Below are 72,089 nucleotides of genomic sequence, written 5' to 3'. Positions count from 1 at the left end.
GCAGTTTGAACCCGAATATTATTCTTTTGCCCGGACCCGAGAAATAGGAACACGTTGCTTAACTAGTCCTATGTAAGCAAAATAACTACCAAAAATAAGACTAGTATTTAACAAAACTATATTTTTTTTAAAAATATTTTTAAGGTTTTAAAATAGCTACAAAATATTAATAAAACTATTTTTGTAATTTTAGTAAATATTAAGATAAAAATATGAAGTACTATTTTTGTATTTTTCAAAGTTAAAATAACTATAAAATATTAATAAAACTATTTTTTTTATAATTTTCGTTTTTTTTAATAAAGACAAAAAATATGAAATAATATTTTTTTGTATTAAAATGACTTCAAAACATTAATAGAATTATATATATTTTTTGTTATTTTCGAATTTATATAAAGTACCAAAATAAAGTACAATTTTTGTATTTTCCAAGTTTATGAGAGATACATAAACTAAAACTTATGTATATTTTTTTGAAATTTTCTTTTTGCGCCGAAATAAAGTAAAAATAGTTAAAATGACTATATTGGACCCAATTTCACATATTCACGCTAAAAATGTGAAAATTCTCGGGGAGGGTCAAAAATCACGTGCTTACAATGCCTGCCAACTCTAAGTTATGAACAAGGTTATTTTTCTCATGAACCTTCAATTTTCACGACGTGTATGCAATCACCCTGCCATCCTGCATCAATACTACACCGAGCCCAATATGAGATGTATCATAATACACCGTGTACGATCCTGAACCTGTGGACAACACCAACACTGACACCGTAGTCAAAGCAGTCTTGAGCTTCTGAAAGCTCAACTCACATTCATCCGACCATTTGAATGAGGCACCCTCCTAGCTCAATCTGGTCAATGAGGTTGCTATGGATGAAAACCTCTTTACGAACCGGCGATAATAACCCGCCAAACCTAGGAAACTCTAGATCTATGTAGCTGAAGTAGGTCTAGGCCAATTCTGAACTGCCTCGATCTTCTTAAGATCCACCTTTATGCACTTTGTCGATACAACATGCCCCAAAAAAGGTGACCGAGTTTAACCAAAACTCACATTTTGAAAATTTGGCATATAACTGACTATCTGACTTTGAAGTATAATCTGAAGATAATACTCATGCTCCTCTCAACTGCGGGAGTAAATCAAGATATCATCGGTGAATATGATCACAAAAGAATCCAAATAGGGCTTGAATACCTAATTCATCAAATCCCTAAATGCTGTTGGGGCATTAGTCAACCTAAATGACATCACTATGAACACATAATGCTCATACCGAGTCCGAAAAGCTGTCTTAGGGACATTATATGCCCTAATCTTCAACTGATGGCAGCCAAACCTCAAATAAATCTTCAAAAAAACTTTGGCACCCTTAATCTAATCAAATAAGTCATCAATCCTCGGCAACGGATACTTATAATTGATAGTTTCCTTGTTCAACTACCGATAATGTACACATATCCTCATCTAACCATCTTTCTTCTTCACAAACAACACCGTTGCACCCTAGGGCGAGACACTAGGTCTAATGAATCTTTGATCAAGAAAATCTTGCAATTGTTCCTTCAATTCCTTCAACTCCGGCGGAGCTATACGGTATGGTGGAATAGAAACGGGCTGAGTGTCCGTAGCCAAATCAATACAGAAATCAATATCTCTATCGAGTAGCATCCCCGACAAATCTGTAGGAAACACCTCTAGAAACTCACGAACAATTGGACTGAATCCATGGAAGGAATATCCGCAGTAGGATCGCGAATATAAGCCAAATAAGCTAGACACCTTCTCGACCATACGTCAAGCTTTCACATAAGAGATAACCCGGCTGGTAGAATAGAGAGGAGTCGCTATCCACTCTAATTGAGGACCCCGGCATGGCTAAGGTCACCGTCTTGGCATGACAATCCAATATAGTATGATAAGGTGACAACCAATCCATATCTAAGATAACATCAAAATCTACCATATCAAGAAGTAGAAGATTTACGCTTGTCTTAAAACTCCCAATAGTAACCACGCACGAGCGATAGATACGATCTACAATATTAAAATCTCCCACAGGCGTGGACATATACACAGAATCACTCAAAGAATCACAAGGCAGAACCAGATGTGAGGAAAAATAGGATAACACATAGGAATAAGTAGAGCCCGGATCAAATAGAACTGAAGCATCTCTATAGCAAACTGGAACAATACCTGTGATAACGACATTAGATGACTCAGCCTCTGGCCTAGCTGGGAAAGCATAAAATCGGGGCTGGGCCCTACCACTCTGAACTACATCTTTGGGAAGGCCTCTAGTTTGCTGGCCTCCACCTCTAACGGCCTGAACTCTACCTCTGGTTGCCTGACCCCTGCCTTTAGCTAGTTGAGCAGACGGTGGAGCAACCGATGCCGGTATAGTGGCACGAGAACCTTGCTGAGATTTGCTGCTTGACGACCTAGGGCAATACCTCCTGATGTGACCAATGTCCCCACACTCAAAACACCTCATCGGCTGCTGAAGCTACTGAAACGAGGAATGACCATGACGGTCCAAATAGCTGATGTACTAACTCTGGAGTGGTGGTGCACTGATAGGAGCTGAATGTGCACTTAATGTTGGCTGCTCAAAACGAGGCCCGTAAGAACCACGACTAGCCAAGGTACTGTGGGCTACCTGAAGAGCTGACTGAAACGGCCTAGGAGGATGGCCTATACCAAAAGAACCCCTACCTCCAGATGAGGCACCACTAAACCCATCGAAATGACGAGGCCTCTTATCTGACATCGGGCCCCTCTCCTAAGCACGAACCATCTCGATTCGTCTAGCAATATCTACGGCTGTCTAGAGTGAAATATCACTCCATGTCTCCTTGCCCATCTGAAGTCTGATAGCGTAAGTGAGTCCATCAATAAATCTCCTTACTCTCTCCCTCTTATTAGTAAAATAAGATGGTGGCGTGACAAGCTAGGTCCACAAAACGAGTCTCATACTAGGTGACGGTCATACTACCTTGCCGAAGACACACGAACCCTATGGTACTGCTCTCTCAGAGTGACATGGATGAACTTCTCTAGAAATACTTGTGAGAACTGATCCTAGGTAAGTGCAGGCGAACCAACTAGTTTAGTCAACATATAATCTCTCCACCATTTTTGGGAAGAACCAGTCATCTGAGCTGCTGCAAAATTGACCCCATTGGTCTCAACTATACCCATATTGCGCAACACCTCATGGTAACTGTCCAGAAAATCCCGTGGGTCCTCAAAAGATGAGCCACTGAAATGAACAAGATAGAGCTTGGTGAACTTGTCCAACCTTAACATAACTTCAGAAGACAAAGCGGGCCTATCATCGACCTGTGCCACAATAATCGGCTGGATTACCCCAACTAGTGTGTGCTCCTCCCCCGGCTCGAGAGACGGCTGGTGCTACCGGAAATATGCTGGTCTGGGCCATACTTTCCATAAGGCCCAACAAATGGACTAGAGCGTTATGAAATAATGGAGTGGCTATGAACCCCTCCGGGACTTGAACTGGTCCAACTAGTACAGTTTGAACTGGAACCTCCTCCTCAAGATCCACCTGGGGATCCATAGTGGGTTATGCTGCTCGAGCTCTAGGCTGAGCTCTTCCTCTGCCTCTAGTGCGACCTCGACCTCTTCCCCTAGTCGTAGTTGCCACAGGGGGCTCCGGCTCCTATCCGGCTATAAATGCAGTACATGTTCTCTCTATCTGTAAGAACAAGAATAGAAGGGTTCAATTATTAATGATAGAATAAAATCGCACGACAAAGTGAGAAAGAAGTGATTTTTTTTCAAAACTCTATAGCCTCTGGAAGATAAGCACAGATGTATCCGTACTGATCCTCCAGACACTACTAAGCTTGCTCGTGACTCGTGATATCTTGGCAGCCCAGTGGTCTGATACCAACTTGTACGACTCGAAAATCCTACCATCGGGACTGTGATGGCGCCTAACATTTCACGTACTAGGCAAGCTTACGTTATAAAAATTTTAAAACATTTTTAACAATTTAAATAAGTTTATGCTGATTAAACTGAAATAACTATGATAGAACTAAAATAAAATGCGACATGTCATAACAATCGAATTATCTAAATACAACCCCAGATCTTGAGTCAAAAGTGCATGAGCTACTAAAAAAATACAAATAAAGGCATGAATGAAAGTAAAGTTGTCTGAAAGAAAGTACCCAAGTCAGAGCTGCAGACGCCGTGCAGCTATACCTCAAGTCTCCTCTGGGTAGCTGAATCCGAGCAAGTCTACGATACGCCGCTGAGACCAACTCCAGTATCTGCACAAGAAGTGTAGAGTGTAATATGAGTACAACCAACCTTATATACTCTGTAAGTGCCGAGCCTAACTTCAACAAAGTAGTGACGAGGCTAAGACAAGTCACTTATATTAACTTGTACGCATTGATAATAATAATAGCAGAAAGACAAAAATAGAGGTAAAGAGGTTAACTCATATCAGCGAAACTAAAATGAACTAGCAGATAACCCCGGATAACCAGTCATATAACTCATCTCAACAAATGAGACCGATTCAGCAGTTACAATCATTTATTACTATTATCAGTATACTGCAGCGTGTAACCCGATCCCACAATATAAACTTTAAATAAATTCGTTGTTGCGCGCAACCCGACCCCTCCATATAATCATCCGTCAATATCATAATCCATCCTTATTTCCCTTTTTAATTTATTTCCTTTCAATTTTCGTTGCGGCGTGCAATCCGCTCCCCAAATAATGCAAATTAACAATAGTAACTCAATAATTAAGATTTACAAGAAATCATACATCAAGAGAACAAATGTATGAGTAATGGAGAATAACATGATAATCAAAGAGTCCCTGACTACTCGGATATCTCAACTTTACTAACTCAACGGTATCTCTTTTTAACATTACGTATAAGTGAAACTACTTCAATGAAGGCAACAATTAATACGAAACTACAAGGCAACAAGGTATAAGACAATTTAAATATATGAGGGACAACAAATAGAGATAAGTAATAAATAAGCATGGTATCAGGGAAGGGATGTACAATTTAATACAAGAAATGCTAAATGGCAAGTAGCAACTATGACATGGAAGTCAAATAAGCATGTAGTAATTAAAGCATGGAAAAAAGACAAAATATTAGGCAATGAAGACAGGGAAAACAAGTAATATAGCAGTTAGGTCATGGAATAAAGCAATTAATGAAATACGGAAAAGTATGAAAATAAGTAATTGGCGGCGTATAAACACTTGTCACCTCACAATACGCCGCAACTCCGAAGTTCACTAGCACATAGCTCAAGGGTTCCTAATTCCCTCAAGTCAAGGTTAAACTCAACACTTCCATCACTCCGCGATCAACTCAAAATTCAACCACGGCCTTGCCTTCCAAACAAGCCTCCACACCAACCAAATCTAGCAAATTATTGACCAAATGATTCAAAATAAAATTTAGAAACTACTCATGAATGAAAGAAGTTCAATTTAGATCATTTTCGAAAAAGTTAACAAAGTCAACCATCAGGCCCGCACCTTGAAACCCGATAAAAATTTCATAAAACTCGAATACTCATTCTGATATGAGTCCAACCATACAAAAATTATCAAATTCCGATATCGAATCGCCCTTCAAATCCTCAAAATTTAGTTTAAGAAGTTTTCACAATTCCCCCCCCCCCCAAAATTTCTAACTCAAATCACTAATTAAATAATAAAAATAACAATAGATTCATGAAATATAGTCAAATCCGGGTTAGATTCATTTACCCCAATGATTTCCTTGAAGAACCCTCGAAAAATCGCCACAAACCGAGCTCTCTAGGCCCAAAATGTGAAATAATACTCTAACCCTTGTTTATATGGTACCACTTCTTATCTTCCAAAGTGCTGACCACATTTTTTTTTGTGATCCGCACTTTCAAGTTCCACGACCGCGATCCAAATTGCGGTCGGACTTCAACAACAACTGCACTACCAATCTTCAGCAAATTGATCATAAGTTTTGGTACAAAAGTCTAAATAATGAATGGTTTAACTTTCTGGAAACTAGATTTAAAGGGCTAAAACTTTTATTTTTGGATCGTCTCCAAATTCCTTATAGATTAAAGATATAAGCTTCCGAAGTTAGACCATAAATCTTGCAGATTTTCCCCCTTCTTCAGTCCGCATATTTTCCACTGCCTCCACACTCTGGAAGTTTGCGGCAGCACATGGGCTTTGCCTCAACACTCCAAAAATGTACCCTCCGCATTTCAACTGCTCCAAAATATCATCAAAGTGCCAAAATGTCCAAACTTGTTCAAAACTCGCCTGAAACACACCCGAGGTCCTTGGGACCTCAACCAACCATACTAACAAGTCCTAAAATATCATACGAACACACTCGAAGTGTCAAATCATATCAAACAATACTAGAACCACGAATCGCGTATCATTTCAAGCTTAATGAACTTTTGAACTTCCGAATTTCAAAACTAATGCCGATTCACACCAAAACAACTCCGATTGACTTCAAATTTTGCACACAAGTCATAAATGACATGACTAATCTATTCAAACTTTCGAAATCGGGTTCCGATCACGATATTAATTAAGGCAATTTGCGGTCAAACTTAGGAATTCTTTAAATTTTTACATTTCTAGTTTTCCAAAATTTTTGTTAGATCAAGTTAGAGACTTCCAAATTCGATTCAGGGTATACGCCCAAGTCCCAAATCACAATACGGACCCCACCGAGACCGTCAAAATACTGATTTGTGTCCGTTTACATAAAATGTTGACCTAGTCTACTCAAATGAGTTTTAAGGCACGATTTCACATTTTCATAAATTTTCTCATAAAAACTTTTCGGAAAGAGGACAAACTATGCACGCAAATGGTGGAAGACTAAACGAATTTATTCGAGGTCTCGAAACACATAGATAAAGGTTAAAACTAAAAATGACCTATCCAATCATAACATTTGTATAGCTAACTCAACAAAATAAGAAATGCTTCCACATAGAAGTCCTCAATCATCAATCCTTGTATTCAACTTAAACTTAGTACCTCTTCTATAATTTCATAACCTCAAATTTATAAGTTTTCATGTTTTTTTAAGATATAAGATTTTTTCTGAATTTTTTTTTGAAAGCTATTTTCAAGTTCATTCATATTTTTTCTTCATTTTCAAGTTCAGTCTAGATGACACAAATATAAACAACTAACTAACAGAGCGCTTTCTCGCAAATAAAATGCAAATTATTTTACTTCTTCGATCAATAAGAAATATTATATTAATTGTTTCTAATAGATTAAAAAAGAATTGATTATATAAATATATATAATAAATGTACATCTCACATTTATTTCGTGAGAATTCAAAGAGCATGTTTTTTTGGAATACCTTATGAAATTATTTTTGTTTCAATGATATAATATTGAATTCAAAACTAACGCATTTTGCAAATTTGGAAAACAATATTTAGTTACATCTTTTCTGTGGCATACTTTTATCAACATTATTCAAAGATTTGTTAAATAACATAAATAAAAAATAGATAATTTTGGTCTTTTAGAAATTTGAGTGTGAAGGATGGTCCTACAACTCCTAGAAAAATAAGATGGATAATTGAAAATTTAAAGATTATAAATCACTAATTTTGAACCAATATTATACCACAGAAAATCTTATATATTAAGAACTACAAGCCGTCAATGAATTAAAAAAACTGAAGGTGAAGGGAAAAAAAATTAATGAGCCACCACCTAATACAAATTCCTACAAAACAGTTGATGGGAACTTTAAACTTATCTAAGTAACAATAAAAATATTATTTGACTATATGATAAGAAACTAATCACGTCAAACAAAAACCCAAAAACAACGGTTGACAACTTAAATATTGTTATAAATATATTATATTATGGATGTTCATTTAGTACTCCGTTGTAAATAAGCTTCCTGAAGAAACTTATCCATATGGGACTCCACCGTAAATATGTTTATCTATTTAAGTACTCTATTGAAAATAAGCTTCCTGAAGAAACTTATCACTTCGATACCCGGATATGAATAAACATTACCCCCGGTAGAAGATTATCCATACCGGGTATAATAAGCTTATCCTTTCAGTACCCAATTATGGATAAATATTACCCCTGGTAGAAGATTATCCATACCGGGTATAATAAGCTTATCCTTTCAGTACCCAGTTATGGATAAATATTATCCCCGGTAGAAGATTATCCATATCGGGTATATTAAGCTTATCCTTTCAGTACTCCGTTATGGATAAACATTGCTCTCAGTAGAAGATTATCCATATCTGGTATAGTAGCAGCTTACACAACAACTTCCTTTCTTCTATAAATAGAAGAGATTTCAGTTCATTATGTACATCAGTTTGAATTCGAATAATATATCAGTTTCTCTCTATACTTGTCTTTACTTTATAGTCTTTATTTTATAACACGTTATCAACACGAGACTCTGTCATCTCGAGCAAATATTTTGAAAGTATCTGAGGTAAGAACTTTCTTTTCCTAAATAATGTCAAATCTTTCTAAACTTGAATTTGTAGCCCTGGATATATCAGGCAAAAGCTACATGTCTTGGGTGCTTGATGCTGAAATTCATCTTGATGCGATGGGTCGGGCAGACACTATCAAAGACAAAAATCAGGCATCAAACCAAGACCGTGCCAAAGCAATGATATTCCTACGCCATCACCTTGATGAGGGTCTGAAAATGGAATATCTTACTGTTAAAGATCCAGTCATACTGTGGAATAATTTGAAAGATAGATATGACCACCTGAAGATGGTCGTTCTTCCACAGACACGATATGATTGGACTCATCTAAGGCTACAAGATTTTAAATCTATCAAGTGAGTATAATTCTGCTATGTTCAGAATTATTTCCCAATTGAAATTATGTGGTGATAATATTACTAATCATGATATGTTGGAGAAAACTTTCACCACTTTTCATGCCTCGAATATGCTCCTATAGCAGCAATATCGAGAGATGGGATTTAAAAAGTATTCTGAACTTATCTCACATCTTCTTATAGCCGAGCAACATAATGGGCTATTAATGAAAAATCATGAAAGTCGACCTACTGGTTCTTGTCCATTCCCTGAAGTGAATGAGACGAACTTCCACCAGGCTAAACGTGGAAAAGGTCGTGGCCCCAGTCGTGGTCATGGTCGTGGTCGGGAAAGAAACTCTAATCATGGTAATAATAATGCACCAAAGAACACTCCTCACCACCAGCAGTGGAAAAGGAAGGAACAAAAGCATGAAGCGGTGCAAGCACCAAATGCAAAAAATGCATGATATAGATGTGGAGAAAAAGGGCACTGATCACGTACCTATCGTACGCCAAAGCACCTGGTTGAGCTTTATCAAGCCTCCCTAAAGAAGACAGAGAAAAATGCTAAAGCAAATTTTATTTCTGAAGATAATTTAGACTTCATGCATTTGGATGTAACTGATTACCTTGCACTCCTAGAAGGAGAAACAAGTCATGTAATCGGTGATGAATCTATAGAAATGTAAATATTTTAATTTTTGTTGTTTGTAATAGATAGTATGGTTATGTAATTGTTGTACATAAAGAAAAACTTATGATTTGATAATGATCTTTACTATAATATATCTTATTTATGTCATTTTGAAGAATATAGATAATATTATTAGATCAACTTAAACTCTAGCAGAGTTTGCAAGAAATATACAACCACCAGAAGTAGTTATATTTCATATATCTCATTGTAATTATATTTTGTTAACCACCAGAAGTGGTATATGTCTATGATCACCAGAAGTGATAATTTAGGCTTTCTATGGTTACAATTGAAGATAAGCTACATAAATATTCTCTATATTAAATGCGCGCCTCGATTTGCTCCTGAAGTAGTAAATATTTTAAAAGAGATTGAGGCATCACAATTTGATGTAATTAATGCGCATTCAGATAATTATGTTCGATTTCCTGAAGGATGAGAACTTTGGATAATATTAATTTATTCCCTGAAGTGAATGTGACAATATTATAAATCGGGTAAATATGAACGCACTCTTGATGTGAAATATCACAATTCACCTTCAGAAGAGGTAATATAATTGAGAGAATATATACTCAATATTTCGTATTTTAAATTTGCTCCTGAAGAAGTAACACAATTGAAATTGCCTCCTGAAGTAGGAAAATATTATAAAGAAGAGTTTTCTTGTGCTTAAATAATTGTTTTACATTGTTTATTTGATTGTGATTTTTTCTCATGATACCAAAAGTGTATGAGAAATATTTGATAGTACAAAATATATCAACAACTCCTGAAGAGCTAACTGTTTGCTTAAAGGATACATGACACCAGTAGTGCCCGATAAATATTAGATTGTGGATAATAAATGAAGGCTCTTGAAGAGCTTATATACAAATATGTCATTCATATTATATGATTATGATCAAAACATATGTTGTAGTAAATCTGAAGTTTACTAATACAAATGATTATCATATTGAAACTACAAATGATTGGAAGATTGATAATCTTCATGTTTCCACAATCATAGGGGGTAAAATAATATATATGTGAGAAGTTACCCGTCTTATTCTTTAATTTGTACTATATCATATATCACAGTAAACCAGAAGTTTACTAAAGAAAAAGTTTATGCCATAGTAAACCAGAAGTTTACTAAGAGATAGCACATGACATGATAAATTTGAAGTTTTCATTTTCCATTTTTAAATGAGCTATTTGAGAATTCAGATAAGCATATACTAAAGAACTAGAAGATTCTTCAGGAATTCTCATGTGTTGCTTGCTCTCATAATGAATTGATTATACCAGCTAAAGTTGGGACTAAGACCCCTGATTCTGAAATATATAAAAGGTGAATATAGGCCTGTTCACCTATCATGTGAACCACTTATAGGTGCATATATGAGATGGTTACATGTGTAATTATTGTCAACCTGCAGTTTGGCTTGGAATTGCTTTTCTCGATTAAGAGCATAATTTTCAGATTATGAAATCAAGACAATTAATCTTGATAATGCTGGTTTATATCCAAGCTGGTTTAGCATTGAATACCTCCTATTAATGGCTAAACCATTGCTTATGAGAACAAAGCTTCATGTGTTGGTCTAAGATTTTCTAAATTGCATATAACAGTACTTGTATGCATCAGATCAATAATATATGATAAGTCCTCCATTCACAATTGGTTTAGGATCAGAAACCAAATATTTTTACTATCTTTTGTTGTGTGGTATATGATTAATTTCTCTACCATAATACACAAAGATATGTTTCCCAAAGATGATTGGGGATATATGTTAGTTTTTCTAACATTTGGGGGATGGAATAAACAGTTGAAAAATATGCTATATGAATCGAATTATCATTAATATGCTCCTCACTTAGAAGATAATTCAAGTCGAATGCCAGAAGCATTTGTTGATCCAAAATTAAATATCATATTTCAGCTACAAATGCTCCTATTAAAATTAAAGTCCCTGAATGATAGAGTTTATTGTACGCATGAAGCGTGGTAGACCAATCGGTTCCAAAGGTAACAATCCTTGAAAAATAGTAGGAGCTAATGATCAAAATGATCATAATGAGGAGGAAATAAGCTCTAGAAGAGCCCACGACATAACATTTCATGAAACTCCCGAAAAAGTTCAGGTACCTGAAAATAAAGAAAGTGATGAGATCTCCACAAGTTATGTCGCTTCGGAACTGACACAAAATGATCGTCGACGATATATTTGATACAATATAGTGCACAATATTATAAAAAATTGTGAGGATCGGACCAGCAGTCCAGACACTTGAAGATGTCATATCATTTAGATACAAGTCTTAACCTATATGACTTATTTGGCTAAATCTATATGAAGATCCTTGAAGGATTGAAAATGCCCGAAGCATATAATTCAAAGTCTTGAGAAATGTACTCGATCAAATTATAAAGATCTTTGTACGGTTTAAAGCAATCTGTGTGCGTGTGGTATAATCGCCTCAGTAAATATTTGCTGAAAGAAAGTTACATAAATTATGTTATTTGTCCATGTATTTTTATAAAGAAAATGTCATCAAAATTTGTTACACTTGCTGTTTATGTTGGTGACACAAATCTTATTGGAACTCCGGAAGAGCTCCAAGAGGGTCTTAAACATACTTTTACATGGACAAAGTGTACCCATTAAGTACACCAATGAATATTCAATCACTTGAAGTGAATAAGGATCCGTTCCAACCTCTAAAAGAGGATGAGGAGCTCCTTGGTCCTGAAATACTCTATCTTGGTGTAGATGGTGCACTTATTTATCTTGCTAATGCTAACAAAAGTGGTGCAGATCGTATTGGTAATGTAGATGCAGGTTATTTATCCGATACCCATAAAGCTCGATTTCAAACCGGCAAGCAAGGATTGAATATGATTGAGATCAGTGATTCATTCGAGAAACATGTGGGTTGGAACGTGATAAAAGACCCACAATATTATACAGAGACAATGTTTCTTGCATATCCCTATTAAAGGGAGGATTTATAAAAGGAGATAGAACGAAGCACATTTCACCAAAATTATTCTACACACACGATCTTCAGAAAAATGGTGACATTGATGTGCAACAAATTCGTTCAAGTAATAATCCAGCAGATTTATTCACTAAATCTTTGCCAACTTCAACTTTTGAGAAGATGGTATATAAGATTGGAATGCGGAGACTCAAATATTTGAAATAAGGTTTTCATCAGGGGGAGTAAAATATGCGATGCACTATTTTTCCCTTACTAAGAATTTTTCCCATGGGGTTTTCCTTATAAGGTTTTTAATGAGGCACCTAGTAATGCGTATTACTAAATATGTGTACTCTTTTTCCTTCACTAGGATTTTTTCCCACGTGGTTTTTCCTAGTAAGGTTTTAATGAGGCACATTATCTTTTAATGAACATCCAAGGGGGAGTGTTATAAATATATTATATTATGGATGTTCATTTAGTACTCAGTTGTAAATAAGCTTCCTGAAGAAGCTTATCCATATGGGACTCCACCGTAAATATGTTTATCTATTTAAGTACTCTATTGAAAATAAGCTTCCTGAAGAAGCTTATCACTTCGATACCCGGTTATGGATAAATATTACCCCCGGTAGAAGATTATTCATACCGGGTATAATAAGCTTATTCTTTCAGTACCCAGTTATGGATAAACATTACCCCTGGTAGAAGATTATCCATACCGGGTATAATAAGCTTATCCTTTCAGTACCCAATTATGGATAAATATTATCCCCGGTAGAAGATTATCCATATTGGGTATAATAAGCTTATCCTTTCAGTACTCCGTTATGGATAAACATTGCTCTCAGTAGAAGATTATCCATATCTGGTATAGTAGCAGCTTACACATCAGCTTCCTTTCTTCTATAAATAGAAAAGATTTCAGTTCATTATGTACATCGGTTTGAATTCGAATAATATACCAGTTTCTCTCTATAATTGTCTTTACTTTATAGTCTTTATTTTATAACAAATATTAGTTGAACTAAGAAGTCTCGTACACAAAGAGTTAAATATGTAACTTAACTTTTGATTTAACCTGCTTAATATTACATATTTTAAATAATTAACTTTAAAGTTTAACTTTTAACATAGTTACAAAATTATTTAAATAAGAATAAAGAGTTATATAAGTAGAATCTTGATCAATTTTGAATTTTTAAACATTAGAAGTTCCTACCGTATGGGTCAAAATCAGATCAAAGAAATTCGGTACGCGGAGATAACAGGCCGAGGTTAGACAGTCATCAATAAAGCCGAGGTTGGGCAGTGATGAAACAGTTAGTTTACTTTGGAATCCTCAAAGGGAATATTCTACTGAATATTCCCTCTAAATTGTATTTTTTTTTAGGATTTTATATGGATACCCCCTTATAAATAGGAGGGGAGGACTTCCCAAAAAAGGGGCTCTCTGTCTCCCCTTCTCTAGAAAACATGTAAACGCTCCTCTTTAAAGAGATTAGAGGATCTGTGATCCTAGATCTTGATGAGATCCAAAAAGGGTCCTAAGGTTCTTATATTTGTCTATCATTCATCTTTATCAAATGAAAGAGGATCCGCCTCACTCAAGATTGGGTGACTCTTTTTCTTTATTTACATTTTATTGTCATTTAATGTTACTTAATGCATCTCTCTTTATGCTATTAAATCTGGCCATAATCACTGCCAGCACTTATACTCAACTATGTTTTTCTATTCATATTATTCATTTCGGATCTAGAATTAATTATCCTTAACAAGGATTTACCCTCATCATCATCATTAATTGATTTAATTAAAAAGGTTTCGATATTTTTTGGTCAAATAATTTGGTGCCGTCTGTGGGGATTTTCTAGTTAAAATTTTAGTTTCCTCTAAATCTTAAATTCGATTCTAGCAAGTTCTTGTGTATCTTCTACAGCACATACATTTACCACAACTTTTGCTTATTAATGACATGATGTATTATTAAATGCAACGGAAGCAATCCCAATATCAAAATCACATGTAATTTAGACAACTAGCATAAACGGGATTTCACGGGTTACCTCTTGAAGCGTGGACATATCTCTTCTACCACGTGAGCCTTCAGTTCCATAACTTCTCAATGGAATCTCCATCACCCGCACAATCGTGATCCTCGAACGTTCCACGGTCTTCTACTGTGTTACCCAAATAATACCCGAAAATAGCAATTTCGTGTGGGCGAAATTTCTAGGAAAACTTGGCTGAAAATTTCAGCCACCATCTACTCATCCCTCTAGGTGGAAAACCTTATGTATTTATAGCACAAGTTTTAAGGGTTAAGACCCTTTTCCAAAACCTGTTAGGTTTTCTTTTCCACCAGAAAAAGGATTCCTTTATTTCCTATTATTTAGGCACAGTAGAGACCACAGAATTTAATTAACAAGGCTTCCAATTATGGAATTAATTTGTAATTTTCGAAATTAATATCCACCATAATTAATTACGAATTATTCCACTAAAAAATCGTAATTACACTCCTTATTCAATTTCGAAATTCATCCATTAAATCTTATTTAACTCCCCATGTTAAGATTCAGATACGAATCAATTAAATTAAATTACTGACGATTTAATTTATTGATTATTTCCTTTAGACTTTCGCTTAACTTATTTCATGTGTCGGATACAAAATCCACCGGCTGGGTTTACACATGAAAACTTATAAGCTTTCATAAAGGTATATCATCAATCTCTAAACCGAGACATGGATTCCATCAACTAACTATTACTTCGCCAATGTATATTATTATTATCCAATTTACCATGCATATTGACCCACGAAAGAATCTCGCATTTTAATAAATCAAAACAATAATAATATATGTAAGCACGTGATTTTTTCCCAATATGAGAATTACTCCCAAAAAATTCAAAAATAAAGTAATTTTTCTTGGTTTGCAATTTTTGTGATATTTTGTGATATTTTGAATAATTATTTGTATTTGTCTGTGCATGTTTATTTGTTAAATTAATAAAAATACAACAAATATGTCGCATTTTGCATGTAGGATTTAATTCTACAATTGTTAGTAATTAAATTTGTTTTACAAAAATTAAAAATTACAAAAATAGGCATCGTTTGCATTTTTAGCATTTAATGTCCAAATATACAATTTTATGCTTAATTATTATTTAATTGTGCGTTAATTGTTATTGGGAGTTAATTTGCGCTTTTATAACTCAATTTAGTTCTTAATAATAGTTTAAGTATTTTTTATAATTTAGTTTTAGAGAAATAAAAGAAGAAAAGAGAGCGAAAATATAAAGAAAGTCGGAATTGGGCCTCTTCTTCGATTTCAAGCCACAAGCCCAAAAAATGGCCCAATCTTCCCTACGACCCAGTCCATTTCGAACTGGGTCGACCCAGTCCATAACCCAAAAGACCCAAACCCCCTTTGTCTTTCATTTTTTTTACAAAAAAAAACAAAAAACAAAATAAAAAAAAGAAGAAGAAGAAAACCCTAGACTAAAACTACTCGCCCCACTTTTGCTTCTTCTCCTCCAAACTTCAAGATCCATCCATGGATGCCTTACCCCAACGACCACCCCCTCCAGCCCTTCCCCCTCACCCCGTCACACTCACACACACACGCACGTCACCCTCACGACCCCGGCTCGACTAAACGACCCCAGCCCTATCCGCTATTAATGAAACTCGTCGAGCTCAAGTTTGAGCTAAGATTGCCATGGCTGCCTGCTTCTCCACCATGCTGCTGTTGCGACTGTTTCTTCCAAGCTTCATCGACACTGCTATCGCGGCTGTTCTGCCGGTCTCGTCGAGTCGCCCGTCGTTGCTGCTTCCTCGTCATTACTGCTGCGTTCAGCTCCCAGCTGCTACTGCTTCATGCTGCTTCTTCTTCCTCCGTCGTGCTGCTGCCAGGGCGTCTGCTTCATGCTGCTTCTCGACGGACTGCGTGCTGCTGCTCGTCGCAGCAGTTGCTATTGTTTCGTTGTTGCTTCGTCTTCTTCGTTTTGTCAAAGGTCGAGGGTTTTTCGTTGAGTCGAAGCCCGGACGGATTTGTTTACAATCGTTGTTCGTCGTTTCATTTCCGGTTAGTTGGTTTTTTGAATCTCATTTATCGTCCATATTTTTGTTTGGTATTTTCCGGATCCAAAATCGTTAAAGAATTCAATTCTTGTTTTGTTCGTTGTTCATCGTTGAAATCATTTTTCTAGTTTGTTCATGTTCATGTGCTTTGTTAAAATTAATTTTCAGATTTCAAAATAGAAGTTTAATTAATTGTTTTCATATTCATTTCATGTTTGTATTATTGTTTAAGTGAATATTTGTTAGTTTGATGTTTGTTAGATTCAAATTGAAATTTAATTAACTATTTCTTCAATTTGTTTCATGTGTTTATGTATTGTTAGAAATTGTTAATATTGTTAAGTTCAAGCTTAAGGTCATAATTGTTTATTCGTCGATCTTGTTATTTGTCTAAAAAAAATTTAGTTGTGTTAAAGGAAATATATTGATTTAATCGTTTTAATCCGTCATGTTTGTTGTGTTAAAATAGATTCATTCATGTTCATGTTTGGATGATCTTGAATCCGAATTTTGTATAGTTGATTTCTTGTTTACCATTTATGATTATTTCTTGAATTGTTCTCATAATCTTGTTTAAAGTTTAATATAAGAATTGTTTGTTGTAATGTTGTTAGAGTTGATTTTAAGTTCAGTATTATTGAATTTAGGAATCTAAATATACTTGTTTGATTGTTGTTGTTGTTTAAATCCAAAAAATAGGTTTGTTGTTGCCAAAAATATTGTTCAATCAAATTTTAGTTGTTCTTGGTTGTTCAATTTGTGTTCATGTGATTTGTTGTTGAAATGTTGTTAAAATCATGTTCATGTGATATTGTTGTTATGATGTTCATCCATGTTCATATTGTTGTTTGAACATTGTTAGAAATTGATCATATTGTCTATATTTTGGTTAAGTTTGATTAATTGATGTGTTATAGCTGATGGGTAGTTTGGTAAATTTGTAATACGTTCAGGGGTAGTTTGGTAATTTCAGTAAGGTCGGAAGGGGTAGTTTAGGAATTGTACATTTTGTAATTGTTTATTTGAAGCATGGGGGACAAAATGAAATGGGGTGGGTTGTGATATGATTATTTAATATAAAGGGGGGACAAGATTTAATTTAAAGGGGAATCTTGCATTATTTTAAATGAAGCATGGGGGACAAAATGAAATGGGGTGGTGTGATATGTTTATTTAATATAATGGGGATGAGTGGGAAGATAATGGGTTTGGTAGAGAAAATGGGTTGATTTTAATTGATTAAAAGATTTATGGGATGGGTTATAAGAAGTCTTGAAATCGGAATAAAAAGGGGAGACAGACAAAAAAAAAACGGGAGAGAGAAACGAATCTGAAAATAAGAGAGAAAAAAAAGGGGCTGAACATTTAAGAGAGAGAAAATTCCGAAAAAATATTTAAACTTTCAAATAAAAAAAATTTAAAAAAAATATTCTGTTTTCTTTCATTGTTTGAAATCAGAATTAATTGTTGTGTGATCAAAGCTTGAAGTTTTTGTTTTGGGATTAATACTCCACCGGTTTGCAAACTCTGTTCCTGGGTTGTTACTGTTGCTGGATTGTTGCTGCTGTGCTGTATTGTTATTACTGCTGTTGATTCTCATCTTCATTTTCTTTTGCTTCCAATATCAGGTACACAACTGACACGCTGGTTATTGTAATCCGAAATATGAAGCATGAATACGAAAAAATGAAGAGTTGAAATTCTGAATTATATTTAATTATATTCTGAATTTTATTTGTATGTATAAATTATTTAGCTTGCAAAAAATCAGAATCATGTAGATATTTAATACATATAGTGGAACATTCGACGATAGCTTAACAAATGAACTATCTACATCTATTGCCTAAAAATAAATAAATGGTGTAGTAATTCTGTCGAGTCAAAAATCAAACGAATAGGCCATCTAGTAGGAAGTTGGTAGAAATATTGTTTAGTTAAAAAATATTGGTTAATTTCAGCATGTAAATGGTCTAGGATTAAAATTAGAATTGCTATGTTTTTTTTTTAATTTGACAAACTGAGAACATGCCTAGTATAATGTAACTAGGTAATAACATGTAAATAAATTAAGATATTTCTCCTTTATTTTGTAGAGACAAATTTCAATAAAAAATGTAGGCATTTTAGGACTGTCCTTTTAAAAATAAAATGAGATGAGCCTCGCCCAATAAAATGCACTAACTGCGGGGCCCTCAATAAATGTACATTTAATCGCTTAGAATTAGGGAGGAGCCGTTTTAGCAAATTTCACGGCCCTACCCAAAATAATGATACGCTAGACTCTTTAGGCGCGATTTAATTAATTTTACCTTCTTAAACTCGGATGCGCATTTCATGCGACCCAAATCTAAATCCTAAAACATTGAATAAAAATGTGTTCTGGATTGCGGGTGCATTTCATGTGACGTAATCCAAAGACATGTTTTAAACGATGTTCACAATTTTTTTTTAAAAAAAATAATAATAATAATAAAGTGGTAAAGAGTTAAAATTGGCACATCGGTTCATAATTGTATTAAAATCAGATAAATAAGCCAAATATGACAATTGAGCGACCGTGCTAGAACCACGGAACTCGGGAATGCCTAACACCTTCTCCCGGGTTAACAGAATTCCTTATCCGGATTTCTGGTTCGCGGACTGTAATATGGAGTCATTCTTTTCCTCGATTCGGGATTAAACTGGTGACTTGGGACACCCTAAATCTCCCAAGTGGCGACTCTGAAATAAATAAACAAATCCCGTTTCGACTGTCCTTTAATTGGAAAAAACTCCTTGTACCCTCGCGGGGGCGGAAAAAGGAGGGGTGACAGCTCTGGCGACTCTGCTGGGGAATAGACCCAGAACCACTGGTTCAGGGTTAGAAATTCGAGCTCATATAAATTGTTATATTTGGTTTTATCTGATTTTTACATGTTTGAGCCTAATGTGCTAAATGTTGCTTTTACCGCTTTGATATTATGTGAACTGTGTATAAACTGTGCCAAAACCCATCTCCTCTCTAAGTCTTCTAAATCATGAAGAAGGGTGTACTTCGTACGACTTCTTTTCTGTATAGTGTCAAATCCCAATTTAGAACGAGGTTCGGACAAGTTGCTAAGCCGGTGAAGCTTCCGTATTCCCGGTACGCTACCCCCCTCGGCTCGAGCTGTCCGCTCGGGTAAGCCAGGTCTAGAACAAACACCCAGGTTCTGAACCTAGTATAACAAAGCCACATGCCGGATCCCTAGTAGGAACGTTTGTTTGCATCACGTGCATCTTACTTTGGAGGCTCAACACAGGGGTTGGGTCTATCTAGGACAGGTGCACCAAAAATGAAAATGACCATCCTGATGCATCTTACTTGTTACTACTTGCGCATTAATTTGATTCGGACTTGTGTGTTGACTGACTTGTGAATATCAGTAATAATATTTTGTAATTGAAAAAAAAAAATAGCGGTTAGGGAATTGATTGTTTATTTTTGAAAAGAAAACAAATGCCCAAATACTGTCAAAACTCTGCCGAAATTTTGAGAAAATGAAAAAAAAATGTCTTATTAGTTTGTTTTATTAAAAGCTAAAAAAAGAAAAAAAAAGAGTCGTTGTTCTGTTTTGTTTTTTAAAAATAAAAATAGAAAAAATATATAGTTTGTCTTGCCATGAAAATGAAAATGAAAAAGAGTCTTATTTTTAAAATGTTTTTTTTATTATTTATTTGCTTATGAAAATGCAAAAAATAAAAATAAAAATAAAAAAGGTCTTTCATTATTTGTCGCAAATAAAATATATATATATATATATAAATCCGATTTTTTTTTATTTCCAAAAAAATATATATATCTTTATTGGTTGCAAAGAGTATTTGTCTTGCCAAGAAAATTCAAAGTAAAATTCCAAAAAAGATATGTCTTGCAAAAAATAATATAAATATCTTTATTTTCCACTGTTGATAAAACAAAAATAATAATTTTCTTTTAAGAAAAAAAAATCCGAAAATATTTTGATTCTTCTTTCAAAATTAAAAAGAAAATTCAAAATTCAAAAAATATTTTTTAGAAGCATTTCTTTTATCAAAAGTAAAATTCCAAAAATATTTTTTTTTCTTTAGACTAAAAAAAAGAGACAAATTCGAAAAAAAAAAAAAACTTCCTTTTACTTTTGAAATTCTCAAAGTTCAAATCAAAAGAAAAGGAATTTTTACAAGTTTTTCTTTCAAAAAGAAATCAATCAAAAAAATATATATACTTCCTTTGAGCAGTTCTTTCACAGTTCCAATAAAAAAAAAATTAGTTTATTTACTTATTCACGAGGCCCGAACTACGCGGGTTTGATTCTCACCGGATATGAGATACGTAGGCAACCCTCATCGGGTCCAACCCCCTTTTTGCTATAATAAGCCAAAAACCATTAAATAAATAAAAAAAAATATATGTCAAATTTATGTCAAATTTTAATTTTGTCGGGTGACGCTGTTTTGTCAAGACATAGCCGAATGTTCCCGAAAAGGACGCCGGAAGGCTGACTTTGCATAAACAGCCACTTTTTGGGTCATGTTTAGGATTTTGGTCCAGTTGACCCACACAGCCTTAAAAAATCTTCGTCCCCGAGGCGCTGAAGGGCCGTGTTGCAACACCTGGTTTTTATTGTAATTTAAAAAAAAACACACAAAGAGTCAACGGTCAGGTGAATTTTTTTTTAGTCAAAAATAAGCCGAGCTAGCTTCGACAGTGTCTTAAACCGTTCTTGCCGAAATAGCCTTAGAGTATCTTTCAGTTGTCGAAAGGCTATTTTCGTAAAAGAATGGACAAGTTTTTAAAGTGTCATAAAATAATCCTCTTCGATCTCAAAATTTGGAAGGGGCCACATTTGCAAAAATAGCCGTTTGGTTGCATTTGTCAAACGGGGAAAGGAAGCTGGCCGTTTGTTTTTGAGATTGTAAATCTTTTGATTAAAATATGTGGGTTGTTTGATTTTCGAGTTTGTAGGTCATCTTCAAACCATTGAAACCTAGTTTATTTTAATATGAAAATTGAAAAACAAAATGATTAGTATTGTTTATCTTTTATTGGTCCGAACTACGCAAGGTCTGATTCATGCGGGGTCATGATACGTAGGCAATCTCCATAAGATTCGACCACCACTGAAAAAGAAAAAAAAGGGAAGAAAGAAAAATAAAGGAAAGCGCAAGTGCATCGCATCTCTGATAGAACGGTTTAACTGCTTAGGTGCATTGCATCTCTAATATATGATTATCTGTCAAATGCCCTGACACTAACGTGATGGCTTCCCTTTGCTGTGTTCATATATAGAAAAGTGGTTGGTTGTGGTAACTCCTCCCTGCAAAGCAAATGACACAGAACCTCAGAACAGGGTGGGTCGGTACTGATGACCGACAACAATTGGTCGAACAGAACAACGGGTTGGTAGAAGAAGTGAAAATGCTGAGACAACATGTGGCAGACATGTATCAGACATGGATAACTGGGAAAGCACCACCCCCACCACCGCCAAGCTTTTCAAACTCTGGCATTACCCATCCCTCATACTCTCCATCCCAGCCCACTTATGACAACTTTCCTAGCTACCCGAGTAGCTCCATCACTCGTCCACGCTACTCCCCTCCCCAATGCTACTTCTCTCCACGAGATTCCCAAAGACGGGCTTCACTTTCCAAATACCCAACTCCACAGAAGGCCTATCCACCCTCACAAGCCTACCGGAAGCCCCTGGATCAGGTTTCCGGCCCAATCAAGCATTTAGGAACGAAAGGTTGCTGAAACGAGGAAAGGCTCTCACCCCTATCGGAGTATCTTATGCAAGTCTGTTTGAAAGGCTAAAGCATGCTGGCTCGATTGAGCCACTCCCCGCATGTACTCCAAATCCACTTGCAAGGAGCTTTGATCCGGCAGCGCGATGCGCCTACCACTCCAATGTCATAGGGCACAACATTGAGAGTTGTCATAGTTGGAGAAGGGAAGTAGAGAAAATGATCCAAGAAGGGCGGGTTGTGATTAATAACAGTGACATGGTGCACTCGAGCCCCCTCGAGAACTTGCCAACGGATGTTGATGATATTGAAGCTGGTAATGGTCTTGACAGTATCGATGCAAAGCTCAGTGGCTAAGATGCCAGTCTTGATAAAGTGGAAGGACGCTCTGTTCCTTGGTTAACAAGAGAGAAGCTTGTGGTGGCTTATTTTGTTGACATTTATGTTGTTTGGATTATTAGGGTTATAAGTCGGATATTGTCTTGTCCAGTTTGTTTTAGGATTTTGTTCTGGACTGTTTTGTTTGTTTTGTTATTTAAACCATTTCACCGGTAGTCTAATACAAAATCCGGTCTTTCTTTATTTCCAGTCATCTCTTTGTTTGGTCCTTTTATCATTTTTGTCCAGTGCCGATTCTAGTGACATGACATGCGCACACAGTTTGGGCTTAACCTTAAAAGTTAATCGTAAAACCCTGGAAAGGCGATCAGACCATTTAAAGGAAATAAGAACGGTTTGGGATTATTTGAAGCCCGAATCATGTGGAACTGGGGCAAATTAAACACAAAGAAAACCGTTAAAATCAAGATTCTCCAAATTAGAGTGAGGGTCATTCATGATAATGAGAGTGTCGCCCAACGATGTTTTAGAAATAACAAAGGGAAAATCAAATGTTTAACATAATTGTCAAGCCCAGCACCGTCGGAAGAGACTATAAATCTATTATTTGTTGTGTTGTTTGCATTTGGCATGTTTTGAAGACTGGAATGACGAAGGCATTTTGTTCTGCTACCTAAACACTTTATCCTTCGTTACCCCTCTTGAGCCTTACTTATTTTTCTTTCATACCCCTCGTTCGGAATCAGTAAAAACGACTAGAAAACGCGAGCATGGCATGAAAACAAAAAAAAAGAGAAGAAAAAAGAAAGAAAGAAAAGAAAAGAAAACAACAAAACGAAAAAGAAAAGAAAAGAAAAATGATAAAAAAAAAACAAAAGAAAGTCAAATGAAAAAAGAGGAATTGGGAACTACGTTTGACCTGATTCCTCAAAGAGGATACGTAGGCGCCTCACGGCTCGGTCATAGGGTGCATAGTGTGCATAGTGTAACAAAAAAAATTTAAAAAAATATATAATAATAAATAATCCCCAAGCAAGAAACTGGGGCAAAGGTTGCGCTTGTTGTAAACAAATATGATTTTGAAGGTTGTAATTTTGAACCCCAAATTTGATTTATTTTTGAGCCTTTAATACCCTTTCTTTCTAAGCCTATCCAAAAAACCCACATTACGGTCCAAAGAAAGACCTTCTGACCAGTCTGTAAAAGATGCCAAGTCAGACAAATGAGAGTCTTATCGGTGAAAATCTTCACGGACACCATAAGGCGATGAAAGCTGAGAGAAAAACCAAAATAAGAGAGACTTGATAGTGAAAACCCTTCGGGCACTACAAGTCGAATAAGATTGAGAATCAGACGGGGAATTGCCAATTGAAGGTCTTGAAAGATGATTGACGACGGAAGATAGGCCACAAATGCATGCCATGACCATTAGAGTCGGTGTCTGCGTTTGATAGGTTTTTATTTATAGTTTCTTTTGTTACAGAGTCATCTTTTTCATTTGTCTTTTATTCTGTTCCTTTTTTATTTTTTCCCTTTCATAGAAAAACTCCCCAATAGAGTCTGTCTGGTCAAAACAAGTGTGAATTGACTTCAAAATATGACATCAGCTTTCCAATTATGCAAGATAAGATCTGACTAGTACATCCAAGTGGTATAGTCAGCGAGGAACAAATGCGAGGCCAGTGTCAAAAAAAGATATCCCCGGCAAAAGGGAATTGACAAAAGGATTGACAAGTGTCAAGAGGGATACCCTTGCCGAAATCAAAGGTTATAAACCTCAAGGCCAAGGCCCGTTGAACAAAGCAAGGAGAGCAGTGAGCATGATTTGGGGAAATTCATACTAGACTAAAAGGTCGGGGAAATGCCAGTTTCCAAGTTATGCCACAAAAGAAGAGGGATATCCCCAGCAGAAAGGGATTATCCCCAGCAAATAATATCATCTCCCAACAAGTTGTGGAGCGCAGAGCAAGGAAGGAGAAAAGGAAAAGCCATCCCAGAAGGAGTATCACAACCAACCACCACGTTTTAAACTAACAAATTTTGTTTGATTTGAAACAGGTAAAGGAAATGGCATTGATGACAGAAATGCATGCCATAAGGGAGACTGTCAAACTGGGGCAGAAAATTTTCCTTTCATTTGGAAAATTTTCTGGAAGTCAGGTACCCATTCGAGGAAGAATAAAGATAGCACCAGTCTCAAGGGAAGTGGTATTTGAACCAGTGTTGCCCCAACATAATAAGTTTAAATGGAGGAAGTATTCCCCAGCAGACAGAATAAAGGGATGACACTTGTGCTCAGAAAAGCAAAAAGCCATTATCATCCCCAGTAGCTTCCAGAAGAATGAAGCATCGACTTGAAGGGATAAAATTCCCCAGCAGCGTTATCCTCAACAACGTTATCCCGAGAAGATAACACTTTTATCCCCAGCAGTGTTGAAAAAAAAACAAAAAAAAAAGGAAAAAAAAAGAAAAAAAGAAAAAAATTGAATTTGAAGGAGGGGAAGAAGGGAGACTTCCCTAGTAGTATTATCCCCAGCAATCATGCGTCCACCTGGAAAACAAGGAAGAGCAGTTGGAGTATTAGCAATCAGGCGTCCAACTGGAGAACAAGGAAGAGCAGTTGAAGTATCAGCAATCAGGAGCCCACCTGGAGAATAAGGGAATACAATGGAAGTATCAGCAATCAGGAGCCCACCTGGAGAATAAGGGAATACAATTCAAATTTTAAGTAATCAGGAGCCCCCCCTGAAAAATAGAATGGTGATTTGTTGGTTGAAGTTGGGAGCCTGCCCATATAACAGAGGAATACATTCAGTCTTTTCATTTCAAAAAAAAAACGAAAAAAAGAAAGAAAAAGGGGGAAGTAGTTTGCAGAGGAATGAAACATCCTACTCAAAAGGAAGTAATTTTGGAAGGAGTAAAATAACATATTTACTCAGCAGAGTTATCCACAACAGTGTTATCCCCAGTAGATCATCGAGATGTAGAAGCATCCTCGACAGAGTTTCGGGCAACCCAGAGTGGGTAAGGAAGAAAAGGAAAAGTCATCCCCAGCAAAATAATCCCCAGCAGTTTCGAGGGAAGACAACACAGGTAAGTAAATAATTCAGGAAGAAGGAAATGGTTCACGCATAGGAGAGGCATTTCCTCCTAAGTCTAGTTTCACCCATAGGAGATGCATTTCCTCCTAAGTTTACTTTTACCCCATAGGAGATGCATTTCCTCCTAAGTTTAGTTTTTACCCATAGGAGATGCATTTCCTCCTAAGTTTGTTTTAGTTTCACCCATAGGAGATGCATTTCCTCTTAAGTTTGTTTTTACCCATAGGAGATGCATTTCCTCCTAAGTTTGTTTTAGTTTCACCCATAGGAGATGCATTTCCTCCTAAGTTTCTTTTAGTTTCACCCCATAGGAGATGCATTTCCTCCTAAGTTTAGTCTTACCCAAAGGAGAGACATTTCCTCCTAAGTTTATTTTACCCATAGGAGAGGCATTTCCTCCTAAGTTGTTGTTGAAATCAGGAGTCCGCCTGGAGAACAGAGACATACTTTTCAAGTTTGACGTCAGGAGCCCGCCTGAAGAGAGGAAAGGCGTTTTTAAAAGTTGTTGAAATCTTGCCAACCTAAAGAAAGGAATGGCGATGTATTGTTTGAAGTCAGGAGCCCGCCTGAAGAGAGGAATGGCGATTTATTTTCAAAGTTGTTGTTGAAGTCAGGAGCCCGCCTGAAGAGAGGAAAGGCGTTTATTTTAAAAGTTGTGTATTTGAAGTCAGGAGCCCGCCTGAAGAGAGGAATGGCAATTTAATTTCAAAGTTGTTGTTGAAGTCAGGAGCCCGCCTGAAGAGAGGAAAGGCGTTTATTTTAAAAGTTGTGTATTTGAAGTCAGGAGTCCGCCTGGAAAACAGAGACATACTTTTCAAGCATTGAAGTTGGGAGCCCGCCCAGATAACAGAGGCATACATTCAGTCTTTACATTTCAAGAGTTGAAGTTGGGAGCCCGCCCAGATAACAGAGGAATACATTTCAGTCTTTTCATTTCAAGCATTGAAGTTGGGAGCCCGCCCAGATAACAGAGGCATACATTTCAGTCTTTATATTTCAAGCGTTGAAGTTGGGAGCCCGGCCCATAGAACAGAGGCATACATTTCAGTCTTTTCATTTCAAGTGTTGAAGTTGGGAGCCCGCCCATATAACAGAGGAATACATTCAGCATTAATTTTCAAGTATTAAAGTTGGGAGCCCGCCCATACAACAGAGGCATACATTTCAAAATCAAGTCAGAGGACAATAAAACAGAGGGTTACAACAGGAATCCCTAGCAGAAAACAATAAAAATCCCCAGCATCAGGAAGCAGAAGGTTGCAATAAGAGGTCCAAAAAAAAAAAACTCAAGTGCATGTGTCGAAAGGAAGAAAAGCATCGGAAGAAAAGCACCGGAAAAAAATGCAAGCAGACAAGAAAGCAAGGCAACAAGAAAAAATGTAGTATAGCCTAGCTTCTTGTTTTCTTTTAAGCAAGGTGTAACAAGGAGATCGGTAAGCAGTAGTAATAGCATGCAACAACAGTAACAATGCAGTCCCACGGTAGTCCCAGCTACCAAAAACTTCCCGAACTACATTGACCTGATTCCTGTTTAGCCCAGGATATGTAGGAAACCTTTGAAGCAAAGGTTCGGTCAAATCTTTTTAAAAAAATGCTTCACACGGAGTACTCGGATGGGCAAAAATCGCTCGCTTTTTCTTTGCACGAAAACCCTTCGTGTATCCGGGCAAAGAGGGGCAGCTGTAAGCACGTGATTTTTGCCCTATATGAGAATTACTCCCAAAAAATTCAAAAATAAAGTAATTTTTCTTGGTTTGCAATTTTTGTAATATTTTGTGATATTTTGAATAATTATTTGTATTTGTCTGTGCATGTTTATTTGTTAAATTAATAAAAATACAAAAAATATGTCGCATTTTGCATGTAGGATTTAATTCTACAATTGTTAGTAATTAATTTGTTTTACAAAAATTAAAAATTACAAAAATAGGCATCGTTTGCATTTTTAGCATTTAATGTCCAAATATACAATTATATGCTTAATTATTATTTAATTATGCGTTAATTGTTATTGGGAGGTAATTTGCACTTTTATAACTCAATTTAGTTCTTAATAATAGTTTAAGTATTTTTTATAATTTAGTTTTAGAGAAATAAAAGAAGAAAAGAGAGCGAAAATATAAAGAAAGTCGGAATTGGGCCTCTTCTTCGATTTCAAGCCACAGGCCCAAAAAATGGCCCAATCTTCCCTACGACCCAGTCCATTTCGAACTGGGTCGACCCAGTCTATAACCCAAAAGACCCAAACCCCCTTTGTCTTTCATTTTTTTTACAAAAAAAAAAACAAAAAACAAAATAAAAAAAAAAGAAGAAGAAAACCCTAGACTAAAACTACCCGCCCCACTTTTGCTTCTTCTCCTCCAAACTTCAAGCTCCATCCATGGATGCCTTACCCCAACGACCACCCCCTCCAGCCCTTCCCCCTCACCCCGTCACACTCACACACACACGCACGTCACCCTCACGACCCCGGCTCGACTAAACGACCCCAGCCCTATCCGCCATTAATGAAACTCGTCGAGCTCAAGTTTGAGCTAAGATTGCCATGGCTGCCTGCTTCTCCACCATGCTGCTGTTGCGACTGTTTCTTCCAAGCTTCGTCGACACTGTTATCGCGGCTGTTCTGCCGGTTTCGTCGAGTCACCCGTCGTTGCTGCTTCCTCGTCATTACTGCTGCGTTCAGCTCCCAGCTGCTACTGCTTCATGCTGCTTCTTCTTCCTCCGTCGTGTTGCTGCCAGGGCGTCTGCTTCATGCCGCTTCTCGACGGACTGCGTGCTGCTGCTCGTCGCAGCAGTTGCTATTGTTTCGTTGTTGCTTCGTCTTCTTCGTTTTGTCAAAGGTCGAGGGTTTTTCGTTGAGTCGAAGCCCGGACGGATTTGTTTACAATCGTTGTTCGTCGTTTCATTTCCGGTTAGTTGTTTTTTTGAATCTCATTTATCGTCCATATTTTTGTTTGGTATTTTCCGGATCCAAAATCATTAAAGAATTCAATTCTTGTTTTGTTCGTTGTTCATCGTTGAAATCATTTTTCTAGTTTGTTCATGTTCATGTGCTTTGTTAAAATTAGTTTTCAGATTTCAAAATAGAAGTTTAATTAATTGTTTTCATATTCATTTCATGTTTGTATTATTGTTTAATTGAATATTTGTTAGTTTGATGTTTGTTAGATTCAAATTGAAATTTAATTAACTATTTCTTCAATTTGTTTCATGTGTTTATGTATTGTTAGAAATTGTTAATATTGTTAAGTTCAAGCTTAAGGTCATAATTGTTTATTCGTCGATCTTGTTATTTGTCTAAAAAGAATTTAGTTGTGTTAAAGGAAATATATTGATTTAATCGTTTTAATCCGTCATGTTTGTTGTGTTAAAATAGATTCATTCATGTTCATGTTTGGATGATCTTGAATCCGAATTTTGTATAGTTGATTTCTTGTTTACCATTTATGATTATTTCTTGAATTGTTCTCATAATCTTGTTTAAAGTTTAATATAAGAATTGTTTGTTGTAATGTTGTTAGAGTTGATTTTAAGTTCAATATTATTGAATTTAGGAATCTAAATATACTTGTTTGATTGTTGTTGTTGTTTAAATCCGAAAAATAGGTTTGTTGTTGCCAAAAATATTGTTCAATCAAATTTTAGTTGTTCTTGGTTGTTCAATTTGTGTTCATGTGATTTGTTGTTGAAATATTGTTAAAATCATGTTCATGTGATATTATTGTTATGATGTTCATCCGTGTTCATATTGTTGTTTGAACATTGTTAGAAATTGATCATATTGTCTATATTTTGGTTAAGTTTGATTAATTGATGTGTTATAGCTGATGGGTAGTCTGGTAAATTTGTAATACGTTCAGGGGTAGTTTGGTAATTTCAGTAAGGTCGGAAGGGGTAGTTTAGGAATTGTATATTTTGTAATTGTTTATTTGAAGTATGAGGGACAAAATGAAATGGGGTGGGTTGTGATATGATTATTTAATATAAAGGGGGGACAAGATTTAATTTAAAGGGGAATCTTGCATTATTTTAAATGAAGCATGGGGGACAAAATGAAATGGGGTGGTGTGATATGTTTATTTAATATAATGGGGATGAGTGGGAAGATAATAGGTTTGGTAGAGAAAATGGGTTGATTTTAATTGATTAAAAGATTTATGGGATGGGTTATAAGAAGTCTTGAAATCAGAATAAAAAGGGGAGACAGACAAAAAAAAAACGGGAGAGAGAAACGAATCTGAAAATAAGAGAGAAAAAAAAGGGGCTGAACATTTAAGAGAGAGAAAATTCCGAAAAAATATTTAAACTTTCAAATAAAAAAAATTTAAAAAAAATATTCTGTTTTCTTTCATTGTTTGAAATCAGAATTAATTGTTGTGTGATCAAAGCTTGAAGTTTTTGTTTTGGGATTAATACTCCACCGGTTTGCAAACTCTGTTCCTGGGTTGTTACTGTTGCTGGATTGTTGCTGCTGTGCTGTATTGTTATTACTGCTGTTGATTCTCATCTTCATTTTCTTTTGCTTCCAATATCAGGTACACAACTGACACGCTGGTTATTGTAATCCGAAATATGAAGCATGAATACGAAAAAATGAAGAGTTGAAATTCTGAATTATATTTAATTATATTCTGAATTTTATTTGTATGTATAAATTATTTAGCTTGCAAAAAATCAGAATCATGTAGATATTTAATACATATAGTGGAACATTCGACGATAGCTTAACAAATGAACTATCTACATCTATTGCCTAAAAATAAATAAATGGTGTAGTAATTCCGTCGAGTCAAAAATCAAACGAATAGGCCATCTAGTAGGAAGTTGGTAGAAATATTGTTTAGTTAAATAATATTGGTTAATTTCAGCATGTAAATGGTCTAGGATTAAAATTAGAATTGCTATGTTTTTTTTTTAATTTGACAAACTGAGAACATGCCTAGTATAATGTAACTAGGTAATAACATGTAAATAAATTAAGATATTTCTCCTTTATTTTGTAGAGACAAATTTCAATAAAAATTATAGGCATTTTAGGACTGTCCTTTTAAAAATAAAATGAGATGAGCCTCGCCCAATAAAATGCACTAACTGCGGGGCCCTCAATAAATGTACATTTAATCGCTTAGAATTAGGGAGGAGCCGTTTTAGCAAATTTCACGGCCCTACCCAAAATAATGATACGCTAGACTCTTTAGGCGCGATTTAATTAATTTTACCTTCTTAAACTTGGATGCGCATTTCATGCGACCCAAATCTAAATCCTAAAACATTGAATAAAAATGTGTTCCGGATTGCGGGTGCATTTCATGTGACGTAATCCAAAGACATGTTTTAAACGATGTTCACAATTTTTTTAAAAATAATAATAATAATAATAATAAAGTGGTAAAGAGTTAAAATTGGCACATCGGTTCATAATTGTATTAAAATCAGATAAATAAGCCAAATATGACAATTGAGCGACCGTGCTAGAACCACGGAACTCGGGAATGCCTAACACCTTCTCCCGGGTTAACAGAATTCCTTATCCGGATTTCTGGTTCGCGGACTGTAATATGAAGTCATTCTTTTCCTCGATTCGGGATTAAACTGGTGACTTGGGACACCCTAAATCTCCCAAGTGGCGACTCTGAAATAAATAAACAAATCCCGTTTCGACTGTCCTTTAATTGGAAAAAACTCCTTGTACCCTCGCGGGGGCGGAAAAAGGAGGGGTGACAATATACACAGCTAATAATAATTATATCAAGATTAAGAGTATAAGTACATTTAATGGCTAGAGAGTTTATTTTATTAAGTCAGTATAAAATACTTATCTCTACCTGGTCCGTTCAATACATACAAAATGTACTAGCACAAGAAGTTAGAATTAAACCATTCCCATAATCAAGATTAATTATATTTAATCTTGTGCTACAATCATTCCTCATGGTTTGTCCAATTCCATCATTAGATTGTGAACTTAAACTTTATACTTATAAGAACCGATGATTTAATCTTCCGTGTATAAGCTAAACTCTACACACTAAATCATCTACTATATAAGCAAAGGACACAGACTATTATATGATCTATTTAAAACTTTATTAAAACTGAATAAACAATTATTTCATAATAAATACTATATCTAAACCAAACTCATGGTTAATAGTATATATCCCAACAATCTCCCACTTAGACTTTTAACCATGATAATTATTAGAATATACTATATCCAAATGCATGGTTAATAGTATATGCCCCAACAATCTCCCACTTAGACTCATAACCATGCATCTACAACTTTCTCAGGCATTCTTTTACATGACTATTAAAAGTCTTCACCAAATAAGGTTTTGTTAAAGAATCTTGCCAAGTTATATCTGATGCAATATTTGTCCAGTAGTACTTTGTCGTAATTATCTAGTTTGGTATTAAACTCTTCAGAGATCCTGTTACCGAAACTATCCCAAGAATGAACACCGAACTATAATTTTCTTTAGCTTTCTTCCACTAAGACGAAGTACCACTAATATTACCTTCGTTACCTCACGACATTGAAATATTAGTGACTTCTTACTATAATGTTCAATGTTCAAACATCACTCCCACTCGATAAAGGCATATTATGTCTATTAACGTTCTCCCACTACTTAAATGCAATGGAACGTCAATTCTGACGTATGGGTTTTGATGTTCTTGAACATCTAGTTATTTCTTTGCCCAGTTCCTGTAAAAATATTTACTTCTAGGAACATGTTTTATTAAACAGTCCTTATCTAGAAAAATGCATTTGTTTTAACAATTCCCTTATTTTCTTTAGGACAATAAAATAAAGCTTCATTCGTTTTCTTGGATATTCGATAAACATGCACCTATCCATCCTTAATTCCAACTTACATATCTGCTTTCCCTTTCAGCACATATGCGGGATAATCCTATATCTGAACATGCCACAGACCAAGCTTACATTCAGTCCACAGTTCTATAGATGTCCCAGGTACTAGCTTAGAAGGAACTAAATTCAGAATGTAATTTGAAGTTTCCAGGAAATATTCCAAAAATAAATAAGGCAAATCTGAATAACACGTCATTAGTCTATCCATATCCAAAAGAGACTTATTTCTTCTTTCTACTACACGACTCTATTATGGAGTTTACGGTGTAGTCAATTGAGATGTAATCCCTATTCTGATATGTAACTAAAAAACTCTTTAGAGAGATGCTCGCCACTACAATCAAATTGTAGTAACTTAATATATTTCTTTGGTGCTTCTCTATTTCAAGTCTTAAAAACCTTGAATTACTTAATTCATTAAGACTTACAGTGCATCAAATAAATATATTAATATTTTGAGTAATCATTTATGAACGTCATAAAATACTCAAAATCTATCTCTTACGAGTATGTTCATTTAACCATACAAATCAGAAAGGATTCATTCTAGCTTATCACTAGTTTTATTTCCTTTTAAAGGGAAACATCTTTTAGTCAAATTTCCTTCCAAACAGGATCCACAAGTTGGTAGTGCCTCTACTTTCAATGAACCTTAAGGTCCATACTTGACCAACTTGAAATCCTATCCAGATTAATATGACTTAGATAAAAGTGCACATATAAGTTTTACTCAATTTTGAAGAACATATTCTCTTATGAGGTAGACTAATATTGTTCTGTTCAGGAGAGACATCAATATATAATAACAAGGTCATGCATTCATGTACCACAAGAGATAAAGTGTTTATTAAGCTCAATAACTCAAGAGTTATTCGAAAAATAAAACAAATATCCATCTCTTATTTTGCCCAGAAACCGGAATTAAATTCCTTCTAACAAAAGTACATATATTGCATCCTTAAAATTAATGCCTTATCACTAAAAGAAAATTTTAACAAGTAATACGACAAATTGCATAAAATCATTGTGGAGTTGAGATAAAAATATTAAATAGATCATAATAAGTCAAAACACTGAATAGTAAAATTCAGACTGCATTCATATTTATATACATACATGCATCTGGAATAATAAATTTCGATGGGAAAAGAATTATTCATGCAAAGTATATTATATAATGCAAGAATTATACAATCCAAAAATAAATAGAACCAACTCAGATGGAGAGCATACTATTATTTTCAGTCAATTGTATATAACTTTTTAATACAAAAATTTTAAAACACACTACACATATATGTCATGCATCTTGAATAGCAATTTCGATGGGAAAGAACTACTCATGCAACATACATATGCAATGCCAGATTATTCACTCCAATAATTAAAACAGACCCAACTCAGATGGAGAGTATACTGTTAATTTAAGTCAAGTGAACATCATTTTTAATAGCTCTAGTTTCATTGATCCAACATGTATACTCAGATGGAGAGTAAGTACACGATATCAATTACTAGTATTTCACCTAGTGAGTTTACAATAAATTTATCCGATATGGAGGAAGGCCTAAAGTCAACGCATAAATTTATTACTCACTTGAAATTAATAGTGGAAGACCATAAAAATATATTTCTATCACCACTTAATCATGATTGTATTGTAGTTACAAAATTGATTCAACCCTTTAAGCTCAGATGGAGAGTTAATACTGGTTATCAATAACTAGTAACTATAGCCAGTGAGTTCATAATAAATTTATCCGATATGGAGGAAGACCTAATGTCAACGCATAAATTTATTATCTCACTATAAATAAAAAAAATGAAGACCATAGGGGTTTATTCCCATCACCACTTTATCACAACCACGAACTTTTCTCTGAGGATTAAGTTTCATATTAAAAAAAATGCTCAATACCCATTTAAACAGTCTTAAAATACTAAAATTAATATTTCACACTGTAGAGTGGTGATTATTGTTGACTGGACTATTTCTGATAAATCTACCAAATTTCATATCAATCAAAAATTGCGACCAAATTTGGAAAATTATCATTTTAAGCATTTTTTTAAGAATTTAAAATATGACCTACATTTTTTTTATCATATACCAATTCATGTCAAATCAACATGTGTTATCATGTTCCAGACTAGACATATAAAATGATAGAAAGAATGACTTTTCGTATGTAAATCACATTTTAATCCGTTAAACCTCCAAAAAACTCACCTAAACGATCCCAAATCGTCAAAATACGATGTGATTCACTGCATAGCGGTGAGTTCTTCTTAAATGATCGTTTCCAATGATCCTACCGAATTTTAGGTTATTCGGAGATCGTGAAATTCATGATCGCCAAAAACTAGACCAAATTCGAATAAATTATTTTTTTGGCGTAGTCAGGATTAAATCCATGTGATTTGCATTCTTGCTATATATCATATCAAGTTAAATCATCATGTTTCAGATTTAACACAAATATAGCCGATATATAAAGAATAATTTTTCATATTTATAACAAATTCAATTTAATAAACTGCTTGAAAACCCATCTAAACGACCTCAAAATGCCAAAAAAACAACATGATTCACTGCATAGCAAGGAGTTTTTTTTTCACTAGATCGTTTTCGATGAACCCACCAAGTTTCAGGTTAATCGGAGTCCGTCAAATTCATGACCACTAGCCTGTAACCAAACTCGAAGAATAACCGTTTTAAGTAGTTTCATGAATTAAAATAAATATGATATTGATTTCCATTCTCCTTATAATTACACTATGAGCCCAAGGCATATATTATTTTCTTCCTATTTCTAGGATATATAATATCTCCTTTTGCAATAAATTATCCTTTTATTAAATACATAAGAACCTGAGATATTATATTTTCTCCCGTTCAGTGAAAACCCCAATATCTCTTCTCATGGGTGGAGTTAGTTTCACTAGTACCCAAAGATAAATACTTTTTTTCTAGTTATTAACCTTCACCATTAATGTAGATTTCTCAAGGATAATTTTCACATGGTATATTAAACATATTTCAATGACTCAAATAAATAGACCATTTTGTGGATCCTACTTATTAATCATAATGCTCAATCCATGAATAGATATAATTTCACATGTACAAATTTACTAAGAATTTTTCATGAGTTCAAATAAACAAACCACTTCAGCGGTAACTATTTATTACTCATAAAATTCTCAATTTACAAGTGAACATATATTTAGCTCATAAAATTATTTTATGGTAGACCATAGCTTAAAAGTCATACCAACATTATAAAACTCATACAACATACCGTCATATTTCACTTAATTAGAACCTCCAATCAGAGACAAAATTCTTCATCGAAAATCCAAACTAGTAATCACGTAGGGCATGAAAATATAAACTTAAATTTGAGAAATTTTTTATGCACAAACATGCCAAACGCTCCAATCATTAGTCATCCAGGATATCAAATAGAGAATTTTACTTTCTTACAAAATAATTATATCATTACACAATATGAATTATACCTTGTAAGACCTAGTCAATAAAATCTTACACCTCTATTATTGAATTTAATACAACAACACGTTTATTTGCTAATAGTCAATGTGTAAACCTATTATATGACTAGTATTTAATCATGGGACCATGGGGAGTCATCCCCAACACCATTGAATTAAAAAAGAATTAAAATTATTAAGAAATAATTTCCAGAAAATAGAAAAACGTCCAAAACATAGTCCAAACGACCTCAAAACGCCGAAAAATACCATGATTCACTGCTAATGCAGTGAGTTTTTCTCACCACGACGTTTCCGATGGACCCACCTAATTACAGCTCAATCGAAGTCCGTCAAGTTCGCTGACCTCCGAAAATTCCGGCTATTCGGTCAAAAACAGGTTTTGCGTTTTTCTAGGGTTTACCCCAAAAAATTCAGATAATCTCAATCAAATATCAATAAGAAAACATATATCTCATGATTGTAAGAATAATCCATATATTATGCATAGTTAATTCACAAAACAGCAGTGCAGTTTTTCAGAAAACCACATATATATGTAATTCAAAAAATGCACATAAACACCATATTCTTGTTTCATGAAAAACTTAGTTATCTAATTAGATGTGAGTGAGCTCTAATACCAATTGATGGATTATTATATGCAGCGGAAGCAATCCCAGTATCAAAATCACATGTAATTTAGACAACTAGCATAAACGGGATTTCACGGGTTACCTCTTGAAGCGTGAACATATCTCTTCTACCACGTGAGCCTTCAGTTCCATAACTTCTCAATGGAATCTCCATCACCCGCACAATCGTGATCCTCGAACGTTCCACGGTCTTCTACTGTGTTACCCAAATAATACCCGAAAATAGCAATTTCGTGTGGGCGAAATTTCTAGGAAAACTTGGCTGAAAATTTCAGCCACCATCTACTCATCCCTCTAGGTAGAAAACTTTATGTATTTATAGCACAAGTTTTAAGGGTTAAGACCCTTTTCCAAAACCTGTTAGGTTTTCTTTTCCACCAGAAAAAGGATTCCTTTATTTCCTATTATTTAGGCACAGTAGAGACCACAGAATTTAATTAACAAGGCTTCCAATTATGGAATTAATTTGTAATTTTCGAAATTAATATCCACCATAATTAATTACGAATTATTCCACTAAAAAATCGTAATTACACTCCTTATTCAATTTCGAAATTCATCCATTAAATCTTATTTAACTCCTCATGTTAAGATTCAGATACGAATCAATTAAATTAAATTACTGACGATTTAATTTATTGATTATTTCCTTTAGACTTTCGCTTAACTTATTTCATGTGTCGGATACAAAATCCACCGGCCGGGTTTACACATGAAAACTTATAAGCTTTCATAAAGGTATATCATCAATCTCTAAACCGAGACATGGATTCCATCAACTAACTATTACTTCGCCAATGTATATTATTATTATCCAATTTACCAGGCATATTGACCCACGAAAGAATCTCGCCTTTTAATAAATCAAAACAATAATAATATACACAGCTAATAATAATTATATCAAGATTAAGAGTATAAGTACATTTAATGGCTAGAGAGTTTATTTTATTAAGTCAGTATAAAATACTTATCTCTACCTGGTCCGTTCAATACATACAAAATGTACTAGCACAAGAAGTTGGAATTAAACCATTCCCATAATCAAGATTAATTATATTTAATCTTGTGCTACAATCATTCCTGATGGTTTGTCCAATTCCATCATTAGATTGTGAACTCAAACTTTATACTTATAAGAACCGATGATTTAATCTTCCGTGTATAAGCTAAACTCTATACACTAAATCATCTACTATATAAGCAAAGGACACAGACTATTATATGATCTATTTAAAACTTTATTAAAACTAAATAAACAATTATTTCATAATAAATATTATATCTAAACCAAACTCATGGTTAATAGTATATATCCCAACAACCAACAAAAATCTTCATGCGTCACATGTTACAACTTTCTGAAAGAACCTTTCCATGTAAATATTACTTATTAATCCCCTATGTAAGAAAATCTCAGCCAAAGAATGACACGACTAGGGAATAGTTTATGCTCTTTGGTTCAATTGCAGGGTTCATGGGTATAACTGCACGTTTGATATTAAACTAAAGTAAAATTTCATCTAGTTATTGAAACACCCGCAAGAACATATCCATATGTGAAATCTATCCTGATATGCAAACTTGACTTACGTAGTAGTTTCTTAATGCCTGCTACAATTTGGATCTCAAGTTTGAGTCCTCCTGGAGGCAGGTTGTTATATTCTAAAAGGGAAAAATCCATCCATTTCATGGACCAGTATGGGTTGCAGGTGGAAGTAGACCATGCTCAGCTGGATTATGTAGTTTTCTGTGCCAGTCGCATAAGGGACCACATTAGCATCTCAAAGTTGATCAGTACTTTGGACACTGCTCAAGTCCAGACGCAGACTGCATTTTCAATTTCATCATCATTAAAAAGACAACATTCACGAGGTGATGAATTTGGGAGCTGTTCGATTCTGCTTTAGTGTCATCGCTTCCTGCTAACTACGCTTGCCCCCCTAGCATTTCTTTGCACTAGATCATATCGAGGTAACGAATGATTTTATTTGGTTTAACTAACTATTTTTCTAAGCGGGATAGAAGCAGGAGCATTCTCCTATACGATCGAACTGGAAACGCCTCAAATTCTCCAATGCAAGCAAAATTAAGCAAACTAGGACTCACCCAGGAAACACACAAAAGCAAATTGGGACTCACCCAGAAAATGCAGAAGCTAAGCGAAACTGGGACTCACCCAGAAGACACCCGAAACTCTCGAAAAACTGGGACTCGCGACGGGTTTACATTTCGACCAGCTCGAAATAACACCCGACGGCCAAGGACCATCGCCAAAAGAGAAGAGTTCGAGCTCGTTCGAACCACGATGGGTTAACATTTTGACCAGCTCGAAATAATACCCCGACGGCCAAGGGCCATCGCCAAAAGAGAAGAGTTCGACCTCGTTCGATCCACGACGAGTTAACATTTCAACCAGCTCGAAATAACACCCCGACGGCTAAGAGCCATCGCCAAAAAAGAAGAGTTCGAACCACGACGGGTTAACATTTCGACCAGCTTGAAATAACACCCCGACGGCCAAGGGCCATCGCCAAAAAAAAAGAGTTCGACCTCGTTCGAACCACGGCGGGTTAACATTTCAACCAGCTCGAAATAACACCCCGACGGCCAAGGGCCATTGCCAAAAAAGAAGAGTTTGACCTCGTTCGAACCATGATGGGTTAACATTTCAACCAGCTCAAAATAACACCCGACGGCCAAGGGCCATCGCCAAAAAAGAAGAGTTCGACCCACGACGGGTTAACATTTCGACCAACTCGAAATAAAACCCCGACGGCCAAGGGCCATCGCCAAAAAAGAAGAGTTCGACCTCGTTCGAATACCACAACGGGTTAACATTTCAACCAGCTCAAAATAACACCTCGATGGCCAAGGGCCATCACCAAAAACGAAGAGTTTGACCTCGTTCGAACCACGACGGGTTAACATTTCAACCAACTCAAAATAACACTCCGACGGCCAAAGGCCATCGCCAAAAAATATGAGTTCGACCTCGTTTGAACTACGACGGGTTAAAATTTCGACCAGCTCAAAATAACACCCCAACGGCCAAAGGCCATCGCCAAAAGGGAAGAGTTCGATCTCGTCCGAACCACGACGGGTTAACATTTCGACCAGCTCGAAATAGCACCCCGACGGCCAAGGGCCATCAGCAAACAGAAGAGTTCGACCTCGTTCGAACCACGACGGGTTAACATTTTGACTAGCTCAAAATAATACCCTTACGGCCAAGGGCCATCGCCAAAAAGAAGAATTCAACCTCGCTCGAATCAACTTCGGCCTCGTCCAAATTCACAGTGGGCGACCTTGCCTGAATCCATATTCGGCGACCTCGCCCGAATCCACATTCGGCGACCTCGCCCGAATCCACATTTGGCGACCTCGCCCGAATCCACATTCGGCGACCGCGCCCGAATTCCCATTCGGCGACCTCATCCGAATTCACATTCGGCCTCCTCGCCCGTCCAGATCCGAGGACGCGAATGACCTCCTCCGATGCCGCCATCCTTGCCAAAGCCGCTATCCTAGCCTCGACGGCCTTCTCCAACTCTACCGTCTTCTCGATCGACTCATCACTCGGATCATTGTCCCTGATCAAACTTTGCTCGAGTTCAGCCTGCGGGGATACCACTTTGACCTAAAAATCGGCACCCTCAGCCGTAATCCACACTAGTTGACCTCCCCATCCGAATTTCTCGAACTACGATTAATGAAGTCCGCTCACCGAGCTCGACCAAAAGACGACCTCGATAAGCGGATGGACTAACTGTATGGGTCAAAATCAGATAAAAGAAATTCGGTACACGGAGACAACATGCTGAGGTCGGACAGTCATCAATAAGGCCGAGGTCGGGTAGTGATGAAACAACTAGTTTGCTTTGGAATCCTCAAAGGGAATATTCTACTGAATATTCCCTCTAAATTGTATTTTTTTTAGGATTTTATATGGATACCCCTTTATAAATAGGAGGGGAGGACTTCCCAAAAAAGGGGCTCTCTGTCTCCCCTTCTCTAGAAAACATGTAAACGCTCCTCTTTAAAGAGATTAGAGGATCTGTGATCCTAGATCTTGATGAGATCCAAAAAGGGTCCTAAGGTTCTTATATTTGTCTATCATTCATCTTTATCAAATGAAAGAGGATCCGCCTCACTCAAGATTGGGTGACTCTTTTTCTTTATTTACATTTTATTGCCATTTAATGTTACTTAATGCATCTCTCTTTATGCTATTAAATCTGGCCATAATCACTGCCAACACTTATACTCAGCTATGTGTTTCTATTCATATTATTCATTTCGGATCTAGAATTAATTATCCTTAACTAGGATTTACCCTCATCATCATCATTTGATTTAATAAAAAAGGTTTCGATATTTTTTGGTCAAACACCTATATTATTCAAATAGCGAAATATTAATAGCCATAATTTTAGTTGATTTGAAAGACCTAAATATTATGAAAGTAACTTTTATTATAATTATCCTACCCAATTTTGTCCAATGCCAAATTTATCTTTAAAAGGTAAGGAAAAAAAAGATATTTCATTAAGGAGTTTTGTGCTTTTTTAATAATACAGGTAATAAACCACTTGAAACAAAGATCAGAATTGACATTTGGCATTGCATTTTACTGTTTTTGAGGAAACGGAGGAATGTGTACTTGGAAGAAAGATTACTTGAAAAGGTTCATGCATAAGACGAGAATAGCAATTTCCTACATGCAGACAATACCAAACTTAAAAAGGAAGGCTAAAAGAAGAGATTGTCAAATTTTTATGTGATCTAATACATTTAATATATGATCTCAAATATTGGATCAAAGTGATAAACAGACTCCTCAGATTTGTTAAGTGCGGTCAATGCATGCGAGCAAGGCGAAGCTACTTTGGTTGAAGGGTAGTCAACGAATCACCCTTCGTCAAAAAATTATATTACATATAAGGTAAAATATTACTTGTTATTGATTAAAAACAGACTTTGAATACCCTTGTATAACTGTGATCAAAATTTGAAGAAAAATAAAAAAAAAAAGAAGTAAAAAGAAGAGAATATTATTACCCGTGGGGACATCTTATTTTTGGTTTTACATCCTTTTCGTGTACTACTAAAATTTTATATCATATATTTAAATTAGAAATATGTGATCTCAAATATTGGATCAAAAAGAAAAAGTGACTCAGATTCGTTAAAATGGGGCAACACATGCGAGTTAAATAAATGTGTGAGTGTGAAATGTGAATAACTTTGTGTAATCAGAATTTTGCAAATCGTAGCAAAAGATGCAGATAAGAATTGGAACAAAAAAATATATTCATATTTTTATGAATTTCACTATACAAGTAGATAAAAATTATCTTTAACCAAAAAATAATCTAAAAACTAGTTCTATCACTCTATGACCTATGCCTTCATACGCCCAGAACTTTCTTTAGTCAACAACAACAATAACAACAACCTAATATATTTCCACTTAATGAGGTTTGGGGAGGATAATGTGTACACAGACCTTATCCCTACCCTGGGGTAGAGAGTCTGTTTCCAAATAATCCCCCGACATCCTTCCTTCCAAGGACTTCCCGCCTTGCTCTTGGGGAGACTCGAACTCACAACCTCTTGGTTGGAAGTGGAGATTGCTTACCATCAGAACAACCCTCTTGTAGTCAACAACTTGATTTTTTGCAAAAGTACTTCACATGCATCTGAAGTCAACACTAGCATTCCAACATTGCTACCTCGCTCGAACTCAACTTCCAAACTTTCACAAGTGACTTGAAGTTTTCCACAATATGAGTGGCGCTGTGCCTCATGGTGACTTATTTGAACTTTTCCATTTAAATTTATTATAAATTTTGTTGAATGACCAGAAGCAAGATTATTCATTATGGTGTTGACAATCCAATGGTCATAACTCTTAGGCAAAGCACCAAAAGCCACATCAATGAAGTTTTGAGCTTTTTCGTCTTGATAAAACTTAGGAGCAACATTAGCTTGCCAAAGTGTGGTATCATTATAAGTAACTTTGGCATCAAGCTCATCATAGAAGAAAGTATAATCATCGGTAGGGTTGTTGACTAAAAAAGTGAGTTTCCAACTCTCAGGATTGTCCAAGGATGAAGGTGGCGGGGTGCTTAACATAGAAAAGAGTGAAGAAGAGACATACTATATAATACGAAACTTAGGGTCTTGGCCTTCTTTAGTAGCCCTACGGTCTTGAACTTCTTTAGTAGTCCTCGGAAAGTATAAATACAAAGCTAGTACAACACCCAATGCTATAACTAGTAGTCCAATCCTCTCTTTCTCTCTCTCTCTCTCTTCCTGCGCGGCATCACGTTTGATTCCTTATTTTTATTCCCTCTCTACGGTCCACCTATTTCTCTCTCTGCTCTAAGTTTTCAGTTTTGGGTTTCAGAAAAAAAAGGTAAGCTCCTTTTTACAGATCCATTTTGGAATCTTCAATTCTTCTTCTTATTTCAATTTCAATATCTTAACCGCTTTTCAACGCCTTCGGTTTGTTTCCCACTGCCACATCTGTATCCAGTTCTCTGCTTCTCAGTTTATTTATATGTCCGCTGATTGCTCTGTATCACTGTAGTTATAGAACGTTGACATAATTTTATGCTTGTTGTGTTACTGAAGAGATGTAATTCATGTTTTGTTTTGATCAAATGTGAAGTAATTTTACTGTTTATAGGCATATCTGTATCAGTCGTCCATTATAGTAAGTAACATTTATCCTAGTTTGAGATTAAGGACTAGGAGTAGTTGATTGATTGATTGCCAGCATATACATTGCTGATTTTATAATTTACTCTGTCCGAAAATGTTTGGCACTTTTTAACTTTCGAGATTCAAACTAAGTGATATTTGACCAGCTTTTAAAATGTCTTTTTTGCTCGTTTTGATATGAGGAGAATTGCGACTTATAGAATTCTTTTATCTAGTTTCTGAATATTTAAAATTTAAAAAGGTAAAGTAATCTAATCAGATTTAACTTAGGAAGTAGCCGAATTGACCTGCATAAGGTAAAAATTGCTACACAAACTGTGACCACAATTCTTATCCTAGTTTCATACTGAGGTATAGTTAATGGTTGATTATTGGTGTATTATTGTTCATCTTGACCTAGGTAAGGAAAAATTGCTAAACGAATTGTGACGACAACTCTTATCCTAGTTTCTTATTGAGTATAGTTGATGATTGATTTTGGTGTATTATTGTTCATTTTTCTTTTTGTTTTGTTATTCAGGTTAAGCATGGGTGAGGCACAAAACAATATCGACATGGACGAAGGAACCCTGGAGGTTGGAATGGGTACGTTTATACTATCCTCTTCTTTTTACCCCCTTCTGTTTGCTGGATTGAAGTCTATTTATGATTGTGATGATATAGATAAGAGCTAAGTTAAACATGCTGTATGAGTTGAATGCCTCCGGGGTCCTTGCTTTACTGATAAAGTTTTCTCAAGTTGGGAGAGAAGTGCACTTAAAGCCCCTTCTGATTTTCTTTTGAGTAGTTTGCATGCGGATGTGAGTGGTGTTTTTATTTCCTGATTTTAGCAGACCTCATTTATTAATCAGAGCAATCATTTCATTAGTATTCATTAATTTTTGTAGTTTGCAGGATTTCATTGGTAAATACTAGTATTAAAAAGTAAAAACCATGAATAGAGTGTGATGTACCTTCTGCGCAATATGCTGGAATGAGAATATGTAATTAGATTATCAATAATAAATTTTTTCTGGTTCTCTCTTATTGTCTAACTTTCAGTCTAAACTCAGACATTTGTTAAAAATTTCTATCTAAGACTGATGGTGACTTAAGTCAGCATTTCGTCAAAAAAAAAAAAAGTGCACCGGGCTGCCCTTTTTTTTTATATGGAAGGTGACTCCTAATGCTGTGTAAATTGCAGAATATAGAACTGTCTCGGGTGTTGCTGGACCACTTGTTATCCTTGACAAAGTTAAGGTAATCAGTGTGCACTTTGCTTTTGATATATTTTTCTTTTTTTTGGGTTTAATGTAGTTTGCTGTAGCTTTTGTGTAAATGCAACTGCAATAATGTGTGCATGTGTTTCTCTTGTCAGGGACCCAAGTACCAGGAGATTGTTAATATTCGTTTGGGAGATGGAACAACTCGACGTGGGCAAGTCCTAGAAGTTGACGGGGAAAAAGCAGTTGTTCAGGTTTATTAATCTTTAGCATCGCTTATGGCTAGATTTGACTTTAGACAATATTTGTCTACTAATAATTAGAACCTTCCAACAATTCTATAAAAATTGAATCTGCTAACGCGTGGTCATTTCCTCTTCTACTTTTACCAGGTTTTTGAAGGAACATCTGGAATTGACAACAAATACACGACTGTGCAGTTTACAGGGGAGGTACTTTATAACTCATTTTTTGCTCCTGACATTTGCTCCCAAGAGAGGTCCGGCCCTTCCCCATGCCCTGCATGAATGCAGGATGCTTTATGTACCGGGCTGCCCTTTTACTTTTGCTCCTTAAAATCTAATCAACATAAATCACGAAAAGAAGGTCCTTTGTTTTCTTGAATTTCATTCAGGTCCATTAACATTGGACTGGAATTATATGCGGTCTCCCTTTTTAGTCTTTTGATCTTCTCTCTTGCATTCAAAGCGTTGTATATGGCATGCAAATACTTGTAGAGCACAATATCCTTGACATAGTGTTAACATGCAACTTGTTTTGCATTTGCTCAATAATGGAAAAGAATAAGAATGAGATGGATCAGCAAAGTAGGTACTAATCATATGGGCTATTATCGCTGATCAAAAATAAAATCATATGGGCTATTATCAATTTTTTTTTTTGTAGAGAACATATTGCTTCTATGCTTCTACTGGTTTAGCGTTTTCACTCCTTTGTAACAGTGAACATCATGTTTGCAGGTTTTAAAGACACCAGTCTCACTTGATATGCTTGGACGCATCTTTAATGGTTCTGGAAAGCCTATTGACAATGGTCCTCCTATTTTACCTGAGGCCTATAGGGATATTTCTGGCAAGTTCTTAGTTCAAGCAAGTCCAGCTTTGGTTCTCATATAAGATTTCTCCTTTAATATTGTGCTACATGTAACTTGTTCATCTTAGGGAGTTCTATCAACCCAAGTGAGAGAACATATCCTGAAGAGATGATACAGACCGGAATTTCAACAATTGACGTCATGAATTCAATTGCTAGGGGGCAGAAAATTCCTCTTTTCTCTGCTGCCGGTCTCCCTCATAATGAAATTGCTGCCCAAATCTGTCGACAGGCTGGTCTAGTGAAGAGGTTGGAGAAGTCTGAAAATCTTCTTGAGGTTAGTAACTTCTTGCATTGTACTCCAACCTTCCCAATTCATATGACTATTCAACTAGAAGGCTTCACACCATTCCATTTCTACACACCTTTCACAGATTGTCAAACTATAACCATTAGAGTATATTAGAGAACCCCTATTGCTAGATAATCCTAAAGTATGGAGTATTAAAATATTATGGATCCAAACTGAGTATTTATGATTTTGAGGATTCATTATGCCGACCCAACTAGCTTTCTTTGGGTCAAACTACTGTTCAAACTTGTCTTAAACTCCATACCCAGTATTTTACTGTCTTGTCTTATGAAATGGAACAAAGAGCTATTGTATTTCGAACATCCAAATATGCTGATAATAGGAGGTCTGCCGCATTGCTTGAAATGGTCATTGAAACATCAACTGTCTTTCTAAAGCCTAAATGCGATATTGGTGGATTTAAGAATTTTATTGTTATCATTTAACACGATAGCCTTAGGTTACTGTATTGAAGGACCTCGTCACAGCATTACATCCAAGATGATAAAGAACAAAATATATGAGTGCATTTTTTTTTCTTTCTCTTCTTGTACAGTTAATTAACATATATCTCGAAAATAGAAAACTGACTTAGTGTTTAACGTTTTCAGAAAGATGTGACAAGACTGTTAGTTCTTCTCTTATTCCTTCTCCAATCTACCAGTGAATAGCTGGACTTGCGCATTTCAGTTTCCACATTTTAGTGATTGAGCTGGATTCACATTGATGTAATTCTCATTTTCTTCCTTGATGTCCCAGAAAAGTGAAGATGACAATTTTGCCATAGTCTTTGCTGCTATGGGAGTCAACATGGAAACCGCACAATTTTTCAAACGAGATTTTGAGGAAAATGGATCCATGGAGAGAGTGACACTTTTCTTAAACCTGGTAATGCTTGGATTTCGACTCTGGCTAACCATTAAATGTTTTGTTCTCCAAGATAATAATACTTTTTTAAGGTGAAACTCATTCGTATCTCCTATGTTTTCTTTTCATAGGCAAATGATCCTACAATAGAACGTATTATTACTCCCAGGATTGCTCTGACAACTGCAGAATATTTAGCATATGAATGCGGGAAGCACGTGCTTGTCATTTTAACTGATATGAGTTCATATGCTGATGCTCTCCGTGAGGTATTGTTTTTCAAGAGTATGTCATAGCCTTTCAGATTTATCTACTCATGATTGTGTTTTGTATGGATCTTTTGTTATAACTTAATATCAGTACAGCTCGGTTGTGCAGTTTTATCTAGTATTTTGAAAGCGAAAACCACAAAAAAGGTGAAGAGGTTCATGGGAATTGAAGCGAAATGCAAGAAGTGAAGTGCACGATTTATGGAAATTAAAAAGAACACAAACATTTGTGGATTTAGTACTTCACTAATCACCTGATTAAAAAAAAAAATTAGTACTTCACTAATCAAATTGCAATCAAAATAAGTAGCTTCAGCATATTTATATACAACCATACCATTAATCCATCTCGTTTAAATTGGGATTTGAAGAATCTGCAGCTTCTCGTTTGGATCACTTTGTGCGTCGTCGCTCGAACCACACACTTCTCTGAAGCGCATGGCTTCACTTCTCGTTTTGCATCACTTCGTTGCTTTAAGTGATAAAGTGATGGATTTTAATAACGTTGGTCTTATCAGAAGTTCTGTGTTTTCTTTTTAGACTACTGGGATCATACAATTCTCATCCTCCTGCAGGTATCTGCTGCCCGAGAAGAAGTGCCTGGAAGGCGTGGATATCCTGGTTATATGTATACTGATCTGGCAACAATCTATGAACGAGCTGGGCGTATCGAGGGAAGGACGGGCTCCATCACGCAAATTCCAATTCTGACCATGCCAAATGATGGTAACTCATTGTCAAACAATTCTTTTTTGGTTATTGCTTCTACTTCTGAATTCACAGATATTTATTTACAAATCCCTACTTTCTGTTGTTTTGAACAGATATTACACACCCAACTCCAGATCTTACAGGTTATATCACAGAAGGACAAATATATATAGACCGACAGCTTCATAACCGGCAGGTATTATATAGCTCTCAGGCTGAGTATTCATACACACTACCAAAAAGGGTAAAATTGTTGATTGTTATAGATCTTACGAGTAAGTGAGCGTTAATCTAGCTAAATTAGGTTAATTTTTAGCTCTACTTTCTCAATCTTTTACTGTTGTTGATGATAGGAAAGCATTGATTTATGATGTTTCTCTAGATTGTTAACCTGAATTTAGTTTACCCTATTTTGGGAAACTAAGATAAGAAGGGAAAGGACCGGAAATGTTCTAGAGGGAAAATAGACAGAAAGGGGAACAATGATTAATGAACTCTTTGTTCTATTGTTAAGCTAAAACGTGGGAAAATTTGTGAATTTTTAACTTCTACTTTCTCTTCTCTTCCCTCAATTCCAAGCACCGCCTCAGAAAAATGGATAAGTAAATATTACTTAAGCGGAGAATGTTATTAAAACCCCTTTTCATTTCTTCCCTAGGAGGGAATTTGAACCAATGTGTCTCCTCTTCCTCTTATTATGTCAGTCTAAATTATGTTAGTGTAAACTATGCTCTAATGTAAGACTTGATACTTTTATACTTTGCACTTGCTCATTGCGCTACACCTCTCCTGAACTGCATGCCACTAGTATTTCGAACTTCTAATTTTACTTTCTAATTGGATTTTGGTAACTGAAATGAATATCAGGAAATGGCGCATAGGACTTAAAGAGAGTTATTGTACTTGTATGGCGATAGCCCATAAGGCCAGGCATTACGCTTTCCATGTCTTAGTTTTATTTCCATGAAAGCCTTGATGTCATTAGATTCACCAGACATAGGCTTAATTGGCCAATTTCATCCTTGCATCTTAAGATAACCATTTGATGTTCATTTTTCAAAATGTTCGTAGGAGTGTGTTCAGTCAAAGGACATGTAAAATGGGATTCTAACTTAATTTTTGGGTAAATTTGCTTACTTTCAGAAAGTGAAAAAGACTTGCCAGGAAAAGAAAAATCATGTACTGTTATACTTCGGAAATTACGGTCATTCGTGTGAAACAAAAAGATTTTTTCGGCGAAACAGATTTTCTTTTTCTTTGCAGTAGACCATCCATTGTTTGTAATGCTTCATTCAATAACAGACGAGTACGTCGAACAGTGAAGCAACAATGTATGTGAAATACCTTACCTGATTAAAAAAGAGAGAATGTTTGTCTTTGTGAAGTACTCAGTTACTGTAAACAGCCCCGTTGCTTGCTAAGTCAAGTTTTTCTTTAATTTGGCAAATTGTCCATTCATACCACTACAGAAGGTTGCCACGTCTGTTACTAGCCATTATTGAATGTGTTTACTCCTTGGATGACATTTGGGTTTTGAACAGAAATGACTCAAAAGATTGTTTCCCTTTTGAACTGTAACAGATATACCCACCAATTAATGTGCTTCCGTCCTTATCTCGGTTGATGAAGGTGAGTATGTGGACCTCATTTTCTAATCTATCAGACACTTCTAACAATTTTAGAGGACGCCTAACATGTGATTATTCTAATTCAGCCTTAAATTTTTTTGCAGAGTGCCATTGGTGAGGGTATGACCAGGAGGGATCATTCTGATGTATCCAACCAGGTAAGTTCAACTTTTGGTAAAAACATGTACTTCATTGCTCGATTCATCTTCATTCCTTATGCAAAGTTAATCTCTTTTACCTCTGTTAATGTTGCTAATTTTTCCCTTTTGCATTGATCTTAAAATACTATAGTTGTATGCAAATTATGCCATTGGAAAGGATGTTCAAGCGATGAAAGCTGTGGTAGGAGAAGAAGCACTTTCTTCTGAGGACCTGGTATGTAGCTCGAGAAAAGTTTTTGGTTTAAATAATTAAGCTGTGTCTTGCCTTTGTTATCAATAATTCAATGATGAGATGACTTGAGACTCCTTGTTAAAACAGCTTTACTTAGAGTTCCTTGACAAATTCGAGAGGAAGTTTGTCGCTCAAGGAGCTTATGACACCCGCAATATATTCCAGTCGCTTGATTTAGCTTGGACACTTCTTCGAATCTTCCCTCGTGAGCTTTTGCATCGTATCCCAGCAAAGACATTGGATCAGTATTACAGCCGCGATGCATCTAATTGATGGGAAGGAACTGGCTTTATACGTTAGTCTCTTGTACAATTACCTTGGTGTGAGCTTGACGATATGTTGGGTCACGAGCTTTTCCACTTTGTGCATCTCCTTTCAGCTAAATAATTTGAAGACAATGATATTACTTTGAGAACCAGTTACATCGTATTAATTTATTATTATTGTATTAGGTATTGTTATGGGTATTAATGTACTAGACACAAGTTAGAATATTAGGGGCAACTAGGAATTATAAAGCCCTTTTTATGTATGAAGCACAATTTATTGTTATAAGCTGATTCTTTTTGAATAACACAGCCTTGGATTAGACATGCTCTAGATTATGAAGTTACTTTTTCATGACGAATCCTGAAAAGTAAGTTTCATCAATTATAGCAAAATATAAGGAATTTTGGAGTTGACTAGGCTATAAAATCGATAGCTTCGCATAGTTGGGCCAAAGATGATTGTCATTCAGTTAATTTCACTGCAAGAGTCTAAAGACATCATTGAAAATCCGTATCAGAGCCATGTAAGGTTCATTAAAAGGAAAAACGCCTCCCACAGGAATTTTTTTAACATTCTTAGAGCTCAGACCTGAGACCTCTGATTAAGGATGAAGGGATCCTATCAATTCCGCAATAAACCTTTGATGGTTGGACCAAATGTTTACAGTATTAGACGAGTCCGCCTGTTGTAACTGTTGATTTAAAAGCTGCTAATTTTTAAAAAATAATATTTATACTGCTGTGAACGAGATGAAACATAAAAGATCTGATTTATGGAGTAAGTTGTCTAGTCCAGACCAAAAGGATCTCGTGCGTGCTACCCTGGTGGGGAAAAGAAGCGCATGCTGCTAGATGTCAATGCATTTCTAACTGAAGTTGTATCGCCTAAAATATGCACATAAAAAGATAGTCCAGGGTACAAGGTATTCCATGTTCACGTAGGATTCAAGTAAGAGTCGTACCCTAGTGGATGTGACAACCTACCCTAATACATCATTAGTGACTTCCACAGCTTGAAACCGTGATCACGGGGAAATAACTTTACCGTTGCTCCATATCTCCCATTTATTGCCTAAATATGCACATAAAAAGATAGTTCAGTGCACAAAGTATACCACGTTCACGCAGGGTCGAGAAAAAGGCACCCCAGTGAGTTTGATGTAGATAGCCTACCCTAATGCTTTATTAGCGGATACTTCTACGGATTAAAAACGTGATCACACCGAAACAACTTTACCGTTGATCTCCCTTTTATTGCCTAAATATGCACATGCCCCTCTAAAAGTTTTCTCTTTCAAACATATTCATCATTAGCAGTAATGATGCTGGAATAACTGATTTACTTGATTAATTAAATGCACGCATAACTGGATGGAACTAACCACGTATATTTCCAATAAACAAAGTACATTCAGATCTGCAAAGGCCAAGTTATGCCACAAATCCAAAAGCATAAGCACATGCCATGCCACTATTGTCTCAGTATATAATTAAATTACTCTTTCAAACTGCATTTAGCAGCATTTTGCCACAGAAAAAATATTGTTAAACCGAGCATTACGCTGCACTTTGACAACAAATATTCTTATTTCTTAGTGCTTAACCATACAAATAGAATAAGCTTAAAACCGTGAGACATGCCTCTGCAGAACATATTGAGAAAAAACATATTAAAGAAGACCCTACACCAACCTAATCAAGACTAATACGCATTGTGCAATTTTTGCTGTCAACAAAGATTATTTAAACAACAAAGGTCTCTTCAGGATCCTACATATATTTTTACTGTTTAGGTAAGATAATACTGTGGAAAAAAAAATATTAATCCCGTTTGGATTTGCTGATTGTAAATAGTTGATAAACTTAAAGTGCTAAAAAGTATTTTTAAGTGTTAAAACTAATCTTTTACATAAACATTATAGACGTGCTCGAACTAATAATAAGCGGTTGATGTTGACAAACAGTTTTTAGTAAAATGACTAAAATACCCTTTAAAACTTTATAAAAGATGATAATTCAAAAAGTTTCTTTGTAAAGAAAAGGACGAACATCGAATATGGAATGAAGAGAAAGTTAAAAATTTATTTTGAGAAAAATATTTTGTGAATTAAAAAATATTACTAAGGATAAACTAGTAAAACTCTTGATAAAACTAGGTGTGCTTATAAGTTGGAAGTGACCAACTTATGACTTATGATAGATTTTAGTTTATAAGCACTTGACTTATAAGCATTTTAGGTGTTTATCAAACGAGTAGATAAGCTAAAAGGTGCTTATAAAGCAGTTTGACTAGGCTATAATGTTAGCCAAACACCCTCTCCCTATTAACCTAGTATCCCATCCGTGATCCGTCCACTCTCGACCCTGCAATCTACTTTTAACATTAGATTAAAAAGTTTGAACTACTGCCTACTTATTTCATAACCTTTTCAACCGAAGGAAGCTATTGCTCACAGATTTAATCGACCAAAAACTACAGTAACTTTTATTTGGGGCATCAAAACTGTACAGGCGACCACAAGACAAAAGGACCTCACAGGGGCAAGCAAATCGCTCAGCTAAACAAAATCACGTGTAAATGTAATATAATAATGCGGGAATAAGACATGCAGCAGTTGTACAACAGCATAGAAAGAGCCAAAGCCAGCAACTTAGCCGGCCAACACAAGCTCCAAAATTGCTAGCAATACAAATCAAACAAGAGATCTATACCACACACCAACTAATTTACCCACCAAATAGTACTAGTAAAATGAAGCTGGAAACAGATTACCCCTTTCACTTGACATCCAATGCTGCATTGTCATCAAAGTTTCAATTCTTCTCCATAATTGTGCCATCACATTTTCAAGACTCTTTTGTTTCTTTTCGGATAAAGAAACTTCTATTTTTTTGGAAAAACCATGGTGTCCAGACTAGACGTGCTGTATGATTTCAAAGGATAACCATAGTGTCTTGAAGCCGAGACTTCATGATTCTCAACACACCTTTGGGTGCTCCGATAAAGTATTTTCAAAACTCTTCCTTTCACGAACCCTTCCCACCCTCTCCCCCCCAAAAAAAAACAAAAAATCGACAGCATAATTGAGTATCATCACCAAAAATTTGAGATTACAGAGTGAAGGGTACACAGAATCAACAGCATTTCCACTACAAATTTCAATGTAATTTAACTAAAGATGGATTCTTTACTAGTTTAGGCCTTGGAACAAATAACCAAAGTTATCTTCTAATACAACAAAAGCAATATATCAAGCTAGAAATTATACAAAGAAACAGAAAAAGGTCAAAAATGCCATTAAATTAAATCCAATAAACCCAAAAAAATAAAAATAAGAACAAAGATCACCAAATAAAACAACAGTACTCTGAAATTAACCTTCATAGTCAATCTCCTAATCTGAAGATGGCTACTGTTCTTCAGGCTTTCTGCATAAAATCATATGCATAGGACTAAAAATCCCTTTATCACCACCTTTAGCCAAATAATCCGCAGTCACAAACAGCATTTTGTGCACATCTACTGTACCTTTAGGTGCAATACCAAGCCAAGAAAGTACTGTAACAACAATATGGTTTCTCCAGTAAGCAATTCTCCCCATTTTCAGCCTCGTCCACCACGGGTTCGCTGGCGGTTTAGCTAAATCTTTCTCCTTCACTACTTCAAATCCAACGTTCCTAGCCACGTCAGCAATGTCACTGTAACTTCTTAAACCAGGTAATGCATCACCCCTTTCAATACCGTGGATTATCTCTACGTGTTCCGGGTCATCCGAATTGTATAATTCGGTTGTTACCCATTCGTAGGATACGTACATGGATCCAGGTTTCAAGACCCGGTATATTTCGCTGTATACTTCTTCTAGTTTTGGTGCATGGCATGTTGCTTCAATGGAGTAAGCTCCATCAAAACTGTTGTCAGCAAATGGCATTTGTAGGAAATTACCACAAACAACTTCACACTGTGAGTCCAGGCCCGCTTTCTTGTTGTGGGCCCGGGCCCGGTTTACTTGGTACTCATTAATGGTGATGCCAACAATGTTGGAGCCCGAATGAGCGGCGATAGCTCGCATCGGTCCGCCAACCCCGCAGCCTGCATCCAAAACACGGGCTCCGGGCTTGACGCCCAAGAGATCCACGGCCATCTCCTCGTGAATACGCGTGGCTTCACGATGAGATTTTCCGGGGATTGCAGGGGAAAAATGAAAAGACTGACCCCAACCCCATTCGTAAATATCAGTAACGAGGTTATAGAAAGTGTCAACAAAAGCAGGGACATTTTCGGTAGTTTCGATTTCTTTAGGACGGCGAAAGAAAGACCAGTACTGTTTGTACTTGTCTTGGACTTTTTCTTTGGCTATTGAACCGCCGGAAAGGTTCACGGCGCGTTTACCTTTAACCTCGGCGGAGCCAAGGATGCAAACGAACCAGTAAAGGCCGCCGGCGAGAAGGGAAGCGGTGGCAAAGAGAGCGAGAGAATCCATGGCGGAGAAAGGGAAAAAGAGAAGAGGAAAGTGAGAAGAAAGACAAGTGTTAGAAAAGAGTGCGCCTTTTTATTATTCAAAGGGTTGAGTGCTTTGTTTGAATTGTGTTTGATATTGGCACGATGTGGTTAATGACAGTCACGTAACGACGCGACTACATCACGCATGAGGTGTCATAGGTACAGGTGGACACAAAAGACTTTATATAAGTACGTGTTTGAACCACAATGTGATGCAGCGCACAGAGGCTTAATCAAAAGTCTCGAGTTTAATCTATAAGTTAGAAAAAATCCCTAGTTAAGAGATCTTCTTTTCGAATGGCACCAATTCAAATATAATCGTACCCAATATGAATATTGGATACGCGTTTTATCTATAGTTGAGTTTGAGTTAAAAGTAGAAAAAATCTTGAAAAGTTAAAATAGTAAAAGAGTTTTTTTTTTTGGTGCAAACGTAAAAGAGTTATTCGAACTAACGTCATGAATTTCACAAGAAAAAAAGATATTAGAATATTTATGAGAAAAAATTAATAGCAACGTCCTCCCTATTTTATGTTGAGGTGTTTAACTAAACAAAAAATTAAGACTTTTGACAGATAAGTTAAATTACAATATCAAATACCAATAATTAAATTTATAATGGTCTGAGGCGGAGCCAGAATTTAAAGTTTATGGGTTCAAAAATTTTAATCTTTTTAAATAAATAAATTGTATATATTTAATAAATTTTTAAAAATAAATAAAGGGTTTGAACCAAAATTATTGGGTTCGACCGAATCGTAGAGAACATGCTGCCTCCGCCCCTGATAGTGGTAGAGTTTCATGTCCACATTTTCTCTCTAGTAGTAAAAGAATGGACTTTCTATCTAAACTATAAATCTATGTTTTATAGTTTTAAATCTCGCGAGCTGAAAACCATTTAGGAGTGAAAGTATTAATTGTTGGAAACCAATAAATACTCTTATATTTTTCAAACTTGTTCTGAAAATGCGTTTTTCTTGAGCTTAGAGGTAAGCATACACCTTACCCTTATCGGGCCCCATTTATATATTATTGTTATTGTTGTTGAGTATTAATTGCTAGTATCTTGAGTCCGGAACCAAAATGTAGTTCTTTTGGACTAAAAGAACAAAAATATGTGGAAAAAAAATATAGTGACCAAAATATGTATAGCGTCTTTTTAAAAGATGTTATACCTTAACGATCATTTGGCCAGTTAAGTATAGTGTCTTTTAAAAAGACGCTACATATATGACATTTTTCACTAAGACGCTATATATATTATGTGGGCCCACAAATAATTCTTCTGGGCTTAACTAACATAACAATAATTCAATTGGGTATAGCGTCCTAAGCTAAGACTAAACCTCAAATAATTCCCCTCGGACTGGTTTTTGCCTTATTTAAGGACATTAAGGATTTTGTAAAAATCCATTCAGAAATATTCTCAAGTCTTGTGAAATTTTTCTTTGTTAAGTTGTTTTGCATTTTGTCATAATGTCTGAAGAGCGAAGAATTAGGGTTTCATTATATTGGGGAGGAGGGGGATGAGGTTGTAGTAAGCTATAGTTTATCTCCACAGTCTTATGTTAAGTTGCCACTTACAATGGAGTATGATACATTACTATCGTTGTTATGTAAAAAAATGAGTGTGAGCAAACGTTCGGTGAATCTTAAAATAACCGGAAGATATCCGTATTCTGTGACTCCGCAAGGGGTTGCTTGTTATGCTGAGTTTAACATCAAAGACGATGAAACTCTGAGAGATTTTTTGAGGACTCCGGATGAATACTGGGAATTTATTGTGATAAAATTGTTGGAAATGTACGTCAAGGCTGAAGACGTACGCAATAATGTGGTTGTGCAAAGTAGGGAAATCCCTCAATCATCGGGTGGTTATTTTGGAGCAGTTTTAGCCGAACAGGTTCCGGCTGAAAGAGTTTGGCCGAATCTAAACTTATCTCCACGGGCGAATGAGGAGCAAGAAAATAATTTCTCCCATTGTTTACATAATCCACAATCCGAGTGGTAAACTTCAATTTTCCTTTGTGTTACGATGTATATTTTTATGTATTGTATTTGTATTAACACTCATATATTCCATAGGGGGTACCTACCATTTATGAATTTTATAAGTTATGAACCAACGGCCAGTTGGAATATGCCTAGTTTTGGTATGTTGGATCATGGTGGTCCATCCAGGAGTCAGTATCAACAAGATAATGTGCATAATGAGATATCAACATATTATGATTTGTAAGTGAATATATAAAGTTATATGTATTGTTTGGACCAATTTGAGTAACTCATTATTTCTTTGGTTGTGCAGTGAAAATGAGCAACTTGATGGTCCTGTCCTTACTCAATTGCCCGAAGACGACATATTTAATCGGGATCTGGTAGATGCGCAGAGTCAGGAAGAGAATAGTGATTATGACAACAATGCTGATGAGTCTAGAGATGACACACCTTTCCGTGACGAGGGTGATAGTGAGGAGGAAGAGAATGCTGACGAGGGAGCATGCTCCACCTCCCGTTAGACCAAGAGTGTACGAGTCCCACATGCCGTTTCATTCAAGGCATATTCCCTACCTTGATCATTTGCCAAGTATGCCGGTTTTGGATGCCCTTACAAGGGATATTGACGAAATTCGAACAATGATGTGGGATGAATCTAGATCAATGGTGCTGTCAAAAGGCATGTTTTTTCCTGATAAAGTGCGCCTAAGCAGGGCGGTGAAAATATACAGCATAAAACAGTGCCGTGAGATAATGGTATGGGAGTCATCTCCGGATGTATACATTGTTGTTTGCCGTAGATGGTTTACGGGTTGTAATTAGATACTGTGTGCGAGGAAGAAGAAAATAAATATGTGGGTTGTGGGTAAATACATTGGCACCCACAATTGTGAAATGGACACATTCAGTGGGAATCACTTTAACTTGGATGTTGACTTCATTTCTCTTTTCTTGATTCCACACATTGAAGCCTCCATAAGGTACAAGATCAAAAAGTGTAGTACATCTGTCCACCAAGAATATGGGTGTACCATTACCAAAATAAAGACATTTCTCGAGCGCAAGCGTGCTTTTGAAATTATTTACGAAGACTGGGATAAGTCATTTGCATCTCTACCCAGGTGCATGGGCGCATTGCAACACTTTAACCCCCGGGACTGTTGATGAATGAAAGCTTGAGTGAGTCCTGGAATACCAGAAAATATATTCAGATATGTGTTCTAGGCCTTCAAACCAGCAATTGATGGTTTTGTGCATTGCCGGCCGGTAATATCCATAGACAACACTCATGTCTATGGAAAATATGATATTAAGTTGTTGATCGTCGTTGCAGTATATTGTAATGAAGGTATATTTACCCTAGCTTTTGCTATTTTTGCCAATGAAAGCCAAGAGACGTGGACGCTATTTTTAAACCACTTGAAGGAGCATGTTGTCAGAGAACGTTCAAGTATTTGTCTAATATCTGATCGACATGGCGGTATTTTATGTTCTGTACATCATTTGCCTGCATGACAGGAACCGTATGCATACCATCGTTACTGTGTGAGGCACCTGAATGCCAATTTTCAGAAGGCACATTCCAACAAGGACTTGCATGATTTAATATGGTTGGCTGCAACTGATCACCACGAGTGCAAATTCTAGAGGCGCATGGAATCGATCAGACATGAAGACGAAGGAGCCTATCATTGGTTGATACGACATGAACTTGACAAATGGACATTGCATGCAGATGGTGGCAGACGACGGGGAACCCTGACTACAAATATGTTAGAGTCTTTCAACGCTTATTGAAGTCTACACGTGGATTTTCTGTAACTGCCATGGTGCGGATGTCATTCAAACAGATGGCGGAGAGGTTTGTTGAAAGGGCTAGAGGTGCATCGTCATTAATGGAGAGGAGTGTTGAATTTATGCCAATACCAATGAAAAGATTTGAGAAATACATTCTGGAAAACTGTCTTCTGAAAAAGCTTTATTGTACCGTAAAAGAATCATTAGCACGCGAAGCATAGCGCGATTACATACCACGTTATGTGTATTGTCTTGTCAACCCGATAAAGCTGCCATTCTAGAAAAGCTGTCTTCTGGCCGTAAAGAATCATTAGAACACGAAGCATAGTGCGGTTAAATACCACGTTATGGGGTTTTTTTGCCTATAAATGACTAACGCATTTTAGTTATTATCTATGCTTAACCAAAACAAATAGCAAAACTTTCCATAAATTTTTTATTTTTCTTACATTAACAATTGTCTGGACGCAATGACCAACCAAGGTGCTATTGTGACAAACGTGCGACTTTGAAGGCATGTTGGTCCGATGGTAATGTTGGGTGCAGATACTGGATGTGTCAGCAATTGTTTGGACGCAATGATGGGAATCAATGTATGTTTGAGGAATGATATGATGAACCCATTAACCAGGAATACTGCAAATCAAGTTTGTAGTATGTTTGGAATATGAATGGTGAATCCAACGCCAGATCTCTGAAATGCAACAAGAAATTGCAGCACTACAGGAGAAACTAAAAGAGGCGGAAGAAGAAAAAAATAAAATAGAAGAGAAATTTAAGTGGTTGGAGCAGAGAATAATGGGCGGTAGTGACTAAACAAATACATGTATGTGTTGAGTATAGTATTTTATCTTTATGTTATCCGTGTCTGGCATATTCATTAGTTGTATCGAATTTAAATTATATTAAGTTGCTATGTTTGTTTTCCCCAGTTTTAGTATTAAAATAACAAAGAAACTGAGAAATAAAAACATAATGCGCATATAATGCTAAACCATAGATAAAGTTGCTATTATTTACTTATTGTCATATGTACATAAAATAAAAAAAATATGTATCCCACAACCTTTATGCTTTAAAGTAGCCGCTGGTCTCAGGCGCATTCAACCGGCCCGGTTACACTATCAGGATCATCCTCATCACGTCGCCTCTTTATCAGAGGATGAGCTGCAGTATGATTGTCAGTAAGGCTGGCAGGCTTGATAGAAGGGGTCGTCGGTGCAGCAGTAACCTACAGAATAATGAGATATTTTAGTATATGAAATATATATTAGTATGTACGTGTTAGCTAAAAAAAATTAAAATATCTTACCATGGTCTTAGCGGACTCCTGAATATAATCATCCACGTCAGGAATGTCAGTGTGGCACAAAGTGGTCTCCATGACGGGCGAGGATGATGGCTTCTAAAAAAGGCTTTAGATATTTATGACTAATAAATGAGATAAACACAAATATAAGTAATAGAAATGCAAACTAACCAAATCTTGTGGAAGATCCTCAGCATCCCTCGGTGATGAGCCATAACTCAGTCAGTGCCCACTATTCACATCTCGTATCGGACGAGCATCAACAATTGTCGATGCCTCTGGAGGGTCAGGAAAATACGCATCCTAGTCATGTGAAGTAATGGTCGTGCCCGCGATCAGCAATAGAGCTGACGGGGTCACCTACGAAGTCCCTGGAGTAAGCTGCAGACTGAATGAGGGCATATCACTAGGAGCATGGTGTGGCTAAGGGTGGTCACCCGGCTGATCAACTCCAACATCCTCAACAGGTACCTCAACGCCCCCTTGCTGGGGACCACCTCCTCACCGATCCCCACGACCTCGTGGGCCACCCCTGCCACATTGACCATATTCAGGCTGCACTGCTGGCCCACGATGGTACTGCTCTGGCGCCATATAATCAGCCTCGTGTCCTAAGTGCTCATCATCCCGGGCTCGTGATAAGTAGTGATTTTAACCGATTATTTGCTCTCTTTTACTTGCGTTTTAGGCTTGAAGGTATTCCCGGAAACTAATGTAATATGCGTGCTTGTAGGAATTGTTCAAAATGAGCCAAAAGAGTGATAATCAACTCATAAAGGAGTCAAAACCTGAACAAAAATCAGGGTTGGGTCAAGAGATCTGAAACGCAGATCGCACAAATATTGTGCAGCTGCGGAAGCCACAACGCAACCGAGATCTCAAATATGCGGTCCGCGAAAGGGAGATTCATAGAGTGCATTTCTAGGCCAAATGAAGCAAGGTCCGCATCAGAAATATTCGGCCGCGATGGAAATTATGCGGACCGCGGTGCATGAAGTTCAGAGAGCTCACAACTTGAGTAAAAAAAGGATGTGTGGTCCGCGTCAGAATTATGCAGCCACGGAAGTCCACTACGCAGCCGCGATGGTAATTATGGGGCCTGCAAAACAAACCTCAACCCAGATCCAGATTTGAAAAATGCGGACCGTGGTCAGAATTCCGCGAAACCTCCGCGGGGGTATTTTTGTCCGAAAATTTCAGCTTAGTATAAACATATCTTTTTGACATTTTTAGGTTAAGTTTTATTTTAGCTGAGCACGTGAGACAACTGCACATTCCGTTTTGGGAAATATTTTACTAGAATTATCTCTCAACATTTGATTTTCATTTTTTAATCTAGTATTATGAATTTTATCTTCATTTCTTCTTGAATTTCTGTTATTTCTATGAGTAGCTAAACCCATAGCTAGGATTGTGACCCAACCCTAATGTGGGTATTTAATGGGTATTGAATTTTAGGACTTGAATGTCTATGGGTTAGTGATACTTAGCCTAGTTCTTACTAGAACTATAGAATTAGTGGTTACAACCACTGATTCATGCCTTTATGACTTAGTTTCTACTTGAGAAAGAGGGATTAAGTCTAGGAAATCTAGGCTAACAAGGAATTGGAGTGAACTCAAGAAATTGATAGCCCCAATTAAAGGGTTAAACCTAGAGATAGTAATACCCGACTTGAGCTAAAATCACTTGAATTGCATGAATACCCATTTGGACTTGAGAAAGCCAAATTGGGCAAAATCACTCAAACAAATGAGAGGTATAAAGTGAGTATCCGTGTGTGATAGCTATATTACGATCCCAATTAATCAAATCCGTTAGATATTCACCTAGGTGGAAGTCACTACCCTAGTCCCTTTAAACCCTTGAAAATCAACAACAAAAACATTGTACTTAGTTTCAAATATTACATGAAATAGAATAAAATAGAAGTAAAAATCAAACCAAACATTTGTGAAAGTATAATTAAGAGCAAAACCCGCATCTAGACTTGGATATAAACCTAACTCCAATTATTAACTCCATGTGGATTCGATCCCGACCTAGTTAGGTTAAAACTGCATCAACCATCCTCTCTACTCAATAGTAGTGTAGGCTTGGACCCGATCAGTTCGTTGCAATATTCGGGCAAACAAATCTGTAACCTGCCAGCCATAGTCGTGCAAAACGGCCACTCCCTCGCTGGTATGCTGCTGCATATGCCATCCCAATTGGTGTAACAGATATAGGCCAATAACCTGCACAACATGTAAAATATTAATTACGGAATGGTAAGGTTAACGTTATAACTAAGTATACCAACACACCAGTGCCTTATGCCTCCCAACATATGGAACGAACCGACCACCAGCGCGATGAACGGGATTCCCGACGAAAAGTCGAGTAATGTTGCGGTACCAACCGATATATGCATGCTCACCATCCTTAAGATCGGGTGGAGGGGGTGGCGAAATTAGGTCACACCGCTGGTCCCAGATCTCGATCTGCATCTCTAGCCATGCCTCATATGCCTGGTCAATCCTCGAATGATCATCCTGCTAGTAATGTGTCATAGTTGATAACTAGGGATTCTAGTTTATTTTACACTCCTTTTTACTTGAGTTTTGGACTAAAAATGTATACAAATAGTCCCAAAGGCTTACATGTTGTACTTATTTGTAGGGTTTGGTTAAAAAAGTGACAAGTAGTCAAAACCAGCTCAAAAAAGAGTGAAACATGCACAAGTACCAAGAACAAGTCAAGGCACTGCCGCAGCATAAAATCCATTGCAGCCGCAACAGACCCACTACGGCTGCAGACCATTTAGTGTGGTCCGCAGTGGATGAGTTCAGAGAGGTGCACTTTTGGAGCTTAAAGCAGTCGGTCTGCGAAGGTTTTCTCGCGGTAGCAGTAGCCTCTTTGTGGCCGTAATCCATTTTATGCGGTCCGCGGAGAGGGGATTCAAAGAGTTGGGAGTTTGGAAGATTGAAGCCAGCGCGGTCCGCGGAGCATTTTATGCGGACCGCAGTGAAGCCACAGTGGCCGCAGTGCATTTTATGCGGTCCGCGGTGGCTAGATTCAGAGACTAAGCATTTTAGTTAAAAAGCCTCAGTGCGGCCGCGATGTATTTTTCGCGGTCCGCAATACCTCCGTCAGGGGTATTTTTGCCAGAAAATTTGGCCTAGTATAAATACTTTCTTTTCACATTTTTAGGGTATCTGTTAGAATCCAGAGCACGTGAACGGCGGTTTTGTTCCATTTTGAGTAATTTGTAACTAGTTTAACACTGAATCTTCAATTTCTTAGTTTGTAATAAAATTATATGGGTTATTCTTCATCTATTTATCTGTTTTCTTCCATTATTATAAGTAGCTAGACCCATTAGCAAGGGTTGTGGCTCAACCCTAGTGTGGGTATTTGATGAGTCTTTTGTTCTAAGGCTTAGATGTTTATTGGTAGTTCATATTTGGACTGATTTGTGTTTTCCATATTGAATTGGTGGTTGCAAACACTAATTTATGCCTATTTGACTTGGGTTCTTCTTGAGAAAGAGAGTTTGAGTCTAGGAAAATCAGTCCAACAAGGAATTGGGGTGTAATCAAGAGATTGATAGCCCCAATTAAAGGGTTAAACCTAGAGATAGTAATACCCGACTTGAGCCTATATTGCTTGCATAATTTTGACACCCCAATTGGTCTTGAGAATGTCAATTAGGGTAAAGTCACTCAAGCTACCGAGAGGTATAGAGTGAGTAGTTTCGTGCATTGGCTATAACGCAATCCCCAACATAACAACTTTGCCTTAGGCTTTAGACCCCGTCAAGTATTCACCTAGGAGAAAGTCACTTCCCTAGTGCCTCTTTAACTATTTAGAAAACCTTACAAGTATTTACTCTTAGTTTAATTTAGCATCTCATTAGCATAAAGTTAGAAGTAACAAACGAACAATTATGATTGGAAGTGTAATTAAGAGCACTACGACTACTAGTTTAGATAGGAATCCAAATCTCAATCAATCTAGCTCCCTGTGGATTCGATCCCTGACCATCTCGGGTAAAAGCTGCATCGACCGCTCTTGCCACTTTGTAGTGGTGTAGGGTTGGACCCCATCACTTTTTGGCGCCGTTGCTGGGGAGCTAACGATTTTGGCTATCTATCTAAATAGTTTTGTGTATTATTTTTCTTTCATTCTGTGTTACATACTTGTGTATATCGCAAATTCAGGTACAAAATGGCAGCAAACAACGCACCTCTTGGGGACCTTCCACCGGGGGAGGAGGTAGATGACAATATTGACGATGAGGTTCCTATAGTGCCTCAAGCTCAAAGGAGAGGCCGTCAGGCCAATGATAATGTTCCAGACCCTCCCCCGCCACCTCCAAGAGTGGCTCCTCGAGTGCTTCCAAATGAAGGATATGCTAGTGCAATTGTCCCACCCCGAATCCGGGCAGGCAATTTCCAAATTACAAATGTGATGCTGACTTTGTTTGAGAAGCAAGGGTATTTTACAGGTGCTTCCCATCAGAATAAATATAAACATCTTAAGGGTTTTATGAGTGTTGGGGAAACAAGCAAACAAATGTGTCAGAGGATGCACTTCGGTTGAGATTATTCCCTTTCTCACTTAGAGGGAAAGTTTTGGACTGGCTCGAGAGGCTTCCCAACCATTCTATCACTACATGGGATGAGTTGGCCGATAAGTTCATAGCCAATTTTTTCTCGCCGGGACATATGGCAGCTTTGAGGGATGGAATCTTAGCTTTCAAACAGGAACCAAATGAGCCCCTTCACGAAATCTGGGATCGATATAGAACTATGGTCAAGGAATTCCCCAACAATGATATGACTGAGGCAATGATTCAACAAACATTTTATCGGGGTATAAACACGACCATTCAATGTGTGGTGAACTAGTTAGTAGGGGGTAATTTCATGAAGCTGCCTTATACTAAGGCTTGTGACATTCTTGATGAGATGGCTGACACATCCTTCACTTGGCAAAGTAGAGCTAATGTGCCACAGGGTAACCCCACGGTCATTCACTTGCACAAAGAGCTCCATGATCATGGGCAGACAATAGTAGAATTGACAACCACAATGAACCAGTTAGCAAAGGCACAGTTACAGCAGGTTCAAAATCCACGACAGGTTAATGCTATGGAGGGTGTCAATATGTTAGTGAACAAAAGAAGAAAAAGAGGTCAACATAACCAAGGGAGTTCAGATCAATATGACAATGATAGTGGTGGATTCCAAGATGATGGTTATGATGAGCAGAATGAAGAAGTGCAATATGTGAACAACTATCAAGGCCAAAAGGGGCAATTCTTCCAACCAACAATAATGGAGACCCCAAGGCAATTGGGGAAATCAACAACAAGGGAATAATAATTGGGGTAACAACAACCAAAATTCAAATTGGGGCAACCAAAACAATAATTAGAATAATCAAGTAAATTGGAGTAGCAACAATAATAACTGGGGTGGAAACAACAATCAGGGTGGTTGGAACAATGGCAATCAAGGAAATCGGGGGCAAGACTTTCAAAGCCCCCCAATGTATCAACAACCAAACAATCCACCCCCATTTCCATCCAAGGTCCTAGTTCTTCCAACAATGAAATAGGGAGAATCGAAATGATGTTTGAACATATGATGAAAAAGAATGCTGACTTTGATGCCCAGTTGGCGTCCCACAATACTTTAATCAAAAACTTGGAGGTTCAACTAGGCCAAATCTCACAATCCTTGAATACTCTCCCTAAGGGGGCTCTACCTAGTGATATAGTAGTCAACCCGAAGGGTGGGAACAATTCCGGGCATGTAATGGCAGTAACTACAAGCAGTGGATGAGGCGGTAATATGAATGCCTCCAAACAAAGAGAAAGTTTGAGTGATGAAGTTGAGTTGCCAGAGGATGAGATCCCTTTGGTGGTTGAAAATGTGATTGATGAGAACGTGAATGAGGAAGTGAGGATTGATATCCAAGATGCCGAGGTGGAAACTCAGAATGATGTGAACCCGTCTAGGGAACACGTAATAGACATGCTGAAAATGGTTGTGCCTAAAGTCAAGACTCCTTTGCCAAGGCCACCTTCACCTTATCCTCAAAGGCTCGCGAAGAAGAAAAATAAGAACCAGTTTAAGAAGTTTATTGACATGATGAAGAACTTGTCCATCAATGTGCCTTTGGTGGAGGCTCTAGAGCAAATACTGGGTTATGCTAAATTCATGAAAGACTTGGTGACAAAGAAAAGATCCATGGATTGTGAGACTATCAAGATGACAGACCAAGTTAGTGTAATAGTACACTTAATGGCTCTGAAGCTAGAAGACCCTGGTGCTTTCACCATTCCTTGCACCATTGGGAGTGCAGACTTTGCAAATGCTCTATGTGATTTGGGGGCAAGTATCAACTTGATGCCCTACTCAGTTTTCAAGACTTTGGGTATTGGGAAATCGAGGCCGACTTCCATGAGATTTCAAATGGTGGATAGAACAATGAAGAGACCATTGGGTATACTTGATGATGTTCTTGTCCGGGTGGACAAATTTATCTTGCCGGCTGATTTTGTATCGTCAAGACTCCTTTGCCAAGGCCACCTCCACCTTATCCTCAAAGGCTCGCGAAGAAGAAAAATAAGAACCAGTTTAAGAAGTTTATTGACATGATGAAGAACTTGTCCATCAATGTGCCTTTGGTGGAGGATCTAGAGCAAATACTGGGTTATGCTAAATTCATGAAAGACTTGGTGACAAAGAAAAGATCCATGGATTGTGAGACTATCAAGATGACCGACCAAGTTAGTGTAATAGTACACTTAATGGCTCTGAAGCTAGAAGACCCTGGTGCTTTCACCATTCCTTGCACCATTGGGAGTGCAGACTTTGCAAATGCTCTATGTGATTTGGGGGCAAGTATCAACTTGATGCCCTACTCAGTTTTCAAGACTTTGGGTATTGGGCAATCGAGGCCGACTTCCATGAGATTTCAAATGGTGGATAGAACAATGAAGAGACCATTGGGTATACTTGATGATGTTCTTGTCCGGGTGGACAAATTTATCTTGCCGGCTGATTTTGTATCTTGGATTATGAGGTAGATTATGAGGTTCAGATCATATTGGGAAGACCATTCCTTGCTATTGGGAAGGCCTTAGTTGATGTGGAAGCAGGGGAACTCACCTTCCGAGTGGGTGATGAGAAAGTGGTCTTTCATGTGTGTAAGTCAATGAAGCAGCCCAACAGTTCTGAAGTCTGCTCTTTTGTAGATCTTGTCACGGCAGTGATAGTTGATGATACTAGTGCAATGATCAATGTGGAGGACCCTCTTGAGGCAGTATTGTTGAATCTTGATGTAAATGAGGATGAAGGCCGAGTGGAGTGTGTCAATGCTTTACATGGAATGTGCTCTTACTCTTATGAGCCTCGGAAACTCTCTTTGGATCTTAAGAATAGGAAGACTCCACCAATAAAGCCCTCAATCAAGGAACCTCCGGTGTTGGAGTTGAAGTCGTTGCCTCCACACCTTAGGTATGAATTCTTAGGCCCTAGTTCAACTTTGCCAGTTATTCTTTCCTCTTGTCTTACTAACATGCAGGTAGATGCCACATTAACGGTGCTCCAAAAATGGAAGAAGGCAATTGGATGGACCTTAGCTGATATTCGGGGAATAAGCCCCACCTTTTGTATGCACAAGATTATTCTTGAAGATGATGCAAAGCCCTCCTTGGAACATCAACGGAGGTTGAACGAGGCAATGCAAGAAGTTGTGAAAAAGGAGGTAATCAAGTGGTTCGATGTCAGGGTTGTGCACCCTATCTCTGACAGCTCTTGTACTTCGCCGGTGCATTGTGTGCCGAAGAAAGGTGGTATAACCGTGGTTGCCAATGCGCAAAATGAGTTAATTCTTACTAGGACTATCACCGGATGGAGGGTGTGCATGGACTACCGCAAGTTGAATAAAGTGACCTGCAAGGATCACTTTCTATTACCTTTTCTTGATCAGATGCTAGACAGACTTGTTGGGCGTGCCTTCTACTGTTTCTTGGATAGGTATTCTAGGTACAACCAAATTTTGATTGCTCCGGAAGATCAGGAGAAGACCACCTTTACTTGTCCATATAGTACCTTTGCTTTTTCTAGGATGCTGTTTGGGTTGTGTAATACACTGACAACATTTCAGCGGTGTATGATGGCCATTTTTACCGATATGGTGGAAGGCATTTTGGAGGTGTTCATGGACGACTTCAATATTGTGGGTGACTCGTTTGATGAATGTTTGAAAAATCTTGATAGAGTGTTGACCCGTTGTGAAGAAACCAATCTTGTGCTTAATTGGGAGAAATGCCACTTTATGGTTGAGGAGGACATAGTCATTGGCCATAAAATTTCAAAGCATGGTATATAGGTGGACAAAGCAAAAATTGAAGTGATTTCAAGGCTCCCTCCCCCTATTTCGGTCAAGGGAGTTAGAAGTTTTCTTGGACATGCGGGGTTCTACCGGAGATTTATCAAGGACTTTTAGAAGGTAGTTAATCCCTTGTGCAAGTTATTAGAAAAAGATGCCAAGTTCGTGTTCAATGAGGGATGCATGCAAGCTTTTGAACTTCTCAAGCACAAGTTGACCATCACTCTTATTATTACCACACCCAATTGGAGTTTACTTTTCGAACTTATGTGTGATGCGAGTGATGTTGCGGTTGGGGTGCTGTTGGGTCAAAGAGTGAATAAAATATTTCATCCGGTGTATTATGCGAGCAAGACAATGAATGATTCTCAAGTGAATTAAATGGTGACTGAAAAAGAGTTGTTGGCTATTGTGTTTGCAATGGAGAAATTTTGGCGGTATCTCAAGGGTGCCAAGGTTATAGTTCATACCGATCTTGCCGCACGCCGGTACTTGATGACGAAGAAGGATTCCAAAACTAGGCTGATGCGATGGGTCTTGTTACTTCAAGAGTTTGATTTGGAGATTGTGGACCGGAAGGATAGTGAAAACCAAGTGGCGGACCACTTGTCCTGCTTGGAGGAGGAGGGGAGGCCTCGTGATGGCCTAGAGATCAATGATTCATTTTCCAATGAGCAACTCCTTTCTATGTCGGTGAATGGTATGCCATGGTTTGTGGATGTTGCTAATTTCCTTGTGACTGGTATAATCCCGTATGAGCTCTCTTCTAACTAAAGGAAGAAGTTAAAACGGGATAGTTTGGACTTCTATTGGGATAAGCCGTACTTGTTCAAGATCTGTACGGATGGTGTGATCTGAAGGTGTGTCCCGGAGGAGGAGCAATTGAGTATCTTAAAGGCTTGTCATTCCTCTCCCTATAGTGGTCATCACGATGGGGCGAGGATCGCTTCAAAGGTTTTTAGTTGTGGGTTTTATTGGCCAACTTTGTACAAAGATGCAAGTGAACTTGTGAAGAGATGCGACTAATGTCAAAGAGCAGGTGGAATTTCGAAGAAAGATGAGATGCCTCTCTATACCATTCTTGAAGTTGATATTTTTGATATGTGAGACATTGATTTCGTGGGCCCATTTTTTAGTTTGTGTGGGAACACATACATTCTAGTGGCAGTTGACTATGTTTCAAAGTGGGTTGAAGCCATGACTTTGCCCAACAATGAGGCCCAGAGTGTTGTTGCATTTCTCAAGAAGAACATTTTTACTAGGTTTGGCACTCCTCGAGCAATCATAAGTGATGGGGGTCTCATTTTTGTAATCGAACTTTTGACACTTTGCTTGCAAAGTATGGTGTCAATCACAAAGTTTCTACTCCTTATCATCCTCAAGCGAGTGGCCAAGTTGAAGTCTCAAACAGGGAAATCAAGAGTATATTGTCAAAGATGGTCAATGCAAATAGGATCGATTGGTCAAAGAAATTCGATGATGCTCTATGGGCTTATAGAACTGCTTACAAGACTCCAATTGGTATGTCCCCGTACCGGTTGGTATTTGGGAAAGCATGCCATCTACCGATTGAGTTAGAGCACAAGGCCATGTAGGCTTTGAGGAAGCTGAATCTTGAATGGGATATGACAGCAAATCTTCATGTGGAGTAGCTTAATGAACTTGATCAATTCTGATTCCATGCCTACTCCAGTTCGTCCTTGTACAAGGATAAGATGAAGTACCTTCATGATAAATATGCTCGTGGCAAGGAGTTCAAAGTGGGTGATTTGGTTCTCTTATTCAATTCTCGGTTATGTCTTTTTCCGAGAAAGCTTAAGTCGAAATGGAGTGGACCTTTTGAAGTGGTATTTGTGACTCCATTTGGTACACTTGACTTGCAAAACAAAAATGGGGAGGTTTTCAGAGTTAATGGGCACAAAGTCAAGCACTACCTTGGCAAGATTGATGACAGGCACGTGGTGGCACTGCTCCATCTAAAGTGATTTGATGGTAACCTGCGTCGTGCCGCGACGTTAAATCAGGCGTTTCTTAGGAGGCAATCATGTGTCTTTCTTTTTGTTTTTCTTTGATTTTCTTTTTAGTATAGGATTTGCTTTTGGTCTAACTGGTTGTGAGATGTGTGTAGGATTGTTTTGATGCAGTGCAGGACTAACTGGAAAAATGATGCACTCTCTGAAGTTTGGACTGCTGCCGCAATGCATTTTTTGCGGCCACAATAGCCTTGTTGCGGGGGCAAAATCTCATTGCGGTCCGCAGTGTTGAATGATAAAAAGTGGAGGTTCTCTGAAGATTGTCACCACGACCGCAATGCATTTTATGCGGTCCGCGATGCCCTACCGCTGCCGCAATGCATTTCTTACGGTCCGCAATGACTACCTCCCCCAGTGCTTCATATGTTTGAGTACCGCGGACCGTGGTGCATTTTGTACGGTCCGCGGTGGGTAGGTATAGTGGGTCCCAAGTTCTTTTTCTATAAATAGAACCTCAGGCTCTCATTTACCCTTTTCGTACTTTTGCTTTCTAAATAGTAAAAATCACTATTCATCCTAAGCCTAAGCACAAATTTCAAACATTGTCTCTTAATCATCTGTGTGCATCTCATCTCTGGTACTTCAACTCTTTGCCTAATCCGTAATCTTATTTTACTTTATTTTAATTTGTTAGTTTCTGTTTCTTCTTCTTCCCTTTTTCTTTCAATTTTTAGCTTAGGGTTACATAATGATGTTTAGATTAGGGTTAATTAGTAAAGAATGATGATTAACCACCTAGGGGATTAATAATAGGTGAATTTAGGCTAAACTCGAGATAAGTATTGAAACCCTAGGTTGGTGTTGCTGAGTGAGGTTTACCGCGGTCCGCGGTGGATTTCTTGCGGTCTGCGGTGCCTCTCTGCGGTCCGCGATGCCATTTTGTTCGGACTGCGATGGTAAAACTTCAGAGAAGTAAAGTTTGGGGACCGCAACCACGGTCCAATTTTTGCGGTCCGCAATGACCTACCACGGCCGCACAGAAATTATTACGGTCCTCGGTGCACTTAATCAGAGAGTGGGTATTCTGACTCCCACCTCAATACGGACCGCGGTGCCATTTCATGCGGTCTGCGGTGGTCCCTTTGCGGCCGTATTGCATTTCATTCGGTCCGCAGTCAGCTGTCTGAAACTATATCTTCACTGATTCTTCTGATACTGTGATACTAACAAGCTTTAACTGAATTCTCTTTGCAAACAATGGTTAAATCACGAGGTGGAGGTGATAAACAAAAAGGCAAAGGAGAGTCCTCCCGGGGTACGGGACGAGGTATGATCAAATTGACCCCCCAAGTCCGGCAGCAATTATGGACACCAGAAAGTCAATCAAGGCTGCAAATAGAGCTGCTTCCCATTCAGAGGGAAGTGAGTATGTACCCTTCCGGGAGGCATCTGAGTCTAATTCAGTGCCGGAGTATGTTGCTGACTGGCTGGAGAGGCACAGATTGAGAGATACACCTCTGGGCACTCCTACTGCTCAAGCTTCAGTTCTAATTTCTTCTGAGTCATCTGAGGGCTCAGCTGAGGGCAGTGACAGTGCAACATCTACTTCATCTACTAGTTCATCACCTGGAGAGGATCCCGTCGATGATGAGGTTCCGGATGAAAAGGGAGGGGGTGTGCCACAACTTGGGGGTGTGGAGAGATATAGAAACCCCAAGGTGTGGAAAAGAAGATTTGTCAGTGAGATTTCTTACCACAAATTCCGAGAATGGTGG

At 37.1% G+C, this 72,089-nt stretch overlaps 2 protein-coding genes across 4 annotated transcripts; one reads left to right on the top strand and one right to left on the bottom strand.

The window, feature by feature from the left end:
* The first annotated feature begins 42,596 nt into the window (after nt 1-42,596).
* On the top strand, nt 42,597-50,666 carry LOC107821330 (V-type proton ATPase subunit B2). Of its 3 annotated transcripts, none has more exons than XM_016647764.2 (15): nt 42,597-42,683; nt 44,122-44,186; nt 44,785-44,840; nt 44,959-45,057; nt 45,196-45,255; nt 45,784-45,895; nt 45,985-46,193; nt 46,968-47,096; nt 47,207-47,344; nt 47,920-48,070; nt 48,169-48,251; nt 49,637-49,684; nt 49,788-49,841; nt 49,975-50,058; nt 50,164-50,666. In XM_016647764.2, exons 2-15 carry the CDS (start codon nt 44,129-44,131, stop codon nt 50,347-50,349), a joined length of 1,467 nt encoding a protein of 488 aa, XP_016503250.1. In that variant the 5' UTR covers nt 42,597-42,683; nt 44,122-44,128; the 3' UTR covers nt 50,350-50,666. The 3 variants fall into 3 exon arrangements, with proteins under 3 accessions (XP_016503250.1, XP_016503249.1, XP_075110318.1); XM_016647763.2 differs by having other exon boundaries at nt 42,647-43,293; XM_075254217.1 differs by having other exon boundaries at nt 42,664-43,293; nt 45,784-45,899; nt 45,989-46,193.
* A 2,882-nt stretch (nt 50,667-53,548) lies between these two features.
* Nucleotides 53,549-54,930, bottom strand: LOC107821329 (24-methylenesterol C-methyltransferase 2-like). Its single transcript, XM_016647761.2, has one exon. It carries the CDS (start codon nt 54,827-54,829, stop codon nt 53,756-53,758), a length of 1,074 nt encoding a protein of 357 aa, XP_016503247.1. The 5' UTR covers nt 54,830-54,930; the 3' UTR covers nt 53,549-53,755.
* Between the last annotated feature and the right edge of the window lie 17,159 nt (nt 54,931-72,089).

Source organism: Nicotiana tabacum, chromosome 5 (genome assembly GCF_000715075.1).
Source record: "Nicotiana tabacum cultivar K326 chromosome 5, ASM71507v2, whole genome shotgun sequence".
Taxonomy (NCBI): domain Eukaryota; kingdom Viridiplantae; phylum Streptophyta; class Magnoliopsida; order Solanales; family Solanaceae; genus Nicotiana; species Nicotiana tabacum.
Note: the sequence above shows the minus strand (reverse complement) of the source record. Positions and strands in the feature narration are given on the sequence as shown.

What these genes read in the sequence shown, in the direction of transcription:
- LOC107821330 (XM_016647764.2), top strand. Translation starts at nt 44,129, where the DNA reads ATGGGTGAGGCACAAAACAATATCGACATGGACGAAGGAACCCTGGAG. An exon ending in TCTGACCATGCCAAATGATG is followed by an intron (nt 48,071 to 48,168) that starts GTAACTCATTGT and finishes TGTTTTGAACAG; the next exon opens with ATATTACACACCCAACTCCA. An exon ending in GACAGCTTCATAACCGGCAG is followed by an intron (nt 48,252 to 49,636) that starts GTATTATATAGC and finishes GAACTGTAACAG; the next exon opens with ATATACCCACCAATTAATGT.
- LOC107821329 (XM_016647761.2), bottom strand. Translation starts at nt 54,829, where the DNA reads ATGGATTCTCTCGCTCTCTTTGCCACCGCTTCCCTTCTCGCCGGCGGC.